The sequence below is a fragment of the Patella vulgata genome, chromosome 1 (assembly GCF_932274485.2).
Source record: "Patella vulgata chromosome 1, xgPatVulg1.2, whole genome shotgun sequence".
Classification (NCBI taxonomy): domain Eukaryota; kingdom Metazoa; phylum Mollusca; class Gastropoda; family Patellidae; genus Patella; species Patella vulgata.
In genome coordinates, this window is record NC_065879.2 from 45,548,946 (window position 1) to 45,621,034 (window position 72,089).

The 72,089-nt window shown below is 34.9% G+C and overlaps 1 protein-coding gene across 8 annotated transcripts; it reads right to left on the reverse strand.

Moving 5' to 3' along the window:
- Positions 1–1,560: 1,560 nt before the first annotated feature.
- Positions 1,561–59,436, reverse strand: LOC126832638 (cadherin EGF LAG seven-pass G-type receptor 2). 8 transcript variants are annotated; one of them, XM_050563499.2, is made up of 20 exons: positions 59,248–59,436; positions 33,513–33,597; positions 28,635–28,719; positions 28,161–28,226; positions 26,896–27,089; positions 25,613–25,702; positions 25,041–25,145; positions 23,636–23,737; positions 22,845–22,976; positions 20,426–20,510; positions 17,316–17,407; positions 16,020–16,196; positions 14,584–14,645; positions 12,256–12,340; positions 11,294–11,416; positions 10,337–10,392; positions 7,230–7,505; positions 6,691–6,714; positions 4,509–5,073; positions 1,561–2,979 (listed from the first exon to the last, which is right to left on the reverse strand). In XM_050563499.2, the coding sequence occupies exons 2-20, from the start codon at positions 33,513–33,515 to the stop codon at positions 2,911–2,913; spliced, it is 2,391 nt and encodes a 796-aa protein (XP_050419456.1). In that variant the 5' UTR covers positions 33,516–33,597; positions 59,248–59,436; the 3' UTR covers positions 1,561–2,910. The 8 variants fall into 8 exon arrangements, with proteins under 8 accessions (XP_050419456.1, XP_050419484.1, XP_055956569.1 ...); XM_050563527.2 differs by having other exon boundaries at positions 4,536–5,073; positions 59,248–59,432; XM_056100594.1 differs by lacking the exon at positions 59,248–59,436 and adding an exon at positions 58,335–58,351.
- Between the last annotated feature and the right edge of the window lie 12,653 nt (positions 59,437–72,089).

Sequence of the window (72,089 nt, forward strand, 5' to 3'; positions counted from 1 at the left end):
TAAAAATGCTTCTATCTTATCTAAAGTATGTAATCGTGAATGTGCCAGAAAATAATAAGTAGATTTAAAGAGCCACAGAAACCTACTTTCCGGTGATGTATGACACAATAACTGAAATTTCGTATTAAGACACGTATTTTGACATTAAACACTCGCCCCACCCCACCACTCTCTTTAATTCAGCCAGTGAAGGCTACCAAACATGTATCAATTTTAATTTTAAAAAGTATATATGCATTCCGCCGAAAATATAATAAATACATTTCAAGAGAGGATTAACTTTACTTTTCAGTATAGATATACGGAATTTTGGATTAAGCCTCGCATTTTTATTTGAAATACCGCCCCCCCCCCCTTCACATTTCAAGGCAAGTAAATATAAATGTGCCAGAACATTATTTATATATTTGAAAAGAACAGTGAACGTGCTTTCTACTGATATGTAGCATGATATCTGGAATTTCGTATTAAGACCCATAATTAGGTAGTTAGGGCCAGCTTGATTCGCAGTTAGTGATGGGTAATTATTCTTAGTGAAGGATGAGATAGTGAGGGCTGACTTGTACTCGCAGCCGCTTCAACATTGATAAATAATGTCGACAACCCAACATCACGACAACCCGAGATCACGACATTATTACGCGACAATACGACATTCTTACGCTACATTACGACATTCTTAATGTCGTGGTGTCGGGTGAAAATGTCGTAGTGTCGGGTTAAAAATGTCGTGATGTCGGGTTGTTGTGATGTCGTGATGTCGGGTTGTCGCCTTGTGAAGGGCGACACCACGACATAACGACATGATACCAATCAGCCACAATAGAGATACGCGTGTAGGGATTCCGGCAAAATATGTTTGTCCGAGGGTCCCTGACCAGAAAAGACGCTAAAGGGTGAATTTGGGGTCCAGAAAGTCCTTTGGAACAGAAAACCTTTTTGCGCGGCGATATATCTTTCACACTAGTGATATATCATATAAATTTTGTTGCGGTGAACATGGGCGTGTTATTCGAGTGGTCAGTGCCGACATAGAAAGTTTTTCTTGCATGTAGATCCAGGGAGTAATGGAGCTCTTTCTCGCCCAATTTTTAGATAAATCGGAGTGAAACGTTTGAAATTGGAGCCCGAAAATCGCCCCAAAGACCGATGTTCGTTTAATTACCGGTCGCGACGCTGCTATGACTGACACGTTGTGTAGAATCGCATGTACATCGCAGGGGACTCAAAAGTTTCCACTTTTTCTTTCTCGATGGTTTTATATGGAATCGGATTGACTGAATCCATTATTTGCTACTGGCTTATTGTTAGCATGGCGGATTTTGAGTAACTAGCTAATTAAAATAAAAGCTTCGAGAAAAAAAAACTTATCGAGAAAAACTTGGGTCCCCAACTTACTTTGGTCGCCGGACTGAAATAATCAGATCTGCATTCTCCTGCAGCGAAATCAGGGATAAGAACTACAGTCCTGCTGAATTGTCAGGTGTCAACTATGGACAATAAGGAAGGGATTTAGTATATCAACCGAATAACTTGTAATAACATAATTACAAACATAAATTAAAAATTATATTATTATTATTGATAAATAAATTATTTTCGTACAATTATTCACATGGTATGCATTTTATCATAAAAATAATGTTTCACTAATATTATGTACAATATATACATGTATATGATATGAAACTGATATTAAATATACAACAATGGTGGGACTTAATATACAAATTACTCTTAACAAAATTAAATACAATGATCTTTATACATTTAACACTATTATCATCATTTCGTTTAATTCGTTTTATTTTCCGAGTTTTACTGTATTCGGAGTGACAACAGAATAATCGAAAGGAAACTAGCATCTATTTATTATCATACAATGGCTTTCGAAGTGGGGGTATATCATAAATGTGAAAATGGGTAAATTGTCTTCTAGATACATTGCTTAACACAAAAGCAAAATGTTCCCATACTCTAACTTGGCCAAGTATAATACCAAGCAAGATCATGGGGTCTATCCAATTACCAATTTTGGATGAATTTTGATATTTATATCATCAAAATCAAATAAATGTGACTTTTCACATGGAGCCGTTATTCACGGGAACTTACATGTGAACCTGCAATATACAATGATCCATTTACTTGAATGTGACCTTTAATTTGAAAATTTTGCACCGCTTTTATTAAACATGAGAAAAAATGTAGGACAAGTGAATGCCCGTAAGGTCAAGAGATCAAGTTGATATACAACAGTCTTTTTGCTTACATGTGAACCTGATAATCATACACGTGAACCTGTTAATATACAAAGGTCTAACTCCATACATGTGAACCTGTTACTATATAAAAGTATATTTCCTTACATGTTAACCTGTTAATATATAAAGGTATATATCCTTACATGTGAATCTTTTATTATATAAATATATACGTGTATATAATAAGCTTTTCGGTGTAGAATTAGATAGCCTTAAATCAATCACTTATACTCAAATATGTAAACATTGATTTATTCTTGGGAATGGATATACGTACTGGTTTTTGTCGACCATTATAGTTTCCCTGCCGTTGTGAACTTAGAAGGGACACTGGTAATTTCACACATAGGTTATTTACAAAACGGTTATTTCCTAAACCAAATCACGTATTAGTAGAAAACCAATCACAGCCCGTTCTTTACACAGAGCGTTGAAACCAATCACAAGACACAACACATCTACTCTATTCACTATCTGTGCATTTGAAAACAGCTGTTTTTATTGGTCACTGTGGGTTTACGCAAAACGTTGTAAACATGCTATCATGAATATGCATCAATTAATTATTATCACAATCATTGGGTTATTTTTGACTGGCGTAGGATTATTTTACTTCAACCAATCACATGTCTTCACAATATTATTATTAGAAATAAACCGTGATTTCCGGTTTCTCCTCGATTGGGACTATCTCAACATCATTGTCAAAACTTTGCTGAAAAATATCAAAAAAGAGAATATTATAATTTGCATTATTTAGATTATAATTAGAAAACATTATTCATACAATTAACTAATCAATTATCTTAATCTGGAATCGCAAATCCATATCAGGATGTGTAATTCTACGATATTTAAATTATCTCCCACGCCAGATGAACTAATGGGGGTATGCCATACGCCATTATCTATTCAAAAAATTGTTTTGACTTTTCTGTTTTTTATTTTTTGATGTGATGACTAACTAATTGTTGGCAATTTCTAGAATTTTCGACGTGATCAATAATAAATTTTAGGTTTCTAGATGTGCACCATTATAAATTTTAGTAATCAATTACAGACAGATGAGGTGGGTTGGATGGCCGAATGGTTAGCACGCGGGCGTTGTATCATAAGGCCTGTCATTGAGTCAACTGGCGTGGTTTCAAATCCTCGACTGTACGTGACAAGGAGTATGGTTGCCTGTCCAGCCTCGTGGGTTTTCTCCGGGTCCTCCGGGTCCTCCCACTGCTAAAGACCCCTACGCGCAAGCGAAATGACCTAGTCTGAGTCGAGTGGACGTTGAAACCATCTCTCTCTCTCTCTCTCTCTCTCTCTCTACAGACAGATGAGAAAGAGAGAGAGAGAGGGGGAAAGAGTTTAACTAGGTCATTTTGGGACTAACTTGGTCATTTCGGGACTAACACATGGTTCAATTTTATTTCAATAATTCGCTTGCGCGTATTGGGTCTTTAGCAGTCGGGAAAAACCAGAGGACCCGGGGAAAACCCACGAGGTTTAATAGGCGACCCTACTCCTTGTCACGTAAAATCGAACTATCGAAACCACACTAATTGATTCAATGACAGGCCTTATGATACAGCGCGCACGTGCTAACCATTCGGCCACCAACACCCACTACAGACAATTGTATAGATATAAATTTGACAAATATACACTATGGTCTATATGGCTTAATTAGGAAAAGTGTGCAACTAAGGGTGCAAAGGTTAATGAATTAATGTTAAAAGAACTGGTAAAGTATTGAGGTGTAGCTAGGAAAGTGAGAAATATCTTCCTCCAATATTCAAATGAAATAATGACTGTTAACAGTTTATATTTATTTTTCTTAGGTCCATATCTCTGCGAGAACCAAGATAGCGCCATATTGCTGTCAGAAGGAAAGTTGGTACATCAGTGTAATTTGAAAAGGTTGTTAAATCTATAGAATCGAGCCTGGATTCAAAGGACAGTTTAGTTTATGATGCTTTGACTACTAGTGTTTGTTAGACAACACGAAGACATACAACAATAATATAGGAAACGTTCTCACACCCGCAGTCAATTTTTTAATCGCCAAGACACCACTGAAGTTCCAGCGCTAGAAGTACAGATGGCCTTTGCGAGTTCCAGTAAAATAACCACAACTTTTGAAAATACTTTGAATCCAGGTTCTAGAACACTAACCTTGACCTGGTCATACAGAATCATGTTATCATTAGCCAATCATGCAGGGGTTGGACAAATAATAACAACAATACGTACCAACGTTTTTACTGTAGGGATACATACCATAGACGCCACCGACGGAACTTGGCCATTATTATCCCATGACATCATATGCATAGCTGGTCGTTTATTGTTTCCACCAACCAACGCCTTTTTACTATTCACAGATTCGCTGTTAATACTTTCCGAACTAATACTATCTTTAAAGGTACCGAGGGAGCCATTCTCGTAACCGTTTTCGTAGTTATGGCTGTCATAGTTGTTATTTATCGGATGGTCATCAACGTTTCTATAGACGCCGGAATTGGTCTTGTAAGCATCATAAGGTATAACCGATGTTTCAATGTGTATCTCATCCATGTCTCTATCTGTCTCAGAATCGCTGTGCACGTAACCGTAATTAATTCGGTCATCGTTAAAGGGATTTTCCTGGATAGTAGTGGCGCCTTGATCAGAAGTTTCGTCGATGTTGCCATGATAATCGATGTTAATGAGACCTGGGTTGTTTCTTGCTGGAGGGTTTGATTTGAAAGCCAATCCCTTGGGATTATTTGATCGGTTTAGTTTGGCCTTGCTTAGGTGTTCTGAGCTTTGCTGTCTTCTGAAAAACAAAACAACCCTCTTACATTAAGGATGACAAGTATTTAAAGAAAGCTAGCTTCGAGTTTTTGTTTTTGATGCTAACAACCGGCGATCTAAACATTTATTTTAAAATTCCTGTAAATGACTTGTGAATGGATCAAACATTTTGAAAATAAAAAGCAAAAACATTAAAGATTTTCAGTCTTTCCAATGAAACATTCTGACACAATCTGATAAATAACTAGGAATACAGGAAAACTGATCGTAATAATAATTTCCATCTCTGAAAGCAAGGATCTTAGTCTATAAGGTTAATTTTCATATAATCGGCAAATATGACAGTATATGTTTGTATTTCTAATGAGAAACTAATAAGCGTAATGTAGAAGCTATAAATTAACGAAATAAAATAGTTTAGATTCTTGGAACCAACTGGAAGCCAGGCGTTCTGGCCTGATTCCTTTTTACAATATGCTCTAATTAATCAATATATTTTTTATAGTATTCTAAATATTCACACGTCTGCAAAACATCTTCCAAGTAGGCAGACGTATAATTGACAATTTACATTTAGCTGTCAACACGCGAGAAAATAAAACTTGTAAAATTTCTAGAAATAAAGCAATATTAACGGTTCATCGACTAACAAATCATAATGTCATCAACTGTAGTCACGCATAAATGAACCCAAAATATTTTAATAGAAAAATATCGTATAGCTCGGTTTTGATCTATAACGACTAATAAGTTTTATTAACCCCTTTTAGTGTAATAAAATGGTTTTAATAATAATTGATCAAGTACAGTCACATCATATTAATGATAATAGTTCGTCTCATGAACTCAATCATAAAGCGGGGTTTATATACAGGATGTAGTTTTGAATAATGGTTGACCATTTGGAATAAAATAATCGAAATAATCCGCTATTCATCCCTTACCAACTAAATTTCATATACGCTGGAGTTGAAATGAATGATGTTTTAAGGCACGTACAGAACCAATACTTTTTCGGTACAATTTAAAACTGCTGCCTTCAATTTTGATAATGGCGAAATTAGTCATTCTCGGATGTCACCAGTGACCTCAACTTTCCACCATAAAGTAGCTGTCAGTAACAACCGAAAATGACCATAGACACACGCATAATCGGTGGATAAAACCAAAACATAGTTGGGTGATTTTGAAAGTGAAATGAAGTGATTTTTACTTTTCCCCAACACGTTACTTGGTTATTCTTAGACTACAACCACAGACCACGACTGTGACCAACCCTGGATCTATCCGTTACAAACTATACGACAAAATACTGCACACGGCTTTCACTGAGGTGGTTATAAAACGGTTGTACATCAACCATTACAATAATATAAAATTATAAAGAAGAAGAGAAAAAGGAATGTGTCATGTGTCATTGTTTCTTGAGATTTTCATAGCTAATTAAGAATGGAAATTCGTTGAAAGATTAGGTGCCGATGTGCCATAAATCCTCATTCATTTCATTTCATTTTACACAGGACTCTAATCGATTTATTAATAAAAAATGCTAAAAGTCTGGATATCTTTAAGGGAAATATCTACTGGATTGAAACTACAAACTAGACTATCTACAGGCAGGTTTTTGCGTAGTCTATACCTTAAGTTTTCAAATTCCTCACGTCTGAAATGGGATAGTTGTAAAATAAATTAAAATAGTGGGTAGTTCAAAGCTATGAAAAAGTAGATGTTGACCACAAAGAGAATACTGAAAATCCATGTCAATCGATTTTCAGCCCAATTAAAATCAATTCACTAAAGATCGCATAACGAGTACAAAGCAAAAATAATTCACGAAATTAAATGAAATGAAATGAATGGGGATTGATTAAATCTACTAGGCAGATATTTACAGTGTTTTCAGTACTGTCTTTAGATAAGACATTTTGGACCCGACATTTAAAGATCAGTTAGTTCCTTACACAACCCATTTTAGTACCCACTTTACAGTTTAACTTCTACCAAATTACCTAATGTCACTACAGAATATCTACAGTGAAACAAACATGCAGAGTGACTTAGATTTTACTGAAGAAAACATGGGTGGTCTTAGTGGTATCTAATATATTTCAGTTATCACTCTGTATCTCAACAAATGCATATTTTCCTTTTAAAGACTCTACAGAATATTGTACTTACTTTCTGAAGATGTAGAAGAGTAGAACGATTATTACTATGAACATGATGGCTGCCAATACCCCAAACACGATCGCCAATGTATCATCTTGGCCACCCGCCATAATCACTCCGCCTGTCACGGGCAATTTGGAAAATTCAACAGTAATAATCTTTGATTCTTTTCTTGGCGGTATACCGTTATCCGAAACTTCGATCAACAGGGCATAACTATTTTCTTTTAATTCCTCAGCAAGACCTATGATCGAGACTACACCTTCGTCACTGACGGCAAAGAGACTGGAAATAAATCAAAATATGTATGAACACTTTGAAAGAACAGAACAAAAAAGATTACATCACCTGAAAAAAAATAGACCATTTAAAATATATACGAGAATTTTACTAAAATTACTAATCTCTACAATTGACCCTTTTGAAATCTCTACCTACAGAAATCTAATGTAATACGTGGTCCAATTTTCTTGGAAAGGACATTCTTTAAAGAGCACATGAAACGGATGTTAATTTTGTGTGTAGCCTAATCCCGAAAGTAACAAACCAACTTTAATCCTAATCGGGTCATACTTTACTGAGATAGTGGCATTCTATGTTGTGTGAACTCACGGTAACGATTTCCAAATACTTTGGGGGAATATATCTTTAATGTAAACATGAAAGGCATATATAAATCAACTTTATGTTTGATGGATGATTCTATAAGTGTTTCCATTAATAAATAGATATCAGAATTATGAATTATACTAGACGAGTTTATCATATATCATGTTATGTTATTGTCAACTAACATGTCTTTATGGCCCTTCATTGTTTTAACAAAGTATATTTTAGATAATAGGCGCGAGTGAGAACGAACATGTTGGTCTTTTTCTGTCCATCTGCCTGCAATCGGATAATTATGATTGTTTTATGTAATGAATAATTCAAATGTGGCACAATACAAAGCGGAGCAATGCATATGCAAAACCTGTTTCGACCACGATACCAGTAATTATTCACAGCAAATTGGAGCGGACGTTTTTATACTGATTAACATGAAACAAAAAAAGTACAATGATGATGAGTTAGTTGTATTTTACGTCCGCTTCCACCGAGGTGATATCGCAGACAAGTACAAAAGAGAGTACAGCTTTTATATCTAATGGCCTCTATATGTCTGAAACAATGCTGACGAGTACAGGAGCCAACAATCCTTATTACCTTAAAGAATATGAAGGCCCCGTGATCCACTTTTACAGGGTATATTGTCAGGTATGCAAATTAACCTTGTTTGTGTTCTTAAGGTATTGCTTTTAAGACCTTGAATTATAAATACTTTAAACACCCACAGGATAACAGCTATGGTACATTCGTTGACACGGTTAATATACCCAACCACGATATGATAATATAAATTCATTTTATAGCCTTGCTCAGTGTAACTTTTATATGTATGTAACTCTATGTTTAAAGGTATGTAATAAAGCATAACGTATTCTTAAAATATGTATAATATTTTCAGTGAATTGAAAAATGAAATGCTCCAGTAAAGAGGCTTTTTGATTCATAGAAATTACCTCTAAACATATACACATAAATTGTTCAAACTTGCGGGTTGGCGTTTGACATGCAGTTATTTAGAAAAATATTTTTAAAAAAACACAAAACATGAACAATAACACGAATAGTTATTTTATGGCGTCATTTACTGACGAAAATCCGGTTTCTTTCTTTACATATTATTATTTATCCATTTCGCAATATAAACACAGCCTACCTTTATCTATATTATTATTCACAATATGCATTTCGATGTATTTACTTTCACAGATATTTACATAATTAATTTCAGAACTTCTTGTTATATCGAGTCCAACTTAGAAAATAATCACGGGCTAAACACATTTCTAATTTAAACAACTATCCCATTGAAGTCAAAGCAAAAGGCGAGGCTTATCTACTTCTCAATATAAACACCGTTTATTCCGATTATGATTCACAATATACATTACAATGTATTCAATTTCTCAGAAGATATCCAATGGATTAGAAAAATTCTTTCAATCTTGAGTCCACTGGGCTAAAACACATCTCGAATTTTAAGAAATAGCCCACCGAAGTTAAAGCAAAAAGCGAGACTTTTCACCGTCAATCACCTCTTATCAACCTGTGAAGCGTGGTTTAGCCTAAAGCCATACATTATTGTGTATATACGGATAACAATCTAACATTGCGCACAATAAGTAATGGCCTCTCATAACAACCCAACTAAGGCATCGTAATTTCACGCCAACATTACGTTCGATTATGCCTTCACGCGTAATGCATTGAGATGGGTTCTACAGTGAAGAAACGTTTACAAATGTTGGCAGATTCACAAAAGCTGAATGAATAATGAGCACACTCTGTAGGAAATACAAGAGAAAACGTGACTTTAAAAGGAAATTTTAATGAGGAATTGTGACAACGGTTTTTGTGTTTTTGTTGACAGCTTTAGTAATGAAAAGGCTCAAAAATACTAATAATGTTGGCATCTTTCCGAACATAAGGAAGTAACTGTGGTAATAACAAAATACCTTTTGAAATTACCAAGGCATGTTTTTGAAGCCTTGTATGTGAAGTATTTATTCTATTACTTTATACTGACTGAAGCCGTACTTTATTTTTATTCTTTTTTTTAAGTGCTACTAAGATATTAACGTTATCAAGACTGGTTCGTCAAACTGTTTTATTGGTATGCTGTAAGGGGCTGTACATGACTCTTAGCTATTACCCTCATGTACAACTGGACTTAATACGCCATTATTGAAGTGTTGTGAAAACGTACAAACTGGACAGTGTTTCTGATGATAAGGAAAACTAAACCAGTTTGCATAATAATCGGCGTATGTATTATTGTCTACTCATAATATACCTGATTATGTTCATTAACGTTTTATACACTCTATTGAATTGTCATCGTTATCTCACGTCTCAATATCGAAAATTGGATATCATAAAAATCACACTCCACAATAAAATCTAAATTATCTAATTGAATATTATAAGAACCAATTTAATATATTATTTTAATTAAATACAAATTAAAGCCTTTAAAATTATATCAAATTTAAAAAATATATATATCTTACTCTGTGTAGCTGCGCAGAACAAAAGAGAGTTTGCTGGATTCGTCTTGATCCGTTGCCTGTAATAAAATTATTTTAATAAATCAAATATCACATTAAAATGTCTCGTATATAAAAGTTGGAGCTCTTAAAAGCAACATCTTTCTCCCGCGATATATGGTTATTAAATCTTTTTCATTAGACTGTTTGGCGATACCTTAATACACAATAATTCAATCCATACGACGATAGATTTTAAAGAACCCGATCAGTTTCACTTACGCACATCAAACGCATTAAAATCGTATTAGCCTTTCTATACACCTTTCTATGCAATTACACGCAGCATATTTCATATCACATTACGTAAATATAGTATGGGTTTACGTAACAGAGTAACACATTATCATAAAAAGTACAAACAAAAATCCATGATATTTAGAATATAGTATTTATTTCCGATATAAGTTCATATAACCATGTCTCTCAACTAAAGGTTATTTGCTTATATTATTCTCTTCGTTTTAAAAATACTTTTTGACCCCTTTAATACACCCAAATCGTGCACAACGTCCCTTCTTATAAATAGATATTCTAATTTAATTGAAGTAACGCCAAGCATGACTAAATCCTGATTGATTTATGTATACCGTATAACACAACATCTGACTGAACATTTATGTACAGAAAATCATCTCGACATTACTTAAATGAATTAAGGATATATCTTTAGAAAATTGTGTACAGTGTATCCTTAGATTGATGTCGTGATATGGCGACAAAATAATTAATTAGCCTTTAGTTAAAACCATGACCAATAAGTGAATATATGACTTTAACTTGCCTCAAACCTTGTAGATCATAATGACAATAACTGAATGAATGCGCATTAATTTGTAAATTTTAAATTGTTTGAGTCATATAAATAATAATCTTCAAATTATCATACATAAATCAATAGAATGGTTCAGGCAGACTTACCATTATTGTAGTTAAGATGGCACCATTTTGTCTCTGCGCCGCGACAATTTCTTCCTTTTGTACAATGCTCGGATTATTATCATTCACATCAGAAACTGTAACTTTAACTGTTGCAGTGGCCGTCTGAAATATAAATTCACCATATTTGCTCACACCCGCAACAGAGGGCGTTCGGTCGCGGTTGTAAACATCTATCAAATACCTTAGGCTTCCATCCCCAGTTGTACGTGACAAGGAATGGGGTCGCCTGTCCAACCTCGTTGGTTTTCTCCGGATCCTCCGATTTCCTCCCACTGCTAAAGATCCCTACGTGCAAGCGAATTATTGAAATAAAGTTGAACCTTATGTTAGTCCCGAAATGACCTAGTTTGTGTCGAGTGGACGTTAAACTCCATTTATCTATCCCTCCCCTTAGGCTTCCGACCAAGTTAAAGTTTATCTTCTATATAGTCTCAAATCCATGCCGAGTACTCGTGATTTATTTTGGAAGTCCAACATGGTTACAATTTTTGTGCCAATATTTATACAACATTAAATTACCAACTTTAGCGAGTCTTGTAGGGTTTGAATAGTTGCACTACCATCCAAAAACAAACCCACGCGAATAAACCACGGAATTGTAGTAGAAATATTACAATAGTTCATCATTTATATGGAGGGTGGGAAACGGGTTGATCTAGTTCTTGCATTTGCACTTTATTTCATAAGAACTGTTAACCCTTGATACGGAGCGCGTTCGCTCAAGAACCTCGCTGTTTATCAGTACAAGTCACGAGTTCGTTCCCGTGATATGGAGATGAAGTAGGATCCTTTGACCTTTGAGTTCATTAATGTCACACAGAGTTTGGTCGCCTGAGAAACTCGTTGATTTTCTTAAGTGAATTATTGAAATTAAATATGCCGTATATTAGTCGCGAAATGACCTAGGTAATGTTGCTAGGGCGTTAAACAGCATTACTTACATGTGTGTCATCTGTTGCAGTTATTTGTAGAGTATAATTTCGCTGTGTCTCATAATCTAGAGATTTTTTAACCAGTAGATCACCACTAAAATAACAGAACAATGATCATTAAAAACAAATATTGAACTAGGACTGCGATGCAGTAATGACGGGTTTCACCGGTGCCACGTTACCCTTGAACTTTTGTCACTTCTGGGGCCATACCCTTGAACTTATGTCACATCCCGTACCAATGAAACCCTTAAACAGATTTCCACATAAGCATTGCACACGTGTTATGAAACAGAAGCAGAATCAACTAAATCAGTTACATAATTAATCCAGGACTGAAAAACTGAATTAACCAATGGCGGCCAAGGAAAATTACGGTGACAAAATATGTTGCCATTTTTGATCGAATCAGATGACTCTTTAACATTGGGTAAAATAGTACATAAAAATATTCATAAATAATTTTTTTTTTTTTAAAGACCACGTAAGATCAAAAATCTAAATTACATGTACGTATAGCCCATGGTTACTATATCAACTTTACGGCAACTTCTCACCGTCTGTACAATATAGCACTATCAATACACACGGCAAGTTGACAAGCGTCTGTTGACGGTCCAATTACCACGTGACTGGCCTAATCATAATCGCCGAATTATCGTCTTTCATTTGTGATTGGAATATTTTAGAGTGAATTTCAAATGCCGTATCATGCCGTAGATCCATTTAAGCTGCCTTTGTTTAAATAGGCCACGTGTCAAATGAAGACGACTCAAGAAATTAGCGCATTTACCGGTAATTTGGATAACCCCGTAATACTTGATATACCAAACTTTAGTACAGAAATACAAATGGCGCCAGTCATTTGTCGATATATTCATTATTAGCTATATATAATAATAATCTATACATAAAGAACAACTTTTATCGTAACTCCATTTGAAATTTACAGTGAATATGGAATTTTCCGATGACTATGCATAACATGTACAATAGATCGCCCTCATTTCTCAGTCAATCAACGCTGGGAATCTTATTACCATTTACGGTTACATGTACTACGGGTGTAGTAAATGAGGTTAAACTTCGGCACGAAAATTGCACGGGATCATACGTGGAGTTCTTGGTGCCGTTTGGTGAGTGATTAAACTGTCAATGCAATTGTAAAATACTTTTATTAAAAATAAGATAAACGATTGTTGTTTAAAAGCCAATCAACAAATAATACGAGGCTACTTGATTACAAAAACACTGGTGAGCAATAATTATTGGGTAAATAATAATTATAAACAACTGATGAGTAAAACTTAATGATTTTATACAATTAATGTGTGGGTGTACGATTCTACCATTAGTTCGTTCATGAGGTATTATGCACACGGCGTAAAAAAAGATAATTACCTAATCAACATTCTTAACCCCACTAACACTCATTGCTAACACCGACGTGTAATTTATGACCCATGCCTGTATAACTTTTATAGTCGGATTGATTAATTAATGACAAATATTAACGACACTACACTTTATGTGGAAAAGCGAAGTGCTCGCAGTAAAAAACACATAGCTGGACCGGTATATTATTTACATATTAAAAGTGTTCGTCCAATAAGTTCCATATTGTAAAATATTAATTAAGAGTTCAAGACTTCAAAGTTTAAAAGTTGTAGGCAATCTAAATTGGATCTTAAATTAAAATGAATTACAAAACGAATTATTCCGTAGTCAATTTTTTTATTTAATTAAGAACTAAGGGAGATTAAGGAATCAGTCAGGCGTTAATGAGTACACACGCCGGCTGTATATAGGTAATTAAGGAATAAACATTCCGAATATGCATTCGGTCACTGTGACGTCACTGGCGTCTGAGGGGATTAAGAGTGTTTTCGATAATTGGCAAAGTCGTTTTCACGGGAGGTCCATTTTTACGACTTTGAGTGAAGATAACTGAATTAATTTCAATCAGATTGGTGTGAACTTGCCGTAAAGTTGATATAGTAACCATTGGCTACACATATCCAAAAGTTCCCAAACCCATCTTATGTGCACTTTAAAAATATCTCCGATGATTCGTCGAAAATCAAAAATCTAAAGAACCGTAGCTATGTGCCTTGTCTCTGGCTATACTTTTTACCGCGGTATCCTGGTCATGTTTGTTTCGCTTCATACTTTCTGCTATCAACCGTATCATAATCATTATTAAATTGACAGAAAACTCACCGGGCCCATTAGTGTATTCAAACCAAATATACAGTGTGTGATACCCAGCAAATTTTACATAAACTTCATTTGACAGAATTCATTATAGTAATAAAATAACGACTGTCAGATTTTTACCTTTGTGGATTAACATCAAATATACTGGAAGCCGTTCTTAATGCAAAAGTTACAGTGTCATCCTGAAAAATAATGTTATAGATACTAAAATTGTTAAATAACAACAAAATCATTATTATTATTATTATTTTAAAATGGGTGTTTGGAGGTAGAGTGGTCTGTCATCGATTCACGTTTCGTGGTTCTCTGGTTTCTTCCAACTGCTTAAGTGAATTGATTAGTCCCGAAATAACCCAGTTTGTGTTCACTTGACGTTAAATTCTCTTTCTCTCACCTTCCCCTTTCTTAACAAACTGCAGTGAATAACTGATTCGCTTTGGCATTTCTGATTGTGTGATGCTGTATTGTAGATATAAAAGTGCACTGGTAACACCCAATGCCGATTATGCTATTCGAATATTCGAAATTATTTGAACCAATCAAATTTTCATCCAGTTCTCTTTTAGTGCGCATTTTCAGATTCCTGGAAACTACGAAATCAATCTTTCAAATTTTAAATCAATATATTTTCCATCATTTGTTGTTTATTTGTTTTGAATATTAGATGTTTTCATTGAATAATTAGTAAAGTGAACATTTTATAGAAGACAAAAAATCGTATTGCAACCGGATTAAAATACAGATCTAAATTTCGTTTCATTTTTAATACTTTCGATAAACTCGGGTTTATTCAAAAACTCTTTCATACCGCAAATGAAACGAAATTTGAACTATAAAAAAAAGAAACAAACCTTAAGCTAAAACATTTTAAGAATCCAGACTTTTCATTCGTTGGGAGTTAATATTCTAACATTTTTTTTTAGCTCTTAGCCAATGAAAGTGTGACATTCTAATAATATTTTAATTTAAGTTCTGTTCCAACTGGGCTAATGTTACGCTTTTGAGAATCAGACTGTCTTAGCCGACATGAAATAACGGATACCATAAACCAGATCGAATATCCTTGAAAAACTATTCAATGTATGTGTGAGCAGTGGCGGATGACCTATTGCACACTTTGGGGGGTTCCTTAGAAAGTTAGAATACAGAATATTTTTTTTAACAAGTACACTTCTCAGTAAAAAATAACTAAATTAAACTATTGTATAACTGTTGCTTTTATTTTATTTATATCATATTTCAATTTCAATATTTTTATTATGTTTGCGTTTGTATATCATATCAATTGAATAGTATAAATCAAATCTTGAGTTCCACTATGACGCAAATGTGGCTGAACTATTTGACTTTGGAGGTGACTTCAGTACAGTAATTACAAGTAAAACAACTAAGTTTGCTGAACAACAGTGATTTGAGATAGAACTTTTCTATTTAACCTACGTATTCATAAGTTTTATATACAATTTTGTAATTCAATTGGAACCCCATTTACTTAAGTGCGCCATGGCCCCCATGCGCCTTAATCCTGCACTGTGTGAGAGGGCTAGTTTACTTACAATATCATTGTCTTTAACTGATAGAGTAAGAATTGTTGTAAGAATAGGTGTTGACTCTGGTACTGATAGATAGTAGTTAGTCCTTTCAAACATTGGTGGACTAGTAGTATTACTATCTAATACTCGAATCTGTAATATCGCTGTTCCCTTTCTTAAACTATTATCTACTTGAATTGCCTGCAAAAATAATCAAACATCTCGGTATAAGCATGATTTACAAATACGAAGACACGGTAGCATGTGTGTATAACAATGTTTTTACCGTTCTTGTTTTGAAAGATCGCCACCTCAATTCGATTCACGTTCGTGTGTCACTTCACGTGGCTCCTCCTCAACACTTTACTCCATACTTTAAAAAGGGTATTTGTCCTAAACGTTGTACTTTCCATCTCACTCGATCCAACACTTGGATATTTTGGAGGGTCAGGAACTGGTCTCCTAGCTCAACTCATCTTGTTATTGGGTGCGAAGCTCTTCGACAAATAACTCAGACGCTGCCAAGTCATGTATGATCGACATGAAAAATGGTATGCTTGTTTATTGGACAATTGTGCATCGATTGCCGGATAAGTCACAATTTCAGCATGGCTACGATGACGTCATGGTCAGTTCCTGGAACCATCCTTGTTTTAACAAGAGTGATGGCCAAAGAAACAGTTTGTATAGCCATTATAACAATTATCTCCAGAAGTTGATTAAATACCTGTGCTTACCCTTCATAATTATTGATGTTACACGCCAATTTTCTTCTGACGAGGCAAAAAAAATATATATATACTTATCTCCCTTTACTCGTTACGGTATCCCAAATTATTCTCAGATAAGCAAAATATTTGCCTTAATATTTGATATTTGAGGTTTGGATATATCTAAATTTGGATTTTAAGGCTGGGGGTAAAATATCGTGGTTTCTATTCCAATCATGTACGTGACAATGAGTCAGGTAGGAGGCAGGGTGGGTTCATCTTGACATTATTCGTGGCGGGGTGGGGCGATTTAGATCATAAGATCTATCAATGATTCAAGTAGTCGTCGCCAGCACAACCTCGTGAGTGTTCTGTAGTTAGCTCCCACTGCGAACTATTGTAATAAATATATACCATTTACTCCCAAAATGATCCTGATTGTATTGAGCCAAAGTTAAACCCCTCTTTTTACCTAATATATTCTTGGAACTGGACAAATCAACAAAAAGGGTATCACAAATTTATATTTAGACAAAAATATAGCTAAAATAATAAATACCAAATATTGTTGATGGAGTGGCTACTAATACAGAATTTAAATTGCACTTACCTCTACCATGAGAGAATATGTTTTAGCAGTTGGAGTTTGTTTAACTTTTACCTCACCAGATGTTCCATCAATCTCAAATACATTATCCTCATCTGTTAGCGGTATTAAATAAAGGCATTCCGATTTAATAATTATATAATTATTCAATGAACAGAACACTTCAATATCATTCACAGTTTATCTTAGCATATAAAAGCTACAACATTATCTACTACGGACATAAACTACACTACGTGTATTATTGTGATAGTTTCGTAAATTGTGTATGACCAAATAAACATTTCGTTTATTTGAAATTCATGTTACATGATTATGGATTTCCAAAGTTTGAATGTGAACTTTTACAGCAATCGTTAATTTCGTTCCAATAAGTTTCAATGATTCTAAGTAATTCTCTACACCATTAAAAGTTTGAAAATTAGCTACTAGACAATGCGTTAAAGTGAAAAGAAAAAGATTTGGGAAAAAAGCAATAGAATTCATGCTATAGACCGGGCAGCATTAAAGAGGCTTTAGAATTTTAAAGATCTACGTGGGTCAATAAAACAGTTGATTGTGACTCGACTATACAGTTGTATACTGAGAGTGTTCCAAGATATACGTTTTATAATCTCGTGCTAGTCGTTCTCATATTAGACGCCCATGATGAATGGTAGATCACTTCTTGGATTTCCAGGTTACATCTATTTTACGTTTAAAGGTCTAAAACCTCTTTGTAGGTAAATGAGATAAATGTGTAAAGGTAGTTTAAAACAATACGTCTACTAGTATATATGTATATATATATATATATATATATAATCCCTCCTGGCATATAACAAAATATTTATAAACTCTTCACAAATTTCTATTTTTATTTGAATTTGACGTGGATTGCAAGAAAGACTTATATTTCTATATCTCTTTTATTTGGTTAAATTATCAATTTTATTTGATTTTATAATGTTGATATAATTTAGGAGATGAGAATTTAATTTGTCTTACTTGAAAACTTTATGTCTATGGGTTAAGGCAATGTTGAGATATAATTGATTGTTCACCAACTGTCGACATATTTAGCCCAAAATGAAACTAGAAATAGTAACAAACCGATTTCCGCTTAAACTTTCGAAACAAAAACATTAAACGTATAGACAAAGTAACCAAAGTATAAACAAAATTTGTTAGTTACGTGAAGTCCACAAACGTTAAGTTTTATCGAGTGTTCTTCCGAAAGGGCATATCTGTCTCGTGCAGGGTTTTTTTTTGTTTTTGTTTTTTTTTTTACATCCACGTTGTCTTTGGATTAATTGTATTATCTGTGCAGTGTTTGTTTTAAGGTGCAATTATCATGCATTGTTCGATAGAAAGCGCCTCTGTCGCCTCTAATTGAAATGGGGATGAGCGGTCTATTTCGTTTTTTAAAAAGTCAGTAAGCTAACCAAGCCAAAATTGAGGATTGGAGGAACATTTCTTGCAATCCACAAAACAAAACAAAAATGTATCATGGTTTCCTTCCCCAAAGTAATGGCAAAAAACCTAACACAGAGAAAAAAACAAAAACAAAATACAGTTCAAATAAAAACCACAAGCACACCAAAAACATAACAAAACACTACAACATAACATAACACCCAACACTTATGTGGTGATGGTGATACGATAATAACGATGGCGCTTGTAGTGATTGAAAACGATAATGCTGATAGTGATAATGGTGATGATGAAGAAGATGACGGCGATGATGGGAACGATACCAAGGAAGGTGCCACAGATGGGGATTAATTTAATCCGACTCGAGATTCAGGGGAAATGTTTAGCAGAAAAGTACGACGTTAAACTAAATAAAACCCATTATTTTTTTATGAATGTTCAACATAATATCAGGATACCTCCCCTACATAGATAGGTCAGGTATTAAAGAAGCGTTAACGCTTTGGGGATCTTCGCTGTCAGAATGTGTTACGGATTTTTAATAATTTTAATGAATATTCACGTAAATTACACTACTCTTTACAAATCGCAGTTAAGATTTTCACTAATTATGTAAGTTTATTCTAATTTTATTCCAATATAATAACATTTATTTCCATGGCCAAAGTGATAATACCCCTTTAATTTCAACGGACGCGATAAGAAATATCGGTTTTGCATTTACAGGGATTGTGCATAGCTTGTGGATGTCGACTCGTTTGTTTTTTGCTTTAAAGGCACAATATTCCAGACTAAAGGGCAGAGTAGTCGTATCAAAATTCATATTAGTACAAACAATCAATTAATCATGAAGTAAGATATGTTTATTGACAACATAGAACTAAATACATCTTTCAATTTCATGACACTAATTTCATGACGTCATGTTTTTCTGTACTATAACCCCATTCCGCAACAGAATTTCTTGAATTAAATATGAATTGGAATATTAGCCTTCTGAAGCATTGGAGCTTTAAAGAGTATTAAAAGTTAACATCGAAAGCCTGAAATAACAGATGCACATCGACAAGACCGAATATTGAAAATATAAAAAAAAAGCTTTTTTTACAACAGTGAAACCGACAAAATGGATGCGTTTCCATAAAACTTGCCCCTTTGATTGGGTGTTAGTCGGAATTAGGTTTTACACCGAAGTGTTCACACTCATAGATTGTCATTCTTAAAACACGTGTTTCTAAGCACCAGAACCCGTCTTAAATGCATTTGCAAGGTTAAACCAACACCTCACAGATATAATATACACATTCGCAGAGTTATTGCCCTTTGTATAAGAATATCTTACGTGATGTCAGGATTTTGTGTTTTCGGAACAAGCAATGGTATATCAAAGTTTTCACGATTCAATAGCAATGAATATGATAATTAAATGAAAGTATTGTTTAAGAAAGAAAAACAAAACAAAAAACACAGATGTCTACAACAATATCAGACCACGAATTACTAATAATAAAAGGTTGTTTAAAAACTTAATAGGAAATGAAAGTAGATCATGTTAGTTTGCAGTGATATTGGACAATTAAATTAACTAAAATAATTGGTTAGTTGCAGTAAACAAGATGGTGAATATGACGTCAATAACAAAGAGACTACTCAATAATTGTTGGTAAATGCAAACCGTGCAATCCCCATGCGCTTACCATATAAGGAATATTTAACGGGAGAATTAATTGTAACATCTGGATCTGTTGCAAGTATTTTAGCGTTGACATTTACTTTTGTTCCCTGTAAAAATGAAAGTGAATTTATACAAAAAAATAAATGACATACAACGGTTTTTCAATAAAGCTTGTTCTTCCTGTTAGGGCATAGATCCTGACAAGGAATAATATCCCGTTGTTACACCATATCATGTAACAAAATCAATATTAGATACAGATATGAATAAAGTACCCCAGAAATTTGTTGGCTGTGTGAAGTTCTCCAGCAAGAAGTGGTATTTAGTGCTCTGGAAAGTGCTCTAGAAAGAGTAAGCATACCCTGTTTAATAACTAGACCAGTAGTTATTTTGTTTAAACATACCACATCAATTCCACAGACTGTATTTAAGTTTACCTGCGGCGCAACGAACATTTCCATACAAAGTAATTATGTATATTTAGGGATGTTTCTAACGGAGAATCTAGATTATACTTGTATGGCCAAACATGTAGCCAAGTCTGCTGCCCGAGCCCTGGGTTTACTGACTGCCAAAGCAAAATGTATGGGTGGGCTGCCTTATAATACGTTTACTAAACTGTATAATAATTTAATATATCCTATTATTAGTTACGGTGCGGCGATCTGGGGTGACCGGGAATTTAGTTGTGTGACGGCTGTGCAGAATAGAGCATGTAGATATTTCCTTGGAGTAGGCAGATACACCCCAAATGCTGCTGTTAACGGGGACATGGGGTGGGTGCCTATACATGTTCGCCAATGGGATAGTGTGATCAGACACTATGGTAGATTATGCAATTTGACGGATAGTCGAGTAACTAAGATTGTCTTTAACTGGAGTAATTTAAAGGCAAAAAGAACCAAAAACTGGAATTTTAGAGTTAAGAATCATTTAAAGAAACTAGATATCAATATAGATATGAATAGTCATGTAAATACCCGAAAACTTGTTTGTGATGTTTTCGAAAGAAACTCCCATTTGTCTTTAGAAAAATGGTTCAATGATGTAACCCATGTTAGTGCTAAAGCCGGCCAAGGTCATAATAAGCTCCGGTCTTATCGTTCGTTTAAGTTTGTGTATGGACCTGAGAAATATGTAACGGACAATATTATTCCCTCCCATCGCAGTGCTCTGGCGAAATTTAGATGTGGAGTAGCTCCGCTCCGTCTAGAAACTGGTCGATATGAAGGAATCCCTGTTGAGAGCCGTCTTTGTTTTTATTGTACAGATAAAGTCGAAAATGAAGAACATTGTCTTTTAGAATGCGAATTATATAGCGATTTTAGGAATGTTTTATTCACTTTCATACAGGATATGTGTCCAAACTTTGCGTCTTTTAATAGCTCTGATAAAATGTCTTTTATTCTGTCCAGTGACGAAGTAGTTAAGTTGAGTGCCAAAACCTGCTGCGATATTTTAAAAAGACGGAGGCAAACTTTATACCCATGTTCGTGATTGGGTTCCTATTTTTAGCCTATAAGTGTAGATGTAAGTTTTAAAATTCACATTGTATGTGTGTTTTTCTGTTATTTGTATTTTACTATGCTTATTTATTTGTGTCTTTATAATGTACATCTCGTCTCTCATAATTCTTAATGAATGGCAGTTTCTTTTTATTCTTAGTATATTATAATTTTTGAATGTGATGTATTTATAACTGGTGAGACGTTAATAAACAACTACTACTACTACATTATGCAAGAACTAAATCTGTCTATTGCAGGTCTTTCTTGAGCCGATTTACTGCATAACTTTCCTTCACGATTTAACGATTAAATGGATAATCGAGACTCTGCTGTTTATCGTACTGACTTTAGTAATGATGATCGAGGCTAGGCGGAAATTTCAATCGCTTAGTTCTCGGTTCATAGTGGATCAATTTGAATGAAATTTTCAGCAAATTGCCTTTACATTATCTAGTTTTTAACTATTATAGTGAGAACTGCCAACTCGTATCGAATCTCCCATAATGTATCTTTAATATAGCCACGGGTAAACAAAACTTGATTTAAAACGACACGTTTCACGCCTTATTAAAACAACCAGTTATCAATGTCTAATACCACAGCTTTCATTTTTCTAGTCTTTAAATTTATAAAAAAAAAGAGCCTTGCAAAATAAATCTTGTTTTCGTGTTCTCCTAAATAGATATATAAATCCTCAATTGCTTAGCCTTCTCCTAAATAAATATATAAATTCCTAATTGTTTTGTGTTATCTTAAATAAAATATAAATCCTCAATTGTTTTCGTGTTTTCCTAAATAGATATATAAATTCCGAATTGTTTTCGTGTTCTCCTAAAGTTTTCGTGTTCTCCTAAATAGATATATAAATTCTGAATTATTTTCGTGTTTTTCTAAATAAATATATCAATGTTTTCGTTTATCCTATCTTCTTACCGGTGTTGCGGTGTTAAGGATGCTTCCGGTGTACTTTTTTTTAGTAAATTCTGGGCTGGAATCATCAGCATCCAGGACGGTTACAACAAGCTGACACATGGAAGTTAGTGCGGGTTCATTCATAGGCTGGTCCTGAAATGTAAGTTTTAAAATTACAATTCAATAATGGAAGTCATGGATATGTATTTTTTTTATATATAAGATGATACGAAATGCTGCTCCACTGTGACAAACTATCTTCAGATTTTGAAGCAACAGAGAATTTATATATTCACGCCAGACATCAGGTTCGATTATGAATTTGAAATATGTTTATTATTGTTTGGGAAATGCTCTGGGCAGTAGGTGCCACAGATATAACACGTATTTATGGCTCTCTTGAAGCCCATTTTCACATGCGATTTGTCAATGTGCACGCAGGTCCTGGTTGAATGACCTAACTTTACTAACTGTATGGTGCACATAAATAAAGTCATCATTATCCAGGAAATGGTCGCATTTAAACATGCTTACATTAACCATTTCTTTTGCCGATAACGTTTAAAAGAAGCAACATTTTGAAATCACCAACTTGCATTGTACAGAACCTGAAATTATGAAAATTCTCAATGGCGTTCAATTCGGCAATGTCCCTTCAATGAGGTAATCTTTTAAAAAGTAACTGTGTATATGTAGACGAATTAATGAAATCGTTACAAAGCCAGGGAATTCAGATATACATACTAATCAGTACATTGTATCAGTTCCCTTGTTAAACTGACAACACAGACAAGTGTAAACTATTGACTCACCTTCGCTGAAATATTTAATGTCATGATTTTAAGTTGTTCATAATCCAAGGATTTATTCAGACGAATGACAGTTTTTACCTTATCTTCTATTTCAAAATATTCCTGAAAACGACAGTAATTAATAGTGCACATCGGGTAATAATTTGGATATTATAAACTGCAATGAAGTAGCTTTAAAAATAAATAATGGCAATATCAATATTCAATGATTCAATATTCCCAACATGACAGACTAAAGGTTATTTATTTAAGACCATATCAAAACACAATTTACATGGAAAACAATCACTGACTTTATTTCACACTACGTTTCAACAAGTTCCTCTTGTCGTTCTCAAGTAAATAACTTGTTGAAATGTAGTGTGAAATAAACTCAGTGATTGTTTTCCATATAAATTGTGTTGTAATATTATATATTCAATTACTAAATGCCGTATAAGGATTTTATTTAAGACCAGACACAATCAAAGATACTTTGACCCAAATGTCATTTAAATCAATCAATTCTAAATCAGTCTATCACCACTTAAAGTTTACATTTGTTTCTATTTATTTTACATCGCCATCTTTATGTGTTTTAGCTAAATACATAAGAGAGAGAGAGAGAGAGAGAGAGAGAGAGAGAGAGAGATGGGGTTTAACGTCCACTCGACACAAACTAGGTCATTTCGGGACTAACACATGGTTTAATTTTATTTCAATAATTCGCTTGTGCGTAGGGGTCTTTAGCTGTGGGAGGAAACCGGATGACCCGGAGAAAACCCACGAGGTTGGACAGGCGACCCTACTCCTTGTCATGTACAACCGGGGAATCGAAACCCTGCCAGTTGACTCAATGACTGACCTTATGATACAGCGCACGCGTGCTAACCATTCGGCCATCCACCCCCCCCCCCCCCACCAATAACTCTTAATTCATGTGCACAGCAACCTGTGCACAAGTGGACCCTACTCAAACGACTATCAAATGAGAATCTTGGATATCAAATCTAGGAATAACAATGTAAGCTCACATCCTCTTTCCACCCATACGCCTTGGTTTTAAATATTTGATGAGTTGGATTATGGTGAATAATAACCACAGTTATCGTTCGTATTTTCTAATGAAATGAAATGGGGTTTAACGTCCTACTGTTCTGCTCCGAGTGGGCTAATGAAGACGGGCGTACGTAATACAGTGTGCTATGAGGGAAGTTTTGACCGGACATCGACACTATGGCCTACTCGTACTTCGAATTCCAACTGCTTTATATACGGGACCTCGGTTTTTCGTCCCATCTGAACGATTAGACAGCTTTCCTTGTCAGGCCGTCCCCGTCCTGCACCACTGACAAGGGGAAACCACGTTGGAAAATATGTCCTAATGTCCAATCAACGAAATGTAAGAAGGCAATGGTAAACTTACAGAATATTGGCCTTGAACGATATCATACAAAATCTGTCCATTTTGTCCAGGATCTGAATCGTTGGCTTTAATATTAGTCACAATATTCTGACCCACAGGAACATCCTTTTAAAAAAAATCTACATTACAACAAAATCATATTAAAAAACAAACAAAAAACCATAATACTGCAAACTAATTTTGTTTAATATTATGTCTTGGCGATAGTTGGGCCTGATAGAGTTTTAGAGGAATTAGAAAAAAAAGAGTTAAATATAAATCATTTTCTGTGTGAATCCTGACGTGACCTCCTTTGCAAGTCTGTCAGATCTATATGGAATAGAGGCTATCGAAAGTATAACCCACAAAATCCAAACAAATAAACGAAAGGAAATTTAGATATTTTAAACCAGACTGCTCCCTCGTTCTTCTTTAAGTAGTTTCTTGTGGAAGCCAGAAAGCCAGTTTTTTTTTATAATTGAAGTAAAACATAACACAAGGGGTATAACGATGAAGGCTTTCAAATTGGTGTTAAGTGGGTTCAATTGTGAACAGATTTCAACATAAAATACGCGAATATTATCTTATCTTACCTCACTTATGTTCAAATAATAAGTATTTACAGTAAAATTCGGTGAATTGTCATTGACATCAACTATTAATACATTCACAGTTATATCAACCTGAAATAAGTAAAACATACACAATTATATCAACGTTAAATACGCAAAGCATAATTATATCAACCTGAAACATACACAGATATTAACCTTACATAACGAGCATACGCCACACAGTATGATATGAAGGCAATTTTGCCCGGGCAGCGGCGTTTCGGCCTACTCTTATATCTAATTCAAACTGCCAAGGGACCTTTTACGTGCACCCCAATGTGTACACAGGACCTCAGTTTTTTGTTCCGCCGGAACGACTATACATTATCCCTTGCCAGGTCCTCGGTTTTGCACCACTGACAAGGACACGGGGATCAAGAAATATACACAGTTGAATTAAAACTAGAAAATATACCGATGTATTATTAAACCTGAAACATACACTCCTGTATTAACCCAACTCAAATATTCAGCAAACTTGTTTAACTCTAAATCGTACTTCAGTTGAATTTCAACTTCCAAAATGTTGTTAGAAACAAAAATCACTTAGGTCATTTCAGAAAATATATTTTGTTTTAAATTGACGTCATGGTACAAATATTTCAACATTCGCCAAGCTTAGAATTTGAGATGTTTCCTATAATAAATCCCCATGCATGGACACGAAACTGTGGTCAAATTTATGTATGTTAAATTCTTCACCCGTCCCACAAGCGATTCCGCGGTTGGAGTAGGTCCACTAATGTCATTGATTTTTGAGGCGGAAAGGTCAGGTTGCAATAAAAGGTCCATTCTAGAAAATTCCTGAGACAAATAACACTTAGTCTCTAGGCTCATTATACCCAGTGAAGTAAAAAAATCGAAACGGTCAACCCCTTCCAGATTTTAATCAGATAACTGTGACACGCTGGGATCTTTGCTGGTTTCTTTCTTCATTAGCCGAGTTGGCGAAGAACAGTAGGTTGATAAACAGCATTTATATTTATTTCTTTGCTGATTTAAAGGCTAAACTGCATGACATGATCAAAAGTTAAAGGCCAAGATTGTTGTCAATAGAGAAATAAGTTCGTAACTCAAGAAGGTTCGGGAACCCATCGACTGGAGTTGTGCCCCTTCCATCACCAATATCGATAAAGGCTAGCAGACGTAAATCACGACAAATTGGTGACTGGACTTTAATTTCTGAAATACTGGGTGTTCATTGTTATATAATAGCGTGTTTTGATCACCTTGACAGAAACTATAAAAGAAGGGTTACTCACTGTTGGAGCATTAGTTGTATTCACTTTACATGACACTTTAAATGTTAATTTTTCTCCCTGTGTTTCCCTGTCTAATCCAGCTTTTATAGTCACATTCCTCGTCTGAGGGTCGAAATCAAAGAAACTGTTTGCTGCTTGCTGTAGAATAATTTCGTTTGGCGTACCAGCGAAATTTATGGTATAAATAACTTCACCTGAATATTAGAAACAGCATGTAAAAATAGTGATTTTATCACCCAATAATACATTCTACAGTAGATATCGCTTGTGTGATATATTTTATAATCTACTTAGGAGATATCGCTATACATGAATTTGATTGGTCAGTTGAAAAGGAACTACTTTTTTTATTTTCAAAGAACAGTTCATTTATTATTAAAAGTAACTTTTTTTTTTATTAAAAATGAACTATTGTTATTCAATTGACCTTGATGGAAACACTGGGTCAATATAAAGGACCTTGCAATGGTTGAATTGCTGTCAAAAAATGATGTATTACTACGCCGTAATGTTCAGTAAAAGTGAAATCTACAGCAAAGAATTATATTTATCTATTTGTGCATGTAAGAAGGGATTGGGTGATAAATAAAATCTCCTACTCGTCTTTTTTGATATCAAAAAATATCAAAACTCGTTGATAAAGTAAAAAAAAACTCGGCAGAGCCTCGTTTTTTGTTACTTTATCAACTTGTGTTGATATTTTTTGATATCAAAAAAGACTGGTAGGAGATTCTCTATATATATTGGCTACTTGGAATGAATCTCACTTACAATTACCAAAGGACATTGCTATTTCTCACGTGTTGCTTGTGTTACATGTAACTTATATAGTTTGGGTTAAAGTGTTGCAGACCGTCGACTGTGCAACGAAGTCGACAATTACAGACGAACCTTGGCCTATTCATCCATTCTTTTGTGGCTTACAATGTCTGTGCTTTGTTTCGATTGTCTTAATAAATTTTAGCTTCTCTGTAAATGCAGTCTTCCTTTAAATAGCTTTAAATAGCATTAATTTGCAATCATCCAGTCTTTAGCATTTGATAGTTGCCTTAGCCAAAAGGGAAACAAATGTCCACAAAGAGCCACAAGCAAAACCACAAAACTGTTACGAAACGAATTAGTGGAAATCTGCTCAACCAATTTGGACAATGTTTAGAACGATCTTAAGGAATATTACAAAGGGGCATACTGAATTTCTTCGAATTATTATATTTATCATAAATACAAGGTGTTTATAGAAACAAAAAAACAATATTCGACATTACCTATTTGTGTATCTTCCCTGATACCACGAATAAAGACCTCGTAACTACCATTAACGTCGCACAAATCTGAAATTTCGAAAAAAAATATGTCATAAATGAATGGACAGCAAAAATGTTTATTTATTATAAGCCTATTTGTGGGAATAATGTGATAAGTAAAGTGTTGTCTACTCGTTGGAGCGGAATGAAAAGTCGATGTATCCCCGTGTACCAATAGACGTGCACGAAAAAGAACTGGAATTCGATAAAAAGTTATGGAAACCCCACTTTCCGGGCAAAATTTAAAATCCCTGGTATTGCACAATTGACCGTATGTTAGTCTAAAATGACCGAAATATTAATCCACTATCGTTATCCGAACGATTAATAGGGGTGTTCTGTTCAAATAACGAACTCATTTTAATAGTCCCTTCCTTCTATTAAGGATGGGGCCAAAACATGGGAATGGAATAGAAACATAAGGGGCTAACCTACCAGCTTTAGTAAGATCAACACAAGATCCCATGGCAACCATCACCAATAAACAAATTAATCTATTCCCCATGTTTTTATTTATCATCTGGAAATATAAATATTAGAAAATTACATCTTACCTATAAAAAAAATAATAATGATTAGAATATTATACACTGTGTATCATTGGCGAGGCAGGATATGCTTGGTCATATTACAAAAAACAAATCTCAAAACTAGTTCGTAGACCAGGGGAGTATTTAGCGGGGAAGGGGCCGGGGCTTTCTGTTTTGATACGAAACACATTTGATAACAATGACAACTTGTTAACTATTTTATAAAACACAAGAAAGCTTTTTAACATGAGCCAAGTATTATTCATTAGTATACATCTTTGACTTGATGTTGTATTTCGTTTTGTTTTTCGATCCCTGCATTGGCCGAGAAAGTTCATCGGGATTTTCCGACGTGTTTTCCCCTTTTCAGTGGAGCAGAACGGAGGGCCTGACAAGGACAGCTGTCTAGTCCTTCGGATGACACGAAAAACAGAGGTCCCGCGTATACATTGGAATGCACGTAAAAGATCCCTTGGCAGTTGGAATTCGATATAAGAGTAGGCGATAGTGCCGCTGCCCGGGCAAAATTTCCCTCATAGCACACTGTATTGCGTATGCACGTCTTAATTAGCCCAGTATAGGAGCAGAACAGTAGGATGTTAAACTCTATTTCATTTCATTTCATTTCGTTTTGTTTTCATTTTTACTTATTACTTTTACCATTTGGTCTGCTAAGTTTAATGTTTGTCTATCATTGCAAAAAGGTCAAGGGTGTCAAACCTGATATCAAGCTATATCGGGTACCGAGCCAAAGTAGGTACCGATTCAAACCTTTTTTCAAATTCGCATAGTTTGTGTTGTAGTCATGTGCTGTTTGTTTTTTTCGATGCGGAGTTTTAGTTGTAAATGATGCATCTTGGCACTTATCTGTAGATATAAATTCAGCCGGGTTTAGTAGAATTTGAATCTATCATTTTACAACAGTGTTTTTTTAAAAAGGCAGATAATAGGCTTCAAATATCATTATGGAAAGAGGATTTTTTTTTTTTTTTCAAAATTAAACCTTTTAAGCCTACTTTGAAATTTTAACCGGCGAATTAATAAATCAAGGGTGTGGCTTTATAATTATAAATCCCCGTTGACAATGACAACCACGTGTACATAAACATCTAAACAACACGCTTACCCGTTTTGCATATTAGCAGCCCCCACCCCACCCCGCCCCGCCCCGCCCCTCACTAACTTAACTTTCTCACAGAAAAAAATATTTTCAAACAAAAGATTGGAATACAGTTTCATATTAAGATGACCTTTAATAAACATGAAGTTCGATTTGTGTTCAATGGACAAAGATAAATCACCACATTATCTTCTGATACAACATTGAACCAAGTATACCAATTTTGTTACAAAAAATATAAATCAGTATAATATAGGGCCACTGATTGGGAAAATAAAATATTCTAGATCCTGATGTTTACAACATCATCAAGCACAGTCGTCATTTTTCTTGCACTTCAAATATTCACCTTTTATTGAAAAACAAATACCATGTTATTTAATCCGTGAATCCGGTTCATCCAAATTAAACCGAAACAATATTCGTCGAATAATCGAAAATCAGTTTGATGTTACTGGACAAATAAAAATGATAGGTGAAATCAATATATTTTGATACAGATAATAAAATTGTAAAGATTTGTAAATATAGAGTACCTGGATGTGTTAAGATTGGTCCTCATAGTAAGCCATTATTAGGTCTCAAGTCAGTGTCCGTTATTACGTGAGTGCCTATATTACTTAATGTATGAAAATGAACCAACATACAGACTCAAAAGATTAAGTATGAGAACATGCAATATGATCACAAGTCAAAGTGAAGAACCAAATCGACGTGCTTTCAAGAACTACTAGGCTTAATACATTGATGAACCAGCATTGTTTAAGCACCCCATTCTAGGCACACGCAACTTTTGTGATTCTAATAACTATAACCATGAATAGTGATAATCTTAGGCGGCTAAATTAACTCACAAAATATTTAATAATCAATTAGACAACAGCTCCATTACATAATATCCTAAAAGTCTAACAGTAAATTTAAATACATAATAACATATTCCAAAGTTTTCATTCTAAGTTTCAAAACTGAGTGTTGAAGATATTTATCTATACCATATCTATTTAATATGTTTGCTTTATCGTTTACGATAAATATAAAACGCAACAATGCCAGCATAACCTTCAACTTATAAAGCTGTTTTAATATAGGATACTAATTAAATGTATTTCAGTTGGCCGTATAATTACACCATCGTTCAGGATAAAAGTGTGTCCTCTACTTTAACTCTATTCCTTCCAAACCTATATAACAACACACCAACAATATTCTAATATATATCCTTTAAAACTTTCACTAATTAAATCTAACATAACGGAATATATTTACCTATGTAACTGACAGGTCCGTTTATACCATTGTTTAAAGTAAATCCTAAAGCCGCACTGTTCTCATAGATATAACTTTCACGACTATTTCATCCAACATAATAACACAAGTTAATGTTTATACGTTTACCTACCCTTCAACTCTTATATTCACGTCGTTTATAAAATCAGTATCTATTATATGATGTAGTACGACCTATTTCTCTCACACAAAAACTCGCCTATTATAAAAGAATCTATTTATACATAAAGGGACGAATAGACTCCACTATGAAGTCTTATTGAAAATAATAGTGGGGTAAACATTGCATAGAAAGATGGTTTTGGTAACCTTGCACCTTTTCAACGGTCTCGGGTGTTAAGGAGTGTTTAATCCCGATTTGAGAAAGAAAAAGTATAATTTTGCCCCCGGGGCATAATATGGGGTTTCATTGACTTTCTTGAGACACTATACTCAAAACAATTCCTCTTGATTATATTCAAAACAGACCACTAAGATCAATAAACAATACCGTTTCGTCATTTTGAAACTGTTCACGTGTGTTTTGAAAGAAGGGAGAATTTAGACGATACAACGTCTACTCTCAGAAGAAATCAGCTATATCCCATTTTCTACACCAGGACAATATTATAAAAAGAGAAATATATTTCATATTGATTAACCAAGCATAGTACTTTAATAACTCCACTTATTCATATTATAAATTCGTTCATTCAAACCATAGGAAAGCAAAAACATAAAATACCAATAAAAACAAATCACATACATATTTCTACACATAATTTCACTTAAAATATGAAAGGTTGTGTTTATGTTTTTTGCAATAATTGACATGTCAAAAATGTGGAGTAACATTATTCATAATAATTATGGCTTCAAAGAATATAAAACATACAGTATTGTAGATAAAATGAAATAGGCTTGAATGAAATGTATTTCATTATCTAACATAATTTCAGACTTTCCAGCTCTTGTATGGATAATTATAGAAACGTAAATGAGTTTTGTAAGATTTGCTTTAAAAATAGGAGTCCGAATAAAAGCATATATATATATATATATATATATATATATATATATATATATATATATATATAATTCTTTGGTTTAAATGAAACATATCTATGTTGAAGGTAGGCCTATTTGTTCGGCTGGGAGTGGTAAATTATCGAGTATGCAATAATTTTTCATACAATTGACAGGTAATTGTGTTATGTTATATTTAATGGATGGGAAACAGGAGGCACTGTAGCCTAATATATCCCATCTTGAATAGAATGCTCGGTCTAACTACGTCCATCTTATACTCTACACTAATTTCGATAGGTCATGGATCCGTGGGCCCAGCTCAGGGTCTCTCAAATTCATGGATAGAAAATATCATCGATAAAGGGAGATAATTTACCTAAAAGTTTGGGAATTTCAGACTAATCTAGCAACGACTAGATGTTGTAAAACTCGCAATCGTTGCTTCAGGAACATGAATATATCCTTGCAATATCGAATTGCACGAAAAATATGGATGGAAATGTGCATGCAATTTCACAATTTATGGGGTCTCGCTGTACATTACACTTTATAATGAAGGTTTCAGGTTGTAAATCCCTTTACACTAATGGGTTACGTAGATTATAAAATAACATTCAAGTAGGATTTTGAACCACAATAATCATGTCAAGATACTAGTTCCAATTCCAAAATTTCATTTTGTTATTCCTGAAACGTTATTACCGAATAAAGTTTCGAATACCCGCACAACCTGGCCTAATTTGTTCTAAAATAGTTTGAGCGTTGATATACATTTACCTACATGCAGATTCTTACGTACAAATCGTGTTGTTAAATCACAAAATTACCAGATTATATCTTGTTCTTTCATATAAAACATACCTTATACTCGATAATAATAGTCTACATTGTACGTGTATCTATGACTGGTATAACAGCCATGTTATTGTCATTATAATAAGTATATCATAATCATAGAGAACGCATAACATTAAATGAGAGCATTGAGTAGACCAAACAAAATGTTGAAGATCAGGTCTTAAATCGACCCTGGTTTTATCATGGGTTTGAATCAGTAATTGTATTTCAGAATTGTAGGCCAACTATTATAATCACAAGAGACGTTTGATATGAAGAACGTGGTTTCTGCAAGACGTGGGCTTACGCATACTCAAAGAAAAAAAACATGACTATAATTAATTTGGGTAATATAGCAATATTGTAGTTTAGCATGGATAAATCTTTCTTGGAAATAAGGTTAAAATTTAGTATATTGCTGGTTTCAGAGTGTTTATTTGCATATGCCAACATTTCAATCGTCATTGAACATAAAGGCATGTCAGTAATATATAACTACATATACACTAAAATACTATAAATTCTCACCATTCAAATGAAGCACCAGTTGTGTGATCAATTTCTCGAAAACCTTTGTATAATGCGCTACACACGAAACAATTTAAAAGATCATCTGTAAATATGAGTAAAAAAGACAGTTAGAAATCATGGAAAATATTGAATTTCCAAATACATAACTTTTACTTCGCTTTATCATCTGTGAATGAAAATAAAAATGGTTTTAGAAAACATAGGAGTTGTCGAACTAGGGAATATAACTTGAAATGTTATGCAAATAAGATTTAGGTAACATATAAACCGATATCTTTTTTGGCACCGGAAAAATGTAGAAATCATTGGACAAAAAAAACAGACCTCAATTTACATCATTATCATGCAGAAGATAAGCGCTTAAAGTTTCATGCTGACAATATGTAGGTGAAGTGAAATCTATATCTTCAATCTATATCTTTTTGCAAAGAATTTTTTTTTTTTCAGTTTAAGATACATTAAATTAAAGTTGTTAAAATAACAACGAAAACACGTAAATAAGTATAAAATAAATATTGAATCGTCCCCAACTTTGAGGTTCTTGCAGAAAAACGAAAACATTTGTGCCATCAGCAAAGTAAAGTAATACAATATTTGTCCGGGGATGTTAATTACATTTAGTAACAATTCAAAATAAACTCGGGTGTATGAAACGTGTTGATACAATAACGTGAGAATGTCTAAAAAACAAATGTTCATTGTATTCATTTATTTGTGTGAAGTTTTCATCATTTACTGGACGCTACATAAAATGACAGGCTTATCTTGTTTACAGTCGTATAAAAAAGCACAGACATGTATTTTCCCAAAATACAAACATACTCCCCCATGCATAAAAAATATATATTTGTGTTTCTCAGCCTTTGCCGAATTTGTTCAGATAACTCTTATCTCCTGGTTTTATCAGCTTAACAGATGCTCAAAATGGTTGCTTTAGGATACATATTGGCTCAGAAAAAATTCAATGAAATCTTAGATCTAGATTTGCTGAATTTTCTTTGCAGCCGTTCGACAAGGCTCTTCACTTGAGCGATGCTTATTTGCAGTGCGTCTAAATGTACTTCGTATATAAAAGCATAACATTGTTCAAAACAGGCAAATTTGCCTGTAATTCATGCTAATACACTTTACACTTTCATATTTAGTAGACATGCTAACTCGTGATATTATTAGTACATTCTAATATTTATTGTCCTCGTGCAAAATATTTGAAAAAAAAAGAAACAAAGTGATTTCTCTATAGCGACTATCGATCGCACAATGTAAAGAATTTCACACTTCAAAGAAGTACACCAAAAATGGGTGTTTGACATTCAGTTTAATATAGCTGAAAATGGTCAAATGACTTTTGCATCAAAAAAAAAACATTCTAACAAACCCTTTAAATAGTGGATTGTGGACTGGGTGGCTGTTCTTTTTACAGATTAAGAAATATACAACATAATTATTAACTAAATGGCTGTTAAAGATAACATAACTTGTGTCATATTTTCAACAAAAAAAAAGAATATTAATTATATGCTTAACAATAATGTCGTAGGTGTGCAGAATTCAATCGCAAAGCATTTCTGATTAAAATAATTTAAATGTTTTAACATTCTAAGCCAATATTTTTTGGCATTAACTCAAATACAACATTTGCATTTTTTGACAGGCAACTATGCCTTACTGCGATGTGTGTAATTAGCCTGAAGCAAATTACTACCACAATGCCAATACATTGGAATAAATACTCAACACAAACTTAATCCCACAATAACAGAAACGCCTTTCTTCACAAAAAATAATATTAGCTCCCCTGAAATAGTTATGATAACGGAATAATAAAAGAAGAAAATCGTGGAGAAAAGGGATTATTTGCTTAAAAAAAACTGGCAAAATATAGTGGTGTAAAGTGTCTGAAATCTTCAGCATACAAATCTTGACAAAGCTCGGTAGGCCAATATAGACAGTTATGTACAATGTCTCCGGGGTACTGAAAATATCACCACCGAGTGACAAGAGAAAAAAAGAAAGAATTTCCAGTATTTATGACACGTTTGTTTCTAATAAATGATTGTCAAATCGACGAACTCATAAGACCTTAAAAATGAAGTGAAAGCTTCGGTTGAAACTATGTCTACATTACATCTTGGATTTGAAAATATGAGTATCTGGATTCTATTGAACTAGCTCTGTTAACTGGAAGAGTGGGATAGAATTGTTGTGTTTTAACATCATGGCAGTTTAACAGACTTGGTATAGAGAATGGCGAAGCGGTGACATTTTACCTCTTTGGATGTTTGGTATTGCCCTTGCGGGCATTCTACTTAATATACGTTATGGCTTTTCCCGTGTAAATATATAATTAACCCACATGGGTTTATGAAACTAAAGGAATATTTGTGTCATGTCAGAAATGTTTGTACACGTACACGATGATAATAAAGACAAGTAAAGGTGTATCAATAAATTATGCCTCGTTTTGCATCATGTACGCATATGCGGACTTCATGAAGAAACCACCATTATCTATATAATATGAAACTTCTATTACCCCATTCTTTCCAGGGCGACAAATTCCTGTGTTTTAACCTACGGGCCAGTGTATGCTTTCTTTCTCGGAAGAGTTGGTGCCACTTTTTAAATAGGGTTTGTTTTCCAATTGCAATATTGTTCAGTTTTACTTATACCATCCATAGGATATTTTCTTTACTTGCTGTTACCGACTGTAGTCCTAAATATCATAGTCGGGTACATCCAGTGCTTACTACTTTTGATTGAGTTGTATAGAATGAAACAAGGGGGGATGTTAGTGTTTGTATATTAACAGGAGGGTTGTATGACTCCATCACTTGGTCTTTTAATCAATGTTCAACATATTCAACCATGTAGTGAACAAACACCTTGTTTACTAGACAAACTTTTATATCATGATTTACCGCCCTTTGTCATCCCTCTTCAGTCTAAAAAGATGAATTATGTTGCTTTAATTTGATGAGTTCGAAGCGTTTGATTTCCTGTTTGAAGAGAGGGACATCTGCTAAAACTAAATATCGCAAGAATTGTCGTGTCTTCGTCAACTCGTGCCAGACTTGATGTTGACTTAAAGATCGGTTATTGGTTTTCGAAGTTGTTCTAGAAAATGGCGTCGAGGAGAATGTCGATTTGCGGAAAAATATATACATGAGACTAAAAGTCTACAAAACAAACGCCATGTTCCCAACCCTTAAATGATATATTTTTAATTTCTAAACAGATTGTTCTGGAAAAAAGAACGTTTACCTTTATAAACAACATATTAACAAACACAGCCCAATAATGATAAAACTTAAGGTGGCTTTTGCAGGATGATAAAATAATAATTTTAGACTTCAAGTGATCCGCCATAACTGTGTTACATGGATTATGTTCAAATTGAATTATACGACGTTCTTTTGAGAAAACTACCCAGACATGGTTGATGTAGACGTTTTACCTTTCAGTTTTCGAATTGTCTTAGTTTAAGTGTTGTTTTTTTTTTCTAAATAGTTTAATGAATGCCCGTGAAAATACCACATACAAAATTGGTCAGTGTTTGGATTTTGAATGAGTCTATATATTTTGATTATAATATAACAACATTTATTTTCGTGGCGAAAAAAGATAATTAATTTCTCTTTAAACCACATGAAAGACATAATATGTTTTAGCAAACACGGTATTTGCGTTGTTCTGGTAAGATTAGGAAAGTATATTTTTTCGAGAAAGACTGATCTGTGAAAGTCTAAACACATTATAGAAAATGAACGGAATCGTTTGACATTTTTTATGACAGAGGGGGGCTACGGTGGATTAGTGAATAAGGCGTTGGCTCGCTAACCTGGAGATCCCATGTTCGATTCCGGTGTTGGCAGAGAATGTTCATCGGACTTTTCCGGGGTGCCCCCACCCCCTGTTAGTGGTACAAGAATGAGGGCCTAGCAAGAGGCAATGTATAGTTTTTCGGTTGTCACGAAAAGCCAGAGGTCCCGTGTACACGTTGGTATGCACGTAAGAGAACCCTTGGCAAATGGAATTCGAAATAAGAGTAAGTCGTAGTGCCGCCGTACGGGCAAAATTTCCCTCATAGTACACTGTGTGATGTGTGCCCATCTGCATTAGTCCAGCTGGAGCAGTACAGTAAGACGTTAAACCCCATTTCATTTCATTTCTTATGGGACATTAAATGTTAATGGGGGGTACAAAATGTGATAATTGGGATGAAGTTCCATATCTATATTTTTTAACGGAACCATCGTTATTCAGGTCGCAGTAAGAACGCGGATTTTTTCAATCATATTGCATCCCTTCAAATATTTATTATAGTTTATTGGAAAAAAAAACATATTAGTGTAAAAATATCCCGTGTGTGACCCATTAATATGGGCACGAGACAACGTGATATTTTAAGGAATATTTTGTGTCCTGTTGGTGAGAAGAAATGGCGAGTGGATATAATGAAGACATTATTTACTCAAGTGAAGATGGTAGATGGTATTTGACAATTGAATGACATTCTCGATTGGCTATCTTAAAGATCGAGTTAACCAAGCAAAACACAGGTTGTGTTCTGAGATCAATGACTATAATTATTTCAATATATGCTAATATGTATTATAATATTCATTCAATTCTTATTGTTTATCGGAGGTACACTCTCCAGATGGATCTTGACATAGACCCTTGCTCTACCTTCATGTCCACCTATTGTTATGGATATTGCTATTGTTGTTGTTATTGGCATGGCTATTCGAAACCAAATTTTTGCAATATTTTCCATCCTTTTTGGATATCATAAATAAGCATTATTGATAAACAACGCTAGGGTGTCGAGGCAAAATTTAAAAAGTCAAAACTGAACCAAAACACTGTTTGGACCTGTAGGTAGTTACGGTCTCTGGCAATAGGGTCATCAAAATGGAATGTTGATCTCGACTCGAGCCGAATTTCGAAATTACATTCTCACCAAAAAAATGAGTGTTGATCCAACACCCTAGTATGTAGAACATGATAACAGTAAAATGATGTACTTAAGACAATATATTTAAAACATGTTCAAGATCCGTAATCTGTGTAGCCTGCATTGTGGGAACATCCAGCCCAAACAATGGCCAATCTACAAAGTTGCTATGGAGGTTACTGGTTACTAAGAATCTAATCAACCAATGTCATGATTCTAAACTTAAAAACTGTTAACCACACTTCAATGAAAAATGAAAAGATAGTTAATTGCGATAAAAGGACATCCTAGTATACATTCTCATGTCTGACACTACCATATTAAAGAGCTTTCTACATTTGAAATATGCGTTCTTAGGACACATCTGCGAACCCATGACGACCCCCACACTGTTTGTCAACTGACTAGGATCATTCTGCAAACGCAATGCGTTGGAGACATTCTTCATTTAGAATCGGCTATGGACAACACACGTGCTATAAATTCGAAACTCCCGTCATAAAAGGTGTTGTTGTTTGAAGATATTTGATAAATTGATCCAGTGGATTGTCTGAATACCAACATCATGTAACAATACATGTATTATAATACAGGTATCACAAAAATCCTTCAACAAACAGCCGGTAATCGCTGACACAACACATTGTCAATATCTAGTTTTTAAATGGCGGTGGTACATTCATTAAGAAAATAAATATCTAAGCATAAAACAGCATATGAGAGATAAATAATGTGAAGAAAAATAAATAAATACTTCTTTAATTTTTTTTTGTTTTTTGGGGTTTTTTTGGGTTTTTTTTGGTTTTTTTTGTTTTTAACATTTGCGCAGGAAAGAATAGTTTGGATATTTCTGTTCTATTTAATTTGTGTTTAGAGATGAAACATCTTGCATGTTTCAGGCGAATAGATAAATATATTTACATAATGGAAATATAGTCGATTGGCTACTCAACATACACCATGGCCACGCCCCCTTTTATATTCTATATACTCTAATAATACAGATGGACAAACTACAATGATCGGTTGACAAGATACAAAATAAAAATGGACAAATTGAGTATTTTAACTGTACTCACAATCAACTCATTTTCCCATGATCAATTATGAGAACTTTATACCATTACTCTTTATTTACATGAAATTACCTACATGCGAAATGCCAGTGAATATATTTATTCAAGAATGTAGCCTACATGCCTTCGAATTAAAATGTCGAAGCAGTTGAAATACGTTTTAGAACCTTTATTTCTATATTTTGTCGATGTAAAGTACCATGACACGATTTGGTTTTTTTTACAGAAACAACACTCCAGAATGTCACAGTATTTGATAAAAGAGTATTGTTTTATATCAAATACTGTGACATTCTGGAGTGTTGTTTTATAAGCGTCTCATAATCCTTAAATACCACTTAACAGAGCTGAGAGTATTGGCTATAGCTGCTAAAACCATTACGAAGAGAAATTTGATACATGTATCTACGAGCCCGTGTCTAAAACAGCTAGATTCAACAAATACAAGCAGGGGTTCTGAAATAATTTCGAATAAGAGCTACCGCAGAACTTTAAGGAGACTGGCATCTTCAAATGTGCTTTTTAAATGCCTATGTTTGTATTAGAAGATCATATATAATTGTCAAATTACTCCACTAACATTTGATATCAAATAAACTCAATGAAATCGCACAGTGCTTATATATACGCATAGATGTCTTTCAAGAATGACAGATTAATTAGGGTTGCTGAGTTGTTTTGTTTATTTTGTACTTTTGTACAATTACGTATCAATGTCAAGATTATCAAATTACACTGAAATTACACGGAATCAAGCCAAATTTTAACAATTTCAGCCAATCATGCCCTAGCTAGTCCCCCGCCTCCAATTTGGTAAATTCTTGTCTGGCTACGTTTGAAGCTTTGGACTTTGGGGTAGGGTTTTTTTTCAAATTAAAATGACCCTTTCGGCCTGTAAATGAAATGTCACAAAAGTTCCATGGTCAATCTAACACTCGGTGATAACGAATTTTTCTTTACGAGTATTTAAGATCTATTAGATTATTACCCAAAAACTGGATATCATTTCTTTTCCATTGGATGATACCCATATATCTCTCAATAGAGGAGTTAAATAACGATAGGACCCTGCGCCACATGGCGGGGTTTTAAAATGTGCTGTATTCATTTTGACATTTGGGGTGATTTTGCTACTAAGTGGTTCATAATATTCCTCTCTGGCCACTGTTAAAGCTACGTTCCCAGAAAAGTATTTATCGGGTGGTTATTTCCAATAAAAGTATGGCAGTTTTGGTATATATGGAAAGTAGAAATATCCAATCTTACTAGAAAAATAATGGATTCCTTGAAAAACACTCATGGATCACATACAAGACAAAAATGTACGGGTTTCCCTAATCGACAGCCCGACGATTAGGAGTTGCTGCACGCGTGACGTCGCAGGTTGCACGCGGAGATTGAGCGCTTGATGTACATTTTGATAAACTTTATGAAGAGTTAGACGTACAACACTTTCTGAGATAAAAATCACGGAAAAAGACGCGGGCAGTGGATAATACGAGAATTTAATTGGGCTTCAATATTTGTAATAAATAGTCAGAGATAAAGGCAACATCGTCTTGTATATGCAATGCATTCTCCTCCGACATCGCACCCGTTGTGTCACGTGACACAAACATGACCTCTTCTGATCGATTTTTATAGCCTGCTATTCCCTGACAATTGCAATGTTTTGAGAAGGATTCGAAGCAAAATTATGATAAATTAATTAGTTTGAATATGTTTTTAGTCCAAATATATCATCAAATCACCCAGTTTTTACCCGGGAATGTATCTTTAAAAAAATTTTGAAACTCCCGTTGACATTTGTTTTAGGCTTTTGTCTGGTAGTGCTATACAGGGTAAAGGGGGTGCAATATTAGTAACCTCGCTGTTAGCATTAATATACTCGCTAAACGCCATCCATCCGAAGCACGCAAAGTATATATTATGAAATTCAAATGGTTATTACAGGGCAAATTAATGGTTTAGATTAACACAAGAAATGAATGCATACACAATCAATATTCCTGCACAAATATTCTGGTAATGTTCGGATTATTGGAATTTCGTCTCGGGCACCATGCGGAGGTGGGGGGGGGGATTTTCTTTACTACGTGAAATAAGTTAGAAAATGGTCATCTCTTGAAGGAAAACGAAATATATGAAATCGTGAATTTATTGGTCATAGTTTTATTTATAGGCTAACTCATTTTCATATCCATGTAATTATGTCCATTTACGTAGATAGAGATGTAAGCTTGATGCATTCGAATGTCGTAGACAGCGAGTATAATAGCCACCAGTTTAAACAGTCCGGTCGTGGGGGTTTTTTTTATAAATAACTACGAATATTAGAGTTAATTATTCAGAATAAGATAAAGCACACATTACAAAAACTTCAAAGTTTACTGTCAAAAGCACTATTTATGTGTAATTTGGCTCCAATTCGACATTCACCAGGGAGATTTGCCAGTTGGAAACTTTACATCATGTGGGTTATTTGAAACAGGTTCTACGGAGGATTAAGTCAAGAAAGGGGAGTCTAGCACCCTCATGGTGAGAACATACACAAACCATCTATTTTACCCCAGTCTTAAACACTCAATCCATTGTCTTGTAACACACGAAACACAGACTCAATGACATGGTCTGCATTCCATTCTCAGTCCGTTAAAAAGCCTCCACGGTTAGAGGTTTAAATAAAACCGAATCGGTCGACATTCCTTTACCCCTTTGATGGTGGAAATACCTCGAGTAGTGCTCGGGGAGTAGCCCTTTCATGTTTGGAAATGAGATAAGTGAGATGAATTGGTGATAGGAAGCCATCTAACTAAAGTAATTCCAAATGAATTATACATTTGGAACTGGGGACAATACAAGAAGCTGCACAAACTCTGCAATTGTATAAGAAGAAACTGACAATATACCAAATCAATTTTGCCAGTACATAATAACTTAACCTAAAAACGTTAAAAACAGCAATATTTCGATATAACCAGATTCCATTTTTATATTGCTTAGTACTTTTTATGGTTCTTTGCTTTCAAATTGTTTGACATTTTGTCACCTTGTCCCTTTCCCAAACATCACCTTTGGACCGTAACCAAAGCTTGAATCGGCACGCAAGCATCCATTCAGTGACTATACCTTCTTCATCTTTTGAAGTAAACAACTTATTAAAGGCTTTATCTATGTTAAAGATCCATTTACCCCAGTCCTATACCATCTATCCCCTTATGTGCTGCTTAAAACATGATATCTTCCGAGCTATGAATGGGAAACCATTCAATTCAAACTATAAAAATATCGCTATTACGAGTGTATAGCCGTGAGTTAGTGACAAGCGTATAGCTAGCTATCCGGTAGAATATTACAGGTAGTAACGACAATCATCCCCACAGCAAAACTTGCAGTTGACATTAATTTAAATATTTTATTCTTATTTGATCTATTGTGATCTTTTTAATCCCTGCAAGTTTATAATTTTAAACTGAAGTAGTTCGGTGGCCGATTGGTCTGATGTAAATCCCTTTCTCGGGCACCAATATTACAGCTTTGTGGAAAACTCGTTTTAGTTAATGATTGGCTCATTCTGAAAATTCGGGTACTCCTATCAGGCCAGTCATCTGCGCAAGGCATGGATTTGATGCTAGGTATGTACATGACAGTGATGAGGGTAGCCTGTCTAGTCCTGCTTGTTTTCTCCCACTTCTCAAAATCGATATTATATTCATTGCTCTAAAATATATACTCATATATGACCTGGTTAGTGCCGAGTGCTTTTTAAAATAATATACCGACCATTATAGAGAATACATGCTATATTTGTATTGTTTTAAAGGTGGATGATTAACTTAAATATGTTTCCTATTCGATTGATATGTTTACTCCTGTGCATTTGACACTTCAAGATACCCCTTAACCATCATCTGAAGACGTATTGTATTGTACCGCCATTTATATGCAGACTCGGGTTTTTATAGGAAATTAACTTCTTTGATTTAGGTCAAAATAAAGTATTGACTTTGGTTGATCGGGTGTGTTATTTCGATGAGTATTTTTTGTTTTGAAAGATTAGGTGATCGTCGATGTTGCTTACTAATTGTTTGCATACTGTGTCGACAGTTGACCATGAAATCAAATAAATATTGTCATCCCACCAAACGAATCAACATGCAAAAATAAATTATTAAATCGACAATTTTTAACACAAATCAAAGCGGTTGATTATTTATTATTTATTATAAAGCAACCGTGAAACACTTTACATAGTTAATATTACCCAGCAGACTTACGAAATGAAACACCGAATCAAAGAGTTATTCTAATAAAAACAGATGAGTTGTTGAAAGAAAGATGGAACAACATGATAAACTATCAACTGTTATGAAATAGATTCCGTGCACAAAGAACCTAGCCAACCCTGGTTCCGAGTCAAACCCCGGCATTGGTTAAGCTCAACACGGAGGTTGTTTGCGAAAGTGTGGAATCAATATAGGACGTGTCTACGGGTTTGGGCATGTGTTTGACACTGCCATGTATCGTTTGATTTGTCCGAAGTGTTTTCTGCACGCAAAAGTAAAACAGTATTATTGTAATATTTGAACTACACAGATAAGTAAAAGGTGGTGTAAAGTGTTAGTTATAGCTAGTTGAAACCATATTGTAGACTGATCCCCGATCGTTAGATAAATAAATACGAATTCGACTTAAGGTGAGGACGTTTTACCCGACTAATCAAGTATCGTAATTTGATGATATTTTAAGTGACAGATGCTAACTCATGGGACAAGACAATAAGTACCAGATATAGTATAAACACTTAATATCTCCACCCAACCGTGTCAAAATATACACAACTGTACCATACGTCACGTATCAGTGAACGGGATAATAGTATAATGACATGTTTGATATCAATATAGGTATCTACTACACCATCCTTACATCAATTAGCGGCTATAGAGATGTTTAGCTCAAAGCTAATAGGACAATTTGATCATTATATTATGTAAAATTGTGTACAATTTCTCTTTTGTTCACATGCTCGTATCATGTGATGAGTGGACTTTGTTTTTCGTCTATGAGAATATTGTTAATATCAAAATTTAAATGCATGGAATTAATTGAACACCCTATAGAAAAGTTACAGTTTTTAATTTTAAAAAAAAAGGTTTTGTTTTCGCCTACAAGAATTGATAGTATATGTCATAAAATACGCCAAATGCAATCCATTTAAATATATATAATTAGATATGGCACTGGTATCGCATGAAATACGATATTTTGAGTATTCACGGATCAATACAATCAACAGAGATAGTGAGAGAGACAGTGGAGAGTTGGCAGGACCGAAAAAATCCCACGAGGTTGGACAGGCGACCATACTTCTTGTCACATACAAGCGGGAAATCGAAACCACGCCACTTGACTCAATGACAGACCTATTGATCCAACGTGCACGTGTTACACGTAGAGCGTCAGACTGCAGCCAAATTCGTCCGCAATTCATTCAAATAGACCCGTTTGGATTACTGTTCTATAGATGCTCCATGTAACTGCCGGCCAACATACTCTTGACTTTGAAACATTCAAACAAATTCGAGAAGAATCGATTAGAGGCGCGGTTTAAAACTATCTGATCTCTTTTCTCTCTTATAAAAAAAACTTTTCAAATACTGTCAGTGACATAAACATTTGTGTAATCGTTAGAAAACAGAATCCATGGCGGGGCTTGGGACACCCGTACCTCGTAATATCTGTCATCCCAAAGGTAATATACTTGGTAACATTCCTAACTGCCCCACGTGACAAAATAGTAATTTTTAAAATATCAATGGGCTACATTTTATTTGAATCGGTAAAAACGGGTCTAATTAAATATTTAATAGCGATCAGAAAATTGCTTAGACACCATTGGTGATTGGGTAAATAAAACATGTTGCTGGTTTAAGACTTCACCAACAGTCTAACGATTTCAACATTTCCAAAACCTTTTTAGAATTATTTAGGGCGAGTTTTTTTTAGTTCGAGTTAAGCGTTTGTATGAAGGTCTTTGGTCTTCGTGCTTTAAATTAATGAACGAGAACTCTTTAACAGTTTCATTTGATGATTACGAGACTGGGGGTGAGAGAAGGAGTCGCAGTGGATTCAAGCCCAGATGATACTGACAATACAACCAAAATTACCGTATGTTGAACTATACATTCCATTAGAACAAAATTTAACAAAATTAATGATTTTCATTATACTTTCCAAGGTTTGGAATGTACCAAAGTTGTTAAATATGAAGTTCCCAAATAAAACGTATTGTTTCGTCAATATGTTATATTTTCTACGATGGTTAGTGTCAATCTGTCCAATACGACTGTAAAATAATGTGCTTTCCTTCAATTGCACCAGTTAATAATCTCAAGATACTAACAGGAATGTATAAAGAATGACGATGTTATCCTGTAACGTTCTATAATAAGTTGACACACTGTAGTGGAAACGACATTCGATTATTTACGGTTTCCACATCTTTCCGGGGAAGAATTGAAAGATATCCAAACACAACAATTTTGGAGACAAATATAACTTTTAGTGTCAGACCGTGTGCTTTCCAAATAGTTTTTTGTTTTTTTGTAAATATATATCCGTCAGCGGAAAACGGTGATTTAAGTGTTTGGAATCGTATCCCACTCAGTCTTACTAACAATTGTTCGACCAAACAAGATCTGCAACCGGATAGACAGACATTGGTTAGCATAAAAACAATAACTTCAACTGGAATCTAAAGCAAAACGAAATACTTGAATATACATTATTGATTATTGTAAATGCACTACCCACCTTCAGTGTATGATATTGGTATAAATATATCCGTGTATACAATAATTAATATAAATATATGATGTCCGTACCAGGTGTATATCTGTTACTTATATCACTTATTTATACATATATTATAAGCTGTAAATCTCGGGTAACATAGATATAATTAACAGCAAACTACTAATTAAATGACATATACTACATCTTTAGCCAGAGGGGATTTTGTCAACTAATCAGAGATCTCTACTTATCGATTATCAGATAAACCTGACCAATGGTAAATATCGTTCTATGGCGTTACGAAAAATAACATTTTGTTCAAATATTAAGAATAGATTTGTACATATAATCAGAATTAATACTTCATTTATTAATTAGATGAACAGGTATATACTAGTTTAGAGGAAAATAAGAAGACTAAGTTAGCCGTGTGGTTAGGAAATTTGATAGATGACCAGAAAGCTGGGATCCTAGTTTGACTTCAAATAAGTGTACGCGTGTACACGTGGTGTTTAAAGGCTAGCATGGAACATTTTGTCTTTCCAATCTTACTGGGAGTATTGCGGCTGCTTATTTGAAACAAATACCAGTCTTATATTCCCTGTTGCATATTCCTCCTCCAAGAATACAAATACCGCTTCTTATTTCCAAGATTCCAATACCCAAGATCCCATGCAATCATCGATAACATTCATCCATGATATTTATGCTAAACCACGCTGTTTGTCCGAATTTGGGGGGTTGGATGGCCGAATGGTTAGCACGTATGCGCTATATCATGAGGCCTATCATTGAGTTAACTGGCGGGGTTTCGAATCCCCGGTTGTACGGGACAATGAGTAGGGTTGCCTCTCCAACCTCGTGGTTTTTCTCCGGGTCCCCCGGTTTCCTCCAACTGCTAAAGACCCTACGCGAAAGCGAATTATTGAAATAAAATTAAACCACATGTTAGTCCCGAAATGACCTAGTCTGTGTCGAGTGGACGTTAAACCCCATATCTCTCTCTCTCTCTCTCTCTGTCCGAATTATTCAGTATTAGATGCACTACAATGCTTGAAAAATTGAAATATTGCAAAAAGAGTCAAATACAGGTTGACCATCTTGAACTTTGTTTGCAAACCATTTATAGGTGTCTTAACAGAAATCAATCAAACCAATAATCATGTGTAGGACAACTTATGAAATTGGCCCTCCAGTCAAAACATAAAAATAAAACAGAATTGGGACATACGATTAATAAATCATGTTTTTCAAGGTTATTGAATCAGGTAGTTTAAAAGAAATAGGTATGCCGAAGGCTTTCACCGAGGTCCACTCCCATTATGTATGTTATTAAGCCAGTGTTGAAATGTTTATTGAATACACGCGGTGGGTGTTTCGCTTTTTGAATTTCTATAAAGCTAATTCAATTGAATAATCGATCCTATATCGTTGGCATTCATTAAGGCTCACTATCATTAGTATTACGATTCACACAATGTTTTAATGTATTTTCAACTCAATGAAAATAAATAATTTGCCTGGCGTAATTGTTTTCCTCTCTGAATATTATATCATTAAACTAATGTAATTAACTCCACGTAACATTTAACACGGGAAATATTTGGCAAAATATTTACCATTTAAATTCACAAACTGGTCAAAGAAGATTGAGAGAAAATCCAGACAAAAGCTCTTTCCAACACAGACGTTGTTGTTCTTTCCAACACAGACGTTGTTGTTCTTTCCAATATTATTTGTGATAATATTTTCTTTGTGTATTACTGTTATTACCAACAGACGAATTGTTTTACACACTTAATTCAACTCAACGACTCATACCATTCGTGGGTTGATTTGATTATAATTCCAATACCATACTACGAATAAGCAAAACAGTAAAACTTTAAGATTTTTTTTCTGAGAAAATGGACATATGTATGACGTCACGGGTGAACGTGATAGACGGTCATTATATGTTGCCAAAAGTTAAACTTTTACTAGTATTTTTTTTTCTAGCCGATACAGTTGTAAAAGGAACAAAAGTGATGTGGTGACAATAATTTTCCTTGATATATTTTGTGATTAGGTAGCTTTATGGATTAAACATACCGCTTCAATATTTGAACTAACATATCCCCTTTTAATTCTATTATAAACAAAAGGAATAACTAAGGCCACGGTAGTTGTCATTCCATGGCGGATCTGCCTCAATTTGGTCGATAATAACAAAGCATGTGTTGATATTTTAGAATGAGTGCCCTTTAAATTATGGACAAGTCTAACGTAGCTCCGTTGGTAACATTTCATGCGCATGCAATATTAAAATCAAAATTCATTTAAGAAATTCGATCCCGGAACATTCTGGTTGTGCATATAATTGACCCTTTAAAGTAGTAATTATATAGTTGATAATAACGCAATCTCCCCATATAAACCTCACGATAAATGTTCAAAGCTGGTTAGGGAAAGGGTCAGACTAATTGTCGACTTATTTAAGGATAAACACAAACTAAACTGTTTTGTCGGATTAGTGGGAGAATACGCTTACATATCACTAGTTATTGAATAACATTCTATTCGCGTTTAAGATCTGCTTCAAAGGAATAGCTTTCATATAAAAACAATTGTGTAGAAAGGTTTATCTTCCCTAAATACATAAAACAAAGTTTTGACTATACTTGACATTTTAGAAGTTTACATTCAGAAATCTGAATGTCCATATTTTGAATATAGACTTTGGAAACAATCTTGTCGATTATGGGTTACTTTACATTTATTTAAATAGTTTACACCACTGGGTTTCATGTTTACAGCCGTCTTTTTTATGTTAAACACATGCAATATTGTTATTATTATACTCCTATATAATATTCAAAAATAAAAAAAAACATCAGTTCTGTGTTATGGGTGCAAAATCTGACAGATTTAACGAATTTCCATTGTTGGCCAAATAAAGATTGTTTGCTAATCAGACCAGAAAAAGGTGTCGTTTTCTTTCTTTTTATCAAAGAGCGTATTGTTTAAAATATGAAACTGAGGATGTAAATATTTTATGAAATACCAGATTCTAAACAAAAACAACATTATTACAAAAGAATGAGGACATTATTTTGTTGAAAAATCCGCATTTTATCAACAAAATTTTCTATCGAGATCCGCGACATTTATGTTTGTATTTAAGACGAAGGGGGAGAAATATTTAGGATTTATTCCAGAGTAAACAAATTTAATCTAAGAAAGAATTTGTGAACTGGTTGTATAGTTTACAGAAGGATATTTTTAAGAGTTTTGTTAGTACCATTGAAATGTTATATATACCTTAATCTCGTCACTGTCTTATAATATTGATTATTTAGACCAATTGGCAGGTTGTCGTTTTAATGCCACGGGTCATGTTTGACGCACTCTGAAATGTTACTGAGTTAGTCTTAAAATAGTCATGTAGGAATTCAATATTAGATTGTTTCTCCTTGGTGCTATAAATCAAATTAACCTAACCATGTAATGGGGAGTTAATATTTTCTAGTTTTGCATATGTATGCCTAAATGCATCATAGATAATTATAGATGGCTACCGGGGTTGTTAAGCGAAAGTTGAAGCAAAGTCGAAACTTTTTCAGGTATTCGAGGGTGAAGAGGCATAAAAACGAATGATAAAAATGATAAAAGATAAAATACCAAAAGAAAAAACCTCTTGAAAGTGGATTAGCATGCTCGTTGACCGGCTATCAACTATTGTATTATATTTTTCATGAAGGGCAGGATGGTAGAAAGGCTCCCACAGCCTAATCCTTTACCCTTCTTAAATAAAGATATTATACTAATCACTTGCGTTCACTCATCTTTTTGAACTTGACTCTAAACTTGCTTATTCTTCAACATACAGTGGAGAAATTGCGAGAAAAGATACTTGAGATACTATTGGAGATAGGAAAATTTTTGTCGGGGGGGGGGGGGGGGAGATATAACAATTTGATTGAGTTGACTTGTTATTGAGGTTCCTAAGAAAAAGATGGAAAGCACTATGTGTCTTAATATGGAGAGTGTGTCTGTAAGAGAAAACTGTAAGTTTTAAACAACCCGAAATGTCGCAAAGCGTTTGATGGACGTTTAGAGGAATGAACTAATTTTGGATTAGGGGAGCAAACTAGATTATAATCCAAAATTTTACGGTAAATTGTGTATTACTGGTATTACTGTTTTTCTTGCACGGAATAGTTTAATACGCATGGAAGTTTTTATCGTAATAATAAGGTTACAAGAGACCATTCTCTAAAATAAACATATAATTGCATTATTGTTTGTATTCTTATGAATGAACCTAGAAGAAAACGGAATTATTTGGATAAGCTGACCCGCGTAATGGGAAAGTTTTCGAAACAAGTTGTTTCCTGTCGCCAAGAACTTCAGCTCGGCTAGTTCCAGACCACTAAAACTCCCGACCAGCGCCATTATATTGCATTATAAATTTATCAGTAATTAATCACATACCTATTCGTCTTCTACCAGTGCTCCTGCTTTAAAACAGATACTTAGATCTTTAGAAAACAGACGAAAGACAGCACTTGTGTAATTGATTTCAGAGTGCATATCTGCACAAATCCGGGTCATAAAGCATAGTTTAAACCTGTTATTTTGTTAACGTTTTTCTTACATAAATCCCAGTGTTTCCAGCGAAACAACTCTATTTTTCTTTCAAATTAAAAGCTGTAAAGATTACTTATTGGTTTGTGTCCAGGGTGGTATATCACTGTGTTGGTAGTACGTTTAAGCAGAAATCTATCGTTTAACAAACTTATAATTTCTTTCAGATCAAATCCCCCGAACTTGACTCAATAGCTGGGTTACTTCCAAAGAGTAAAGGTTGCTGGATTTCAAATTGTAGTTTTTTTGTAATTGAAAACTGTTATGTGAACAAGCATATTCATGAATTGGCACAATATGAAGAGAAATCTTTTCTTTTCAACAAAAGAGTAGTTCCTGGGGTACTTAACTTTTGGCGATGTCTGAGTTTGCTACCGTGTGACTTTTTATATCATATTTGTGTCGCTTTGCTATGTAGTCGTCATGGCGTATACATCCATTGGGTTCCCAGTATATTCGTTTGAATCATTTAGGCGCGAACATACCATGGTCAAAGACCCAACATTTACCGGTATTTCTTGTCATTTGAATTTAATACGCTCATCAAATGATATGATCACTGGGGTGATTTTTTGATCGGTTTCGATTTCGTCACATCAAATGTACGAGGTAGTTAAAATGAAGAAATGATTCAGGAAAAAATCGAATCTTCGCAAACGCCAACCTTATAAAGAAATGTTTTATAGATTTGTTTTGCTCTAAAAACAAGCCCATGTTTTCGGTTTTATCGATAGATTTTTGCTTTTGTTGACGTTAAGGTGCTTTTATTTGAACCCGACACAAATTTACATAAAACTAGAGTAGATAGTATTTCCGAGAATTACAACTGGGCACTAATGCAAAATTAAAACAAAAACATTGTTAGCTATAATGTCAACTCCTCTCGACTAGAATATCCCAGGTTCCATTCCTGGCATTCGGCATTTTCCAAGCCGGTTCCGTAGGGTCTCTGTGGCTAACATATGGAAAGTATTCCTAACCGTTTGACGAGAATTATCCCGAAGTAAAACTGTTGTGTACACACTGGATTTCAGGTAAAATAACCCTTGACACTCGAAGAAGAGTATCCCCATCGCAGTGCACACTAAAATGTAAATTACTCTTTGTCTCAAACTTACTACAGTTTTGTGTTGATGAGACGTTAAACCACCATTCTATTCCCATTCCTCAAAAGAGAAGTGCTGTAAGGATTCCTTAAAATTTAGTCTGAGATATGATTTTCGACTAATATCAGAGACCACTTATGCCATTTAACATTTGAACGCGAGCATAATACAAAAGGTTTTGTTAATTACACAACTTGGTTTTTGTTACAGTGCGCGGTATTAAATACACTCTTAAAAAAAATCAATTCAAAGAAAATTGTTGTTTTCACTACAAACATCGTATCAAAGCTGAAAAAAATATTTCAGAAAATGTAAACCATGTGCATGGTAAGCTTGCGTTGATGTTACAAAGTAGAATTTTGATGTCCACAATCGATGTCAAGCCTACAAAAATACAATAAAATACGAAACTAAGGTGAGAGATCAAAGGTGATTTTTTTTATGATCGCTGTAAAAAGGTGGTGCAGCACAAAAGTCCAATAAAACCTTTTTCTATTTCTAAAATCATCGTAGGATATTGTCAGAGAGCTACAGATATTTGCAAATTTTTGGGACATTTTTAATTTGCACGAATATAATTATCTCAGACTGTGCTCTCTTCCTTAACATCAACTTTACATTTGAACTTTGAACTTTATTCATTGTAAATATCCTTAATAGTACTGTTGGGTCTCAAGTGCCCCCCCCCCCAAAAAAAAAAATCCTTCAAATGTATCATCGATGCCATTTAATATTTTGCAAAGTTTAAGGTTCCCAAGTTAAAAGATCATGTTTACCTACATGAGGACTTTAGTTGGTGCAGGCAATAAAATAACTGTATCCTACATTTATTACAATTAACTTTTATGACTTTAACCCACACTATCAATTTTTACAACACACTAATCTGATTGACGTAAAGTGTCAGGTGAGTTTGTAGTCTGGTCGAGTGGCGACCTCAAGTTTCAAGGGCTACATTCGCTTGTGTATCAACATTGGTTGAGCATAAAAGAAACAACAGAATAGCCAAATAATTTACATTATCAATGGAATATCTGGACCAATCTTGACACTAACGACATATTTATGGTTCAAGTATGCTCCACACGGCCATGATCGTAAATATTGGTCAAGCTTTAAGAAGGCCAAGTAAAACACACAAAAAATGCTTTTGATAGTCAACGAGAGGTAAATATACTAAAAATTACAACAACCATCGCACGCATACCACAAGCCGGCCACGATATCGTTGATTTAAAACAAATGATATGAAATGGGGTTTAACGTCCTACTGTTCTGCTCCAACTGGGCTAATGGAGTCGGACATACGCCATGCAGCGTGCTATGAAGGAAATTTTAATCAGACAGGTATTGAATTCCATATGCCATGGGTTCTTTTACGTGCGTGCTAACCTGTACATGGGACTTCGGGATTTTATCCCCTTTTGTCGCTCAAATCATCCATGAAAAACGTTTTGTTTGTCTCAAACATGTAAATCGCAAGTCATCGTGCAGTTTTGTCATGTCTCTATAAGACATTCAAATTGGTTCAGTTGCAAATTCATTCATACACTATGTTCGGCAATTCGAATTTTGGTTTCTAGATAAAAGAAATGTATACTATATTTTCATATCGTCATTAGCTTTTCAATTGTCAAATGGGGGCGTACTAAAGGTAAGTCGCGCCTCAACGATTCTCAATAGCCCACGTTTAAAATTGAGTGAATCACTAGACCCTGACACTTGACCCCAGAAGACGTCGGCCTGAGAAAATATTAATGCGTTATTAGTTTTTTAAGTTCTGGTCTTCAATAGATAATCCATTGTTGTTTTGCTATGGCTTTATAGAAGACCAAAGCGTAGGTCTATTGGACAGTAGATAATAATGTGTATTTATAATATTGTCCAAAGGGGTTATCTTGGCGATTAGTGTTGGACACGATGGAAAGCAAATAAATGTAATTTATTGTAAAATAATTTATAGTTTCTGCGTCTAAAAACTTCTAAGGAGATTAATTGTTTTTCATAGTTTTGGCGTGAACACTTTAGTCAAGTGTCCGTTTGCGTATACACAGTGGGGTCACGTTTTCATCCCACCCTAACAACTGCAACAAGCGGCTGCCATGCAAGATACGCCAGCATTTTGCAAGAGATGGACAGAGAACGGGCTAAAAAAAGCGATTTTTCCTACAATCAAGGGCCATAATCAGTTACGGTCCAATATGCATGAATATCTACAGGAATCTAGATCTTCGAGATATAAATATATTTTAAGTTTCATCAAAATCAGATAAAAATTGTGACCTCTAGAGGCTCCACAATCTTGGTATTACATACTATTACACTATTTGCGTACAGTGAGCGGCCATTTTGTCCATCAGTTTATATCCGAGTTTTACAAAATTTGAACTCAACCATCATTATGGGGTAACGGTGATATATTTAAACGGTTTTTAAAATCGGATAAAAATTGTGACCTCTAGAGGGACCACAACCTAAAAACGCGATTTTTCGTACAATTGGCGTGCACATAAAAGAACACTCGACATTTGGAATTCAATTACATATACCCGTTTTCCCACTCGAATCAAAAAAGTAGGACGTTAAACCCAATGCCAATTTCATTGATTGATTCATTCAATTTAAATGATTAGGTTTGGATTTTCCAATACTCGACCTTGGCTGTGGTGCGTCTAGTCGTCCGAATAGGACTAAAAAAATTGAGGCCCCGTGTACACATTGGATTGTATGTGACAAATCCCTTGACAACTGAAATTCGAAATAAGCGTAGGCCATAACGCCACTGCCCGGGCAAAAGTTGCCCCAACAGCATGGGGTATGTCCACCTTCAATATCTCTGTTTCACAATCAACCTAAAATCATTATGTTGTTAAATAAAGGATAGATAACATGCCCATAATCTTGTTGTTTATGTGTGATTTACATTGTCACTTTGTAAAGTGCCCCTGAACATGTTATATGAAAGGGTGCACTATAAATATGCTGTAATAATAATAATAATAATAATGTATATAAAGTATCTTCGAAGCCCAGAAACCAGATCGATGCTTGTAATGCTAAATATGTTCTGGTTGGTGGGAGAACTGTAGCAGACAAATTTATCTACAAAATTTGTGTTAGTCAAGATTGATCGCCCGATCTAAGTTATCGATTAATCATGTCCCAAAAGCTCCCGATCCCGGTCACTCAACTTTTAAAGTAAACACATCTTGCAGCCAGACGGACCATGAGTCAAATTTAAATCGTGTGTTATTATTGCTCAATGCAATAATATGCAATTCAGAAAATTTTAAATTTCATTCTTTCTTCATATTGCCCCAATCGGCTAATTAGTTCAGCTAATGGAAAGCTGGAAATATGGAACGCTATAAATTAAAATAAATATTCTTGAGCAAAAAGGTTTAGTCTCGGAGACAGTTGGTCTTATAAGCCATTGACGACTGATGTTTGGTCATTCTGGTCGCTTCGATTCTCCGGTACATTTAATTGTTGATACAGTCAGTTAAAACATTTATACTGTCATATAACTAACGATCAAGGCTTTGTGTAAATTTTAAAGTATGTTTTGGAAGTAATCTCTTCATGCATGATGATATCTTTGACTCAAACGCTTAGTTGTACTGTTAATACAATGGGCTATGGGGTACTCCTTTCATGTATATATATATATTCTGCCCAGAACAATTTAAGAACATGTATCTGCACCAGATCTGTTTTCAATACCAATTTCAAAATTACCCAATACCAATCCTGTTTAATTGTGTGTTCATGATATGCACCACTTATTTTCAAATACTTGGCAATATCTCATTTTCAATTGCCACTTGTATCATTCGATTTAAGCGAGAGCAGATAATCACACAAAAAAAATATTCTATTACGTAACGAAGTTCGGTTTAAAGGGAAAACACGTAGGAAAAGTAATACGGAAGAGATGTACGCTTACTGAAATCTTGTATAACAGTCAAAAGTTATTCAAATCTAACAGTTACATGCCCGACCATTTTAAATTTACATTAGTTCGTCATTATTATGTACATATGTTTATATAAATGTAATATTAAGTTTAAAATCGTAGTCCTTGAATTTGCTTTATATTCTCGTTTTTTCAAAATATCCATGAAGCAAACATTAAGCTCTGTTATATTCCAATAAAGACTGCACAAGGTTAGCATTCACGCGAAACCCAGTTTCATTATAAGTGGAATAAAGCCCATCGTCAACACCGTGATCGGTTATTCCCTTATAGTCAATTTTGGGGATCTAATTCTCTAGGACTATATGGGTGTATAACAGCAACTCGAGGTCAATAACAGTGATCAATAATTCTACAAGTTATTGTCAGAAATCGTTGAAATATTGAACAGGTTTCTTCGTCTCACTTAATTATTTTAATTTGACAAAATAAGGACTTAACGCCAAATAAGGACTTAACACTCAAATAAAGAATTAACACTCAAATAAGGAATTAACACTCAAATAAGGAATTAACACCCAAATAATGAATTAACGCATATAATAAAGATTAAATATAGAGTTGCCGACCAAATACAAAATTAAAAGTATTTATCAAAAAACATTTTGGTCCAGAAATTGTTGAAATCGATCTCAATTATCACATTTAATGTCCCATAAGAAATGAAATGAAATGGGGTTTAACGCCCTACTGTTCTGCTCTGACTGGGCTAATGAAGACGGGCATATACTACAGCCTATCGAATTCCACCTGCCAAGGGATCTTGTACGTGAACGGCAATATGTACACGGGACCCCGGTTTTTCGTACCATCCGAACGACTAGACAGCTGTCCTTGTCAGGCCCTCCGTCCTGCAGGGAGAAACCCCGCCGGAAAATCCAGATAAACATTCTCGGCCAACACCGGGATTGAACCCGCGAGGTCCAGGCTAGCGAGCAAGCGTCTTACCCACTTAGCCACCGTGATCCCCGATGATGTTCAAACGTCTAACGATCTAAGAGAAAACAAGGTGGTAGTATGAAATAAATAGAAAGTAATGGGAACTTTAGATAGTGTTTTTCAGACTGATCAGCAGTGACTTTCGTAATACTCGGCGAAACAGATTGGGTGTTTTTACCATCCGCTAGGGTTTGGTCGGCTTTTATCATTTTTGGATCAATAATGTTTTTAATACCATCCCACTCTACCCCTTTAGTATGTATGGTCTGAAAGTCGAGATTGTACCTTCAAACCAAATATTATGGTCAAATTCCTAAATGATGCATCAAGTACGCATTATACAAGTAGATGGGAATTTGTTCTCATATACTGTTCTGGTTGAGTGATGTTCGTGAATTATTGATTTATTCTTGTTGTTTTGAACTTGAAACATGTCAGTGTGGATTAAACAATAAAAGATATACTAAAAGATATATAAGCTGACAAGATCTTATCACTTTACAATTGTCAGTCATTTTCAGTACACATTTACAGGTTAAATTATTTCAGAAGATGATTATTCGAATTTCTTTAATGCTGAAATTTAGAGGATTCAAAACGAAAATTTAATTGATTGCTCCCTTAACAGATATATTACTTTTCAGCACCCCTCCTCGTCCCCACTACTCTCTCTGGCTACATTCATTCTGTGTACGCTCTTGAGATTTCAAATATAGGACGTTGTGCTGTGTAGGGTCGCTCTGCTTGACAAATCTCTCGTCTATCCAAAACCTGTAGATTGGGAATGGACATTACAAATTTCTCACAAAATACACAACCTGCCTTAAGTTAAAACTATAAAATGTGTCCAAAATAAAAGAAATTGTTATATATGAGTACAGTAAGTCCTCTCGTCAACACAATACTTCTGTCATTTCCATACTAACACGCAGTTCTATGGCACAATGATACGGTGGGTGGGGATTTGGACACAGAAAGGCGTTCCCCCCACTCTTTATCCAATTTCAAATGTTGTTATTTATTTTATGCACACGATTGGGCCTCGATTTTTGCATTCTACCCAAGCGACTAGGCAACACCTTCCTTGCCTTATATAATAACGATGTTCTCTTAGATAATACGCCATAATAGAATTTTATAAAAGTAAAAAAATGTGGCACGTTTTCTCTAGTTTTCGTTAAAAGGCCATAATCTTTGACTTAAATAATTTGAAGACGAAACAGCAAAGATTTGCTGTTGACAAAAACCATAATACATTTGGCATAACCCCACGTGGATACTCTCTGAATTTCAAAGAAAGGGAATCAAACAGAGAAGATGACTAAATGATGCCTTTACCTTTTTTATTATCGATGCACAGGAACATTTTGAAATCAATTATATTCAAATTAAGAATGAATATCCATAAATAACTTTATCAGAAGGAATTCAAAAAGGAAACGAGATTTTCTAACCCGTCTATAAACACGTGTATCATGGTAGGCTATATAATAAAACGTAAACTTGAGATACATTTAATATATATTTTATGAAAAGAAGGTTGTTTGCATTGTCTGCATTATGTAAATATTATATGTGGGTTAAAAGGGATGGTTTATGAATAAGTAATGGGATCTAGATATAAATGTGTTGTCAACCAAGAGTCATTAATTGATAAACTGAATAACCCGTTATATATTTTTGACTACAAAAAGCAACTCCTGTACGCCTAAGCTTCTGAAATCCAATCCCAGACTGTTGCTAGATTTAGCTAGCAAAATAATAAACAGTGTCTGGGACTGTGTTTCCTTACTTTTACTAACTCCCATTTCAATAACACATGACACAATTATGGAATACAAGTTACTTTGTAAAACTTTCAAATCTTTAAACCATAAAAGTCATACTTAATTAAATCAACAATAGACACCTAAACACATTATCTTGTAAACCTAGACAGTCACTTATTTCTATACAGACTATCCTTCTTTTTATATAAATCTTTTTTTATTAAAAATTGTATAATAAAAAGACATTTGTTACATTGTGTTATTGAAAGAAAATACAATCCGCGTGTTTTAAAAATACCATTCTCTTTCTTACTGAAGCCAAGAATGGGTAGCAGTAAGTTTTAGATGATAAATGTAAATCAATGCAAACCAGACATATCATTTAAAAAATATATTTAGAAATAAAACTGATAAGGTATAAATCTATGTTTATGAAGTATAAAAACATTGTATACCGACGTGTATGAATTATAAACCCTTACCTTAAAATTAGCTTGCAAATAACTAAAAATCCAAGATAGACGAAAAGACCTCCACTGGGTAAGTAATATTATTAGGCAATAATACGTAATCCAAAGGTTTTTTTCTATAGTGAACAGAAGCTTGAGTTGTGCACCTTTAGCTACCAACCCCTCTGACCGTGTCGTTTGTATTGTCAACACTTCGATCAAACCGTGAGACGAAACTTTCACACGCTATAGTCGATTATCCAGACGCTAACACAAACAAATGCAAACTCGGCTGGTTCACCGGTTTCTCGTGTCGTTATTTTGGTATTTTTGTGGAATACCTTATCGACTCTTTTTTTTATTTAATACAAATTATAACATATAATTATAACTCCGTTCGAAACATTTATTAACATTATAGTTATAACTAGGTTCGGAACATTTATTAACATTATAGTTATAACTCCGTTCGAAACATTTATTAATGACGACAAATTAAAATATTATAGTTGAGTTCGAAACATTTATTGACGGAAAATTAAAACATTATAACTCAGTTAGAAACATTTATCATAATATTGGACTACATAATTTACTACATTTCCAAATTATTCAACTTATAGTAAATAAAAAAAGTCAATATTTTAGATAAAAGAAAATAAATTAGAAAATAATTGATGTGAGATACTGACCGCATGTTTGGGTGATACTTTGTGGAGCACCAAATATCCCACAATTCAATAGTACGTGGCACTGGAAACAGTTCTACTAAAATGCATGGTTCGAGCAGCCTATATACCACAGAGGGTGGAGGCACAGGGGCTCAGTGGGTAAGGCGTTAGCTCGCTAGTGTTCGATAACTGCGTTGGCCGAGAAAGTTCAGAGCGGAATAAAAACCGAGGTCCCGTGTACACATTGGCGTACACGTAAAAGATCCCTTGGCAGTCGGATTTATATATATGAGTAGGTCGTAATGCCGCTGTCCGAATAAAATTTCCCCCATAGCACACTGTATGGCGTAAACCCGTCTTCATTAGTCCAGTAGGAGCAGAACAATAGGACGTTAAACCCCATTTCATTTCATTTCCTTCCATATCAATCAGGGTAGACGAAAACACGAAAGACTAGTTATCCATGTCTATGTATTAAATTCATGTTTTATTAAAGACTGTAGATAGTGTGATACAGGATTTAGGGTAAGAACAGCCTATCTATAGAAAACATACAATGACTGGTATGTCACCGTGAATTCAATAGGTTTGTCTATATGATGGCGTAAAAAATACCGTAAAACACCTATACGATATATGTGTATACCCAACCAGTCGATAGATGAGAACATTTGGTTAGCAGGATGAGAGTCAGGGGAGAGATTTGTTTTGCCCCCTCCCCCCGGAACTGGAGTGATGGGGCACACATTTTCTTCTGGACTTTTATGCTAGGTTCATCAAGGATTTCAACTAGAAGGCAGGATATTCTGACACTCTCTGGGTCTAAATATATTCATTACTAGCTGTTTTAACGGTTTTTCTAAAACATCCACAATAATACTAATTAGTTGTCAATTTCATTATTAATATTACCAAATGCTACTTAAATAAATAGCACCATTAATAAACATATAGTAACAACTGGTTGTTATGAGGTTATTTTAAAAATCAAAATGAAATGGGTTTAACGTCCCATTCTTCTGCACCAACCGGTGCTAGTGAAGACGGGCATATCATGCACTGTTCTATGGGGGAAATTTTACCCTGACAGCGAACGGTGCTACGGATTCCTCATAACTGGCAAGGCTAATTTTACGTCCACGACAACGTTTACGCGAGACCTCGGGATTTCGTTCCACCCGAACGACCGGAAATGTATCACTGAAAAAAATCTCAAGTTGTCCAAGAAGAAATGGGGGTGGGGTGGTGGGGGCGGGTGTGTTTGGCGGGCGCTAGAGTGTAGATCTGGGTTTTGATTGAGGTCAATGTATTTTAGACAAAATGAAATGAAATGGGTTTAACGTCTTGTTCTGCTCCGACTGGGCTAATACAGACGGACATTCGCCATACAGTGTGCTATGAGAGAAATTTTGCTCGGACAGCGGCGCTACGACCTACTCTTATATCGAATTCCAACGGTCAAGGGGTCTTTCAGGTGCACGCTAATTTGTACGCGGAACCTCGGGTTTGTCCTATCCGAACGACTATATGTTATGTCTTGCCAGGCCCTCTGTCCTACACCACTGTCATGGAAGAAACACGCCGGAAAATCCCAATGAGCTTTCTCGGCCAACGCAGAGGTCGAACACGGGACCTCCAGGTTAGCGAGCCAAACGTCTTACTCACTGAGTCACCTCGGCTCTCTTTTAAGACAAATGGTATATTTAGTTACTATTATAATGTACATTAAGTATGGCAGATAGTGTTCCAAGATACCTGTATATTACCATACTATATCCTAGATACCATATCCTACGTATAACACCTACCCGTATTGATAATTCTATTTGCGGGATTCCATCTATATTTAAGAATGCGACTCTTCTAAACCCAAATTAATAATACGAAATATGCATCATCTTAATAGAAAATGAAGATGGAGATAACTTATTCTCTATATTATAATACATATTTATGAAAGAACAATTACTATTTGTGTGTGTGTGGGGGGGGGGGGGGCGAAGTTCGGAAGAGTGTGCTAACAGCGTAAGTACAATAACAAGTGTGTTTGGGCTGTTCATATAGACATGTGCCACAATATTGTACCCGCGTCATGTCTTACCGGCAGCTACAATTGATACACTATTCGGGGCTTTGCGCAAGTGAAATTAGGTTCAGTTGCAATTTTTCAACACATATCATCACAGTTTGCATGGAAATAAATAATTATGTTACAAATAAGGAGCAGTGGAACACTGAAATCTTAATCTTATCTTACCGAACAGTTTTTCTGTATTTTCGAGTGACATGAAATCACGTGATTCTTGTTCCGTAGCCATTCTATAATGAACAGAAATTTCGCATGACAGTTGGGTTTAATCAAATCATTTAATTACATGTATGCGGTAAGGTTTCACCTTCATTTCTATGGAATTGGTTTATTATATGTTAAGCTATGTACAGTACAGTTTGGGGTTAGTGTAATTGGAAATTAAGGGAGTAAAAGGCAGTAACTTTTTTGTAGTCAAATGACTACACAACTTGCTCATAGGAAGGCCTTAGGACGACCCACTAAGCTGGAGCAAGACGGAAGACATTGGTAGTGAAACCATTTCTATTTATAGATATATTGCAAGCGTGAAAATTTTCAAATATAAATGTATATATAGCATCAAATTTGGAAACCACCAACTGTATGTGTTCGAAAACTAAACTCCACACATTCTAATAAAACGCAGATCCTATTTCGTTTCGTTTTTTATATTACAAGATTTCGTTTTACTTGTCTTTACTAAACAAGTATCTGGAAGTGTTGTTATATAACACGCGTTCTAGTTGATGTGAAGAATTAGCCAATGAAACGGTATGTTACGGCGAGTTCTTGTCGTTATTGTGCAGCACGGAACTGTGGGTAAACCCCTAAAAACGTCAACGCTGATTGGCTAATCAATGTCTGGCGTCATGGGGTCAAATGCCGCTTGTATGACCCCTGCACGACCTTCCAGTACAACTGGTCAGATCTTCGGAAACACTAGATCGGAGACGGTCCTGCTCATAAAAATATTAGCACATATGTCGTCATAGGTGGATTGTGGGTGAGGGTTTGGGTAAGGGTTAGGGTCTGCAGATTTCGTCAAAGGCTCGAGATGTAAAAAGGGCTAGCGCTAACCCTAAGCCTAACCCTGGACCAAGCCTAACCCTTGCCCTAATAACCCTAACGCGCAATCCACACGTACATATGATGTCAAATGCGCAGAACCGTCTCCGATCTAGCGTAGTGGAGAGGAATTTATATAAGCTTCGGCTTGTTTTCTAATCCATTACATCGGTGTTGTAAATAATCTTTATGTACTTGAAATAAAAATATTGTTTAAACCAATCTTCCGTTCTTCCTTCGGGTCATTTTGATGATCCACGCCCATTTTTCAGATGGAAATACAGAACTTGTGACAAAAAACGTGAAAGAAAACTAACTGTATGTTACTATATATATATTAGTCAGACTGTGTTTAACCGATCGGTATGTGGTATATGTACGTTGAAGTGTGTCTGTGACAGTCCAGCAAACCACTAATCATCGTACTTTCTCCACAGTCTGGCGATATTCTCAACGCGAGCAGATGATAATGAAATTTATTATTAGAAATGGTTCCAGGCACTAGTATAGGCCTACTCCAGGGTGTCTTGAGGTTTCGTTCACACGTATCAAATATTCAAAGAGTAACATCTAACTTGTTGGATAAGCCTATAGTACGTAGCTATAGTAGTAGGGCTTAGGGTCTTGCTCCAGCCACACTAGTAGTTCCTTCTAAGGGATTCTTTTGAGCAGTTTTTGCAGTCATTTGATGACAAAAAAGTAACTGGCCTAATAACTCTCTTAATTTCCAATTAAACTGATCCCAACGTGTACTGGCACTGCACATACATGTAGCTTACAAACATGGACCAATTCCCATTGAAATATAGGTAAAACCGTACCACATAATTTTATGATCTTGTTAATCACAACATCTTGTTGAACAAATGTCGTTACTATCAACTTTCTGATAACTTCCTGAACTTATTTCATTCTTACCTGGACCACCGTAATCAGTGTACTTTCGCAAACGGACAATATTCTCAACTTCAACCAATTACTTCTGGTATTCCACAGGGATCTATTTTAGGACCATTATTATTTAATATTTTCATAAATGATCTTCCTCTCCATCTAGAGTCATTCTGTGATTTATTTGCGGATGATACAACAGTCTATTCGTCAGCTACCAATTTAAATGATCTTTAAATTAAATTGCAACGTGATACTGATATCTTACTCAACTGGTGTGGCCACAATTCGATGATGGTCAACGAACTAAAAACTAAATGCATGCTAATATTTGATTTTGGGGGCATAATACTAAAATATGCAAATGACTACGAAAAAAGTCACTATAGAACCTAACAGAAGAAACATTTCCAGTTACATGTGACGCCCAAACGCACCAATAGCTACCGCATGGAATGCAGGTGATGCTTGGGATCATCATGGGGGTCCAACCCAAGATTTGCACGACTCTGACTTTGAATGTTACAGTCATTGTGGCATTGAATTCCAGGGTGGAAACATCAGTTTAATTGTTTTAGTGACCAGAAAACAAATTTTGATATGCGTCGGCTTACCCAAAATGAAAGGTTACGTGCCCTTGGCATGCTACAGATCGGCATAACACAGGCGGTTGTGGCGCGGACGATGAATGTTTCTCAGTCTGTCATAAGCAGGCTATGGTCCAGATACCGTGATACACAATCTGTACAGGACAGACCACGCTCAGGTCGACCAAGGGCGACAACTCAAGCCCAGGATCGATTTATCCGTACCTTGGCCTTGAGAAATCGTGTCATCACAGCAAATCAGATCAGCGCTCGTCTTCAAACAGACACTGGTGTGAGAGTGAGTGGCCAGACGATTCGGAATCGACTGCATAGGGGTCACCTTCGCGCCCGACGTCCTCGCGTGATCCCTTGTTTGAGAGATCATCACATTCAGGCAATGTGATGTTTTCAGATGAGTCAAGGTTCACTGTTGATTTTTTGGACAGACGTAGGAGGGTGTGGCGTCGTCGAAACGAGCGCTTCCAAGACGTTAACGTCATCAGACATGATCGTTTTGGGGGTGGTTCTGTTATGGTGTGGGGAGGCATCACTGTTGCTGGAAGAACGGCTTTACATGTTGTTGCAGGGCGTGTTACAGGCCAGTACTACCGGGACAACATCTTGGCAGTCCATGTTGTGCCGTTCGCACGACGTCATGGCCGCCGTTTCATCTTCCAGGATGACAACGCAAGATGTCACAGGGCCAGGATCGTTACAGGTTACCTCCAACAACAGAACATCACCACATTACCTTGGCCAGCACTGAGTCCCGACCTCTCCCCCATCGAGCATGTCTGGGACATGCTTGGACAGAGGTTACGTCAACGTCAACAACGTCCTGCCAATGTCCAACAACTTGCTGCTGCGTTGCAACAGGAATGGGACAATCTGGACCAAAATGACCTTAGACGTCTCATTAGGAGTATGCCACGTTGGATCAATGCTTGTTTGGCAAACAGAGGAGGATTTACCCGTTACTGACTTGGTTGTGATGCTGTGGTAACTTTGCTGTTTGACCCCGGGTATCATTTTACCCTTATAATGGTCAGTCTGTGCCTTACTTAGTCTAACGATCATTTGGAATAAATCGATGAATGTGAACTTCATTTCATTTTGTCATTTGTTTCTTCGTCAGTTTCATTAGGTGACTTTAATAACACTTAAAAATCAAATATCCCCTACTTTTTTTTAATAGTATATTTTCACATTTATCAAACAGCACATCTAATATATTTATTATCATTATGTAAAACATTTGTTCCGGATTTTATGCATGTTTGGTGTTGTTAAAAGGGCAAAATGTAAGAAAGGCCCCAGGCCTAATTTTCTACCCTTTTGAAATAAAGTAATTACTATTATTATTATTATTATTATTATATGATTTGATAAAATCCAACAGCTATACAATATTTCTGTCGTTTTTAAAATGGAAGGCAAACCTTCACTGTTTGTAACATTTTTACTTTAACAATTTCCATGCAAACTGTAATGATGTGTTGAGAATTTTGCATTTGAAGCTAATTTTACTTGCGCAAAGCCTCAAAGAGTGAATCAATTGTAGCAGCTGACAAGACAAGACATCGTAACAATATTGTAGCTAGAAATGGTTCCACTACTGATGTCTTCCGCCTTACTCCAGCCACAGTAGTGGCTCGTCCTACAGAGTTTCTTTGCGCAAGTTTTGTAGTGAAATCACTACAAAAAGATTACTGGCCTATAGCTCCCTTAATTTACACATAAACTGACCCAAAACAGTACTGCACCTAGCTTAACATATAATAAATCAATTCCTATTGAAATAAAGGTGAAGCCTTACCGCATAATTATAGGATTTGATGAAACCCAACTGCTACGCGAAATTTCAACTGGCTGGTGTCATGGCGGCTTGTGTAAAACGTCATTACAAGAAACATCGCTATGCAAATGTAGAACGCATAACCACAAAGAAAAACTGTTCGGTAACTATTTTAGTGGTCCAGTCTTCACTATTTGTCATAGAATTACTTATTCCAATACAAACTGTAATGATATGTGTTGACAATTGTGCGTTTGAACCTATTTGAACTTGCGTAAGGATTCTTAGACTGTATCAATTGTAACGTTAAACACACAGTTTAACGTTACAAGTATAGTAACTATATTGTAGCTAGAAATTTAAAGGCGCTATTGAATTCGATCAGTCAAGTTCTCATTAGTAACATTATATAAAGCCCCAGGTTACAATTTTGAATGGATTTCTGCCCATTGAATTTATTGTTAATTCCCGTTACTCAGACAGGCTCCTAACCTTTTCCCAAAATTTTTTGGGTGTTGAATGTCATGGAAATCTTAAGATATATGGTAAGGCCTACACACATTGAAAGTAAATTATAGTGAAAATGTAACTATCCTTCTCACTTTTAAACGTAACCAACCTCGAAATTATGTTATTCTCCAACATGTACCTCCAAATGTCAATTCAAACCTTTCATCGAGTCTACATGTACATGTAGGGTGGGTGATATACCGGTTTTTTGGTATATCATTATAAAATCATCGGCGATGATATCACATCAGACTTATTTAAAAATATCGAAAAACAGGTATATCGCGATAGCCAAAATGATCGCAATATGATAATTGTGGTGTCCCAATATTGATGACATCACATATGACATTCTATTGATAGAATTAAATTCATCAGTAAAAATAGCATTATTAAGTACCAGCTGGTGTAGGGCAAATCTCCATCATGGTGTCTACCGACGTTAAGCGACCATTTACGGCTCAAATATTTTCAAAATTTGACTTCTTAAGGACAAATGTATAACTTATCACGATAATATTGTTTATTCTGATATTTGATAAATTATTATCACAATATTTTTTTTTTCATTATCGCCCAACCCTATCTACATGTACATCAAAAAATCAACAACAGTCACCATGTAAAATGGGGAAGGAGATAAAGCCAATAAATAGAAGGAGCTGCATATCGTGGGTAGGCCTACCCGGAATGAAGGTTTGGTAACCAAATTAAATGTTTGATGGTGGCCTTCATTCATATCGACTTGGAACTAGGGCTGTGTTATATTGACATTCAACTACAAATTAATTAGATGATTTTATTTATCATAAAACTAAAATTTTGATCAGTCTATCCGCTATGGTCTGATTTGTAGTTTTAAAATACAGTCACAGAATTACAACTATTCTGAAATAAATCGAGTCAAGTGACATGGTTTCAATCCACCGCTTGTATGTGACGAAGAGTAGGATCGCTTGTACAACCATATGTGGGTTTTTTTTGTGTCTGCTAAAGACCCCTATGCTCAACCTAATTATTGAAATAAAATTTAACCATTATATTTTAGTCCCGAAATGACCTGATTTGTGTCGAGTGGGTGTAAAACACAATTTCTCTCACTCTCTCAAATTAATTCACTTAAATTTTCCTTTATAGATATTGGTAAGCTCAAGCTCAACTTAATAATGGACAACAGGGAAATGTTAAATGATACTGTTTATAAAGTGGAGGAGATTACAGTTGATCCCAGAAAGGAAGAAACAGGCAAACTGAATGAAACAAAATATCTTGTCAATAAAGTATTGAAAGAGGATGAACTCCCAATTGACGATCCATACTCCTCAACATCAGAACTAGTTTCAGGCAAAGCCACAGTTTCTGATGAAAAGGGGAAGAATGAAATGATTTGTTCAATATGTAATAAGGAATTCAAACATGGAAGATATTATGACGATCACTTGCGAATTGATTGAGGTGATAAATCGTATAAATGTGTGGTGTGTGATGCTTCATGTAAAAACACATCTATACAGGAGAAGAACCCTACACTTGTAACATTTGCTATAAATCTTTTACATCAAGTGGTAATCTCCATGGCCACTCCAAAATTCACTCTGAGGAGAAATCTTACTGCGATATATGTAATAAAGCATTTAATGTGGATTATTATAAAACTCATTTAAAACGTCATGCTGGCGAAACGGCTTTCAAATGTGATATTTGTGAAAGAACTTTTGTTGCAAGATCCGAATTGAAAAGTCACCATACAATCGTTCATGTTGGTAAAAAACCGTTTTGTTGTGAGATTTGTGGAAAATGTTTTAGTATGTCTAGTGTCTTAAAGCAACATAATGCTGTAGTACACGAACGTTTAAAACATTTCAGCTGTGATGCATGTGGTGTAGATCTCAGCACAAATAAATCTCTGAAGAGACATATTAAAAGATATCATTTAGAAGAAAACAATGAAAGGGAAATAAACTTGTGAAAATTAATAACTACAAAAATGAAATGAATGACCTCACTTACGTTTGGTTCAGTATTGATGAAAATCGTTTACAAACTGATGTCGGAGGGCCTGACAAGGACAGCTGTCTAGTCCTTTGGATGAGACGAAAAACCCGAGGTCCCGTGTATACATTGGAATGCACGTAAAAGATCCCTTGGCAGTTGGAATTCGATATAAGAGTAGGCGATAGTGCAGCTGCCCGGGCAAAACTTGCCTCATAGCAAACTGTATGGCGTATGCCCGTCTTCATTAGCCCAGTAGGAGCAGAACAGTAGGAGGTAAAACGTCATTTCATTTCATTTCACAAACTGATGTATTTATGTATTAAGTTTTGTGTCTTGTTCGCAGGTTTGTCTTTTCCTATTTGTTTGTGTGTACATGTAGTGTGGTCCCCCTGCACTTACTATTAGATTGGCCAAGCTAGCCTGGCTACTATGAGTAGTAGTATAAGGAAGTTAAAACCAATAAAGATATATTTTTTTTTGTTGCCAGTTACCAAGATACCATCACGACAGAGCTGATTGAATTCTGCAGTCTACTTTTTACAATAATCAAATTACTTTTAATAAATTAAAATGATTCAGACTTGCTGTTTTCCTTTCACATGCTTTTTTTCTCGAATTCAATTAAGAGGGACAACCACAAGTAAGATTTGTAATAGTTTGCTACTTGAAAAAACGTATAGTTTAGTTGTGTATATAAAGGTTGATGGTAAATTTAGAGCTAACAATACGATGTGTGTAACCCAAAGGAAAAGAGAAAAGATAGGCAAGTGCACATAAAACATCCGGTTGAAAGCATATTATCGCATAGGTAGAAAATGTGAATGTCCAAGCAAGATTCTGCATCATAAACACTACCAAAATGAATTGAATATATACTCTTCAAAAAAAGTAGGGGATATTGAAATGCGCGATGACCGCGTGTTGTGCCTCCATTAACTCGCCAGCACATGGCAAACAGGCGTCAATGGTGTAGGCAGCGTAGAAATTGGGGTAATCGTCGATGGGCGCGTGTAATCACACGCATCCAAACGCGAGCACGCATATCGGTGAAATCCAGAGTAAATCTGGACTCATCTGAGAACATTACACCATGGACCTTGTGTGATGTTCTCAGATGAATCCAGATTTACTTTGGATTTCACCGATATGCGTGCTCGCGTTTGGAGGCGGGTAAATGAGCGTCATGCTGACGTTAAGGTCAGACAGCATGACACATTCGGGCGTGGGTCTGTTATGGTGTGGGGAGGAATTACCATGACTGGCAGAACGGACTTGCATATTGTTCAAGGAAGGGTCACTGGTGTGTACTACCGTGACCACATCCTGTCACCGATAGTTCTGCCCTTTGCTCAACGTGCAGGTCGACCTTTCATCTTTCAAGATGATAATTCCCATGCCCAGCAGTGCATTTCCGCAGTTTTGTATTGTTTCTGAATATCCCCTACTTTTTTTGAAGAGTATATATATATATTCCGAGTGGCCAGAGCTAAGCACTGTGCGAATGAATACGCAGGTGGACTAGACAACTTCCCCTGTCAGCCCTGTTAGGTGTCATGCAGAGAATCAGGCTTGAAAAATCTTAAGGTACTTGTCAACCCAGAAGAGACCATGTAGTGCCTATAGCTTATGTGTTGCCTACCACCACGGATTACATAATGTAGTATTTTAATAGACAATAAAGAAAGAGAGAAGTGAGGTTTAACTATCAACTCGGGTGTGACAAATATATGTATATTCCCCTAATTAATCAACATTTGAAGGATCCGTGCGGTCTTTACAAAAATCGATAATAGCCAGCTTTTTTCTAATTAATCACTATGCGACTCGGGCATGTAAGTTGTTAATCTGGCTAGCCTATTGTTAATCTCACTAATATATTACCAATCTAACTACTTAGGAGCTAATGATTGTGATCAACTAAAAATTTTAAAAGGTGAAATTGTTCTCAAATAATGACATAAAGCTTATAAAATAAAAATTAACACGTTGTTTAAATTATTATTTTGTCGTTTGTGAATCAGCCTTTACAAATTACTTCCACATTGTGTTATAGGAAATGGTTTTATTTGTTAATTACAAAATGACAGCCGAAACCATAGAGTACACGACTCGTGTACTGATTATAAAATGTTAATTATGTCTTAAATATTGGTTTTTGTCTGCGATATCACCTCGGTGGAAGCGGACGTAAAATACAACTAACTAACAACATTAGATATTGGATATTAGGATCCTATACTTCCACGGCAAGATAAGGACATCGATCGATATCGGTTTTAATTTCGAATATTATGGAAAATATTGAGTTAGAGACTTGCCTTTAAGATTGGTTTTATTTTATTACAAGAACAATCTACATTATAAACTGGACAGAAAATTTACATAAGACATAAAGAATCGTCTTCATTTCTATGATATATTTTTGCAATATTATATTTAGTCTTTTTTTTTTCTTTTTTCATTTTGAGAGAAGTCTGTATTATTGCAGACCTGGGACTGTACAGCGCAATGGACGCTTTACAGAAACATATTATTGATATGTGATCTAAGACACATAAAGATCAGATGTGAAATAAATAGAAATCAGTGTAAACTTTAAATGACCACAGCATAAGTTTAAATTTAATTTGATCGATTGGAATCATTTTTGTGACAAAATGTTGACGGCCTTGAACTTTATATTTATCCTTTATTCTGACACGTTTTGGCTTTAATGCTGTTTTATTAGACCTTTCTACACCACAAATTAATAACATTCATTCAACAATTTACGATTGGATCTCGAAGCGATGCGTATAGCATGATGGATATTTGCTATCACCTGGTAAGGTCAGGTTAAGAAGTCTAATTAATTAACCCTCAGATAGAAATATGTATCCATAATTAGACAGCTATTAATCATGATAAATTAGACAGAAAACAATATTTAAAATAGTCATGGCCTACACTACCGGTTCTAGTATTCTACAGAATTTTGGGGGCCTGTAGGAAATAACGGCCCCAAATATTCTACAGTTTCTGTAGCGTATATCCTATAGTTTTTCCAACAGATTTATGGGAAAATGTCTATAGAAAAATACAATAGTAATAGTATTCTATAAGTTTTTTTATTGCACTTATATATAGGCAGGAATACGGTAGTATTCTGTATTTTGGAAATTGGGTCACTACAGTTTTAGAGTGTCAGCATATATTACTATTTCATTCATGAATATACACTAAATTAAAAATATTATTTTAAGACTTTATTTTTTTAAATTTGTTTTTTCTTTCGTGATAAGCATATTTTA

Bases quoted from the DNA above. Each gene is read 5' to 3' on its own strand.
- LOC126832638 (XM_050563499.2), bottom strand. The intron at 10,393-11,293 runs GTAAGTCTGCCT...ATTTTATTACAG, and splicing joins CCATCTTAACTACAATAATG to GCAACGGATCAAGACGAATC. The intron at 5,074-6,690 runs GTATAGACTACG...TTTGTTTTTCAG, and splicing joins GAGGAATTTGAAAACTTAAG to AAGACAGCAAAGCTCAGAAC.